The sequence below is a fragment of the Natrix helvetica genome, assembly GCF_964273705.1.
Source record: "Natrix helvetica genome assembly, chromosome: 2".
In the NCBI taxonomy this organism is placed as follows: domain Eukaryota; kingdom Metazoa; phylum Chordata; class Lepidosauria; order Squamata; family Natricidae; genus Natrix; species Natrix helvetica.
In genome coordinates this window covers 107963855-108035943 of record NC_138552.1, presented here as the reverse complement: position 1 = coordinate 108035943, position 72089 = coordinate 107963855, and the positions used below count along the sequence as shown (strand labels likewise).

General features: G+C 38.2%; 3 protein-coding genes across 9 annotated transcripts in view; 1 reads left to right on the top strand and 2 right to left on the bottom strand.

Annotated features, from left to right (window-relative positions):
- The window catches only part of POLR2B (RNA polymerase II subunit B), a 23421-nt gene extending 5095 nt beyond the window's left edge, over nucleotides 1-18326 (bottom strand). The window contains exons 1-20 of the mRNA XM_081940473.1: nucleotides 18159-18326; nucleotides 16904-16976; nucleotides 16290-16440; nucleotides 14636-14748; nucleotides 14268-14487; nucleotides 13554-13712; nucleotides 12676-12840; nucleotides 10827-11023; nucleotides 9864-9983; nucleotides 8502-8688; nucleotides 6889-7032; nucleotides 5957-6096; nucleotides 5755-5866; nucleotides 5200-5354; nucleotides 3199-3397; nucleotides 2905-3073; nucleotides 1836-1932; nucleotides 1338-1432; nucleotides 736-986; nucleotides 552-641 (exon numbers count right to left, since the gene is read on the bottom strand). Of these exons, the coding sequence (XP_081796599.1) occupies nucleotides 552-641; nucleotides 736-986; nucleotides 1338-1432; nucleotides 1836-1932; nucleotides 2905-3073; nucleotides 3199-3397; nucleotides 5200-5354; nucleotides 5755-5866; nucleotides 5957-6096; nucleotides 6889-7032; nucleotides 8502-8688; nucleotides 9864-9983; nucleotides 10827-11023; nucleotides 12676-12840; nucleotides 13554-13712; nucleotides 14268-14487; nucleotides 14636-14748; nucleotides 16290-16440; nucleotides 16904-16976; nucleotides 18159-18177 (2856 nt within the window). The 5' untranslated portion in view covers nucleotides 18178-18326. The remainder of the gene's footprint in view (nucleotides 1-551; nucleotides 642-735; nucleotides 987-1337; nucleotides 1433-1835; nucleotides 1933-2904; nucleotides 3074-3198; nucleotides 3398-5199; nucleotides 5355-5754; nucleotides 5867-5956; nucleotides 6097-6888; nucleotides 7033-8501; nucleotides 8689-9863; nucleotides 9984-10826; nucleotides 11024-12675; nucleotides 12841-13553; nucleotides 13713-14267; nucleotides 14488-14635; nucleotides 14749-16289; nucleotides 16441-16903; nucleotides 16977-18158) is intronic.
- Nucleotides 18327-21923: 3597 nt separating this feature from the next.
- Nucleotides 21924-38549, top strand: NOA1 (nitric oxide associated 1). The gene is made up of 7 exons (XM_081940487.1): nucleotides 21924-23171; nucleotides 25983-26147; nucleotides 26959-27164; nucleotides 31523-31654; nucleotides 34665-34781; nucleotides 37051-37168; nucleotides 38184-38549. Exons 1-7 carry the CDS (start codon nucleotides 21995-21997, stop codon nucleotides 38402-38404), a joined length of 2136 nt encoding a protein of 711 aa, XP_081796613.1. The 5' UTR covers nucleotides 21924-21994; the 3' UTR covers nucleotides 38405-38549.
- Nucleotides 38550-47580: 9031 nt separating this feature from the next.
- On the bottom strand, nucleotides 47581-67041 carry REST (RE1 silencing transcription factor). Of its 7 annotated transcripts, XM_081940481.1 has the most exons (6): nucleotides 65796-65915; nucleotides 62827-63743; nucleotides 57391-57474; nucleotides 52693-54210; nucleotides 51272-51344; nucleotides 47581-48526 (listed from the first exon to the last, which is right to left on the bottom strand). In XM_081940481.1, the coding sequence occupies exons 1-5, from the start codon at nucleotides 65855-65857 to the stop codon at nucleotides 51310-51312; spliced, it is 2616 nt and encodes an 871-aa protein (XP_081796607.1). In that variant the 5' UTR covers nucleotides 65858-65915; the 3' UTR covers nucleotides 47581-48526; nucleotides 51272-51309. The 7 variants fall into 7 exon arrangements, with proteins under 7 accessions (XP_081796607.1, XP_081796604.1, XP_081796606.1 ...); XM_081940478.1 differs by lacking the exon at nucleotides 65796-65915 and adding exons at nucleotides 66419-66575; nucleotides 66909-66926 and having other exon boundaries at nucleotides 47581-54210; XM_081940480.1 differs by having other exon boundaries at nucleotides 47581-51344.
- Nucleotides 67042-72089: the final 5048 nt, after the last annotated feature.

Genomic DNA, 72089 nt, shown 5'->3' with positions numbered 1-72089 from the left:
TGCAATTTCCCAGGAAAGAAAGAAAGAAAAGCCCTTAGTATGAAACTGATTCATGTTTCCTCAACTTCAGGGAGCAGCTGAAAAACTTGCCTTAGCACTTTTCAGGGAGATGCAGCACTGGGGAGAAAAGAAACTCAGGAAGAGCGCGCTTACTTAGGCAATCTATCTGCTCTGCAAGTATTGATGGGAGGGACAAAAATGGGTCAGGCACACAGGACAACACATACTGACTTCAGTGGTAAACACATGACTGAGATACTGCACACATTAGTTGCAAAGTTAAATGTCTATGGAGATTCTCGGTCATCCAGGTCATGGAGAATAGGTGAGGACGGGGACAGTCAGAGGTGGTATTTGCGGGGTCTCTGAACTACTTAAAATTTCTGCTAGCGGTTCCCTAGAACCAGTCAGAACCTGCTGAATACCACCTCTGACAATACCAATAAAGCAACTGATATATTCTAAGTAGTGTAAAAACCAAGGGGTTATTTCAAATCCAATCGGCTAAGCATGATATCCTCTACATCAAAAACAAAATTGGAGGCATTTACCTCTTGCCTGTACTGGATACCACAGGTACCTTTCTGACCATGTCTACTAGCAAACTTATCTCCAATCTGTGGTATTCGGACAGACCGTACCTGGAGAGATAAAATAATAATAATTTATTGCACGAACTATTCACAAACGTTGGATTTAGTCTTGCAGACACATTTGCACAACTCCTATACTTACTCTTATTTTACAAAACTTGTATCCTTCCTGGTTCAAGGTTATCATGACCTGGTCAACAATACCAGTTTCACTAGTGCGTAGAAAAGTGCTGCAATCCCTTTTGGTGTAGCGGCGATTGGTGCTCTCCAGTTCGTCTTCGTTCTCGGGCAAAGTTACTGTCTTGCCAATGATGACATCATCTCCCGAGACGCGTACGCCAGGTGCAATCAAACCATCATCGTCCAGCTTGTCATAGATGGCATGCCTCATCCCTGAGAAAAGAAGAAAGCATCACGTGCTTCCAAATCAGGGCTTCTGCTTGTTCCCCTTTTCTAATAGGATAACATTTCTAGGCTAATACTATTTTGTTTTTACTCGAGTGCCATTCTGAATTCAGAAAGAAAAATCCATTTCTGCTTGATTCCCTTTTTAGACTAATATTACATATGCATAACTCAGTGACAATGACAGGTAAGGCAGGATCACTCACTTGTAACCCCTCTGAAATCACATTCTTCTTTGCAAATAGCATAAACACCTGAAACCTGGGAAATTCTATTACGGAGCAGTTATCTACGCTCTCTGTCTTCACAATGTATTCCTGGTCACTATCCATTTCTTACCCTGGCATGTTTCACGACTAGGTTTCTCAAACACTTCTTCTTGGTCGTATCCTTTTTTGGACTCCTGTTCTTTATAAGAACGATAGAAGACAGATCTAATGGAAGAGAGAAGTGACACCATCAGCTCCAAGTCAGACAGCACTCTTTTAGTTCAGGTTGAGACATGATCTAACATTCTTCAGCAGCATGCTGACATACATTAGCAAAATATCCACAGGAGATTGGAAGCCTATGGACTAAAACCACCACCACAACTAACCTTTAATCTAAAAGTGTAGCAAAAAGGTAAGTTTCTGACAACAAAAGCAAAGAAAAAATATTTGATGACTAACACCTACAGAGAACCATTGAAGTGAAATCTTTGATACAACAGAACACTGCAAAGAGCATACCAAGAATACTTTAAAGCTAGTGGCCTATTTCTTATAAGCATGTGAAATAGTTTTTTAATAGGGAAATAGAAATGTGGCACAATGTGAAATATTTAATAAGCCAAACCTGAAAAACCCTCTGTCAACAGCAGAGCGATTCATGATAACAGAATCTTCTTGATTATATCCTGTATATGAAGCTATAGCGACTATAGAGTTGATGCCTGTAAAAGATTCAAGAATACACTTCAATTATGCACACATTATTTTCACTTTACAGATTGAGTATTAATGCAAAATAAGCTATAATTTCTCAGTAACTTTATGCTGTTTTCTACAGTATGATGGGATGAGAATACAAACACACCCAGTGACCTCCTATGTAATAGCTTGCTGTTATCATCAGAAGATAGGTTTTGGAGCAGGTATGGAATTTGCTTACAATTTCACAAGTTCCTTCAACCATGTCCTTCAGAAATGTCTCCAAATCCTGTTCATTTGCTATCTATATTTAAAGACTGGACCATCATGAACATAAACATTCCAAGAATTTAAAACTGGCTAATTAGATCATAGTTGAAACTTTTATAAATATTTTATGCTTGTTAAAATTGGAAAACAAACAGTGCAAAATGTAATAAGAATGTGCACACCCAAATACAAGCAATAACTGAGGTAGATATGAACAAGATACAGAAATAGAAAGAATGCATCTAAGGAATACTAATTACAGTTTTGACCATTGCTTTGCTAGCTTATGCCAAAAAGTACTATGCTCTGACAAATATATTAAACAAGCACGGCTAATTTAAGGAGCAAGCTAAGAAATATTTCAAAGTTGTAATGTTTTTCCTTTGTGATCCAGACACAACTGGCACTGCTTTTTAGTGTATTAATGAAACCTAATTGATTAAAGGTATAGGAAAAAGATTACTGAGGTAAATTTCTCACTACCAGTATTAAGATCACACAGCAGCTATTGCTAAATCATCAATTAACAAATATCAAATACAAAAAAAAAGGCCCACATCTCAGTGAAAATTCATTATTGGTATTCCGGAAATAAATATTTATATTAGCTTTAAAAAAAGGCACTTTTGGCATATCTCTTTAAGAAGTGGGTTGCTTCTTTAAAGGTTGAGGTTTTATACTTGGAAGGTTTAATATTTGCACTAATCAGCAATTTGCAACCATACCTGCTGGCAACTCTCTGAACCTCAAATATTCCATAGACCGTGTGGTCACAAGGGGCTTCTGAGGATAATATAAAACATGGGCCAGTGTATCCATACGGACATGGAAATTAGTGATATAAACTCCCATGGCTTGTTTTCCCATAGCAGATTGGTATGTATTCCTAGGAGACTATTAAAAAAGGAGAAAATGTGTTAGGATTTAAAAAAAAAAAACCTTCAAAATTAATGCATAAAATTATCCCATCAAATCATAAACTCTTAATTTAAAATACTATAAACTAAAGTCCAACAAACCTGATTGTGATCTGGAAATGGAATAATAGACGCACAAACTCCTAGAATCATGGAGGGGTGAATCTCACAGTGTGTATATGTGGAACAATATGCCACGCCTTTCTCCTGCAAGTCATCTGGAGTCATAGCCAGCATAACAGTCTCCTCTTCTAGAGTGTCAATGTATTCTACCACACCACTGGCCACCAAATCCTGCCAGCTAAACAAAATTAATTTTAATTAATGCAACTACATAGAGTTCTAAGAACAAACGTGGCAATTTATATCTGAATTCCAAGAAACTACATATTGTTCCATGTAATGAAAAACTAAAAGTATAAGCATGCACATATTATCATATTACCCTTAATTTTGTCCCTTCAGGTACAATAGGCATTTGCTCCATGCCTTCATTAGTTTACAGTTTTGTTTTGTTTTTGCTTAATGCATATACTGCAGAAACCAATCTCTTGATTCCTTAGAATTCAGCCCCTTTTTAAACTTCCTGTCTTAGCTGTCTAACCCACTAAAAATAAAGTGTACTGAATATTGTCCACACTCAACTCTGAACATAAGAATCTGTGATGAACCCATTGATCTATCTGGCTGTCAAAAGATGGTGGCAAAAGGGAATCTCTAATGCAGGGGTGTCAAACTCGATTTCATTGAGGGCCGCATCAGGGTTGTGTTTGACCTCGGCGGGGTGGGGGCCAGCTTGATGTCACTCATGTCAGGGGCACCTATGGTGGTCAAGAGTTAAGGCAGGACTTCCCTCTCTCATTATAATCTCCTTCCTTCTTTTTTCTTTCCTCTTCATTCTTTCTTCTCCCTTCCCCTCTTTCCTTCCTTGCTCTCTTCCCTTTTTTTTTTCTTTTTCTTTGTCTTTCCTCTTTCCCCTGTCTCTTCTTGGATGCTCAAATGCAAAAGGGGAAACATTTCTGCTTTTGTTTTGTTTTGAGTTCGTTTTGCTATCCCTCTGCCAGTGAAAACAAAGCCCAGGGGGCCACGTGTGCCCCTCCCGAGATCCATTTTCGCTGGAAGAGGCACCATGGCCTGGTCCTTCGCTGTTTACAGGGTGGTCACAGGGGTCAGATCTAAGTACCCACCAGGCCAAATCTGGCCCGCGGACCTTGAGTTTCACACACCTGCTCTAATGCAACCTGGGAAAGAGATAGGAAAGGGAAGTGCTGTAACATTCAAGAGTTCACATATATTTTCTGTATTTTGCAACTTTCATATTTAGCATACAGTAACTCTAGGAATTTCAAAAACACCTTTGTTGCTTTGATGAATGAACGGGAATTACGAGGAGAAATGTAAGCAAGAAAAAGAACTATTTTTCGCAAGGTAAGAATAGCTGCTTTCTACCACATCCAAGAGGAATACCATCCAAAATGGTAGCAGGACTTGTTCCTAGCAGCACTTGAATTGTACTAGCAAAGCCAAATCACTCTAGAAAATGCCCAGCGTTTCAGACAAAACTTTTCTCATTCCTAAAACTGTTCCCAGAAGGAAAGACTTTATTCACTTCTTGTATAGAGCCGTGGTGTCGCAGTAGGTAGAATGGAGTACTGCAGGCTACTTCTGCTGATCACCGGCTGCCAGCAGTTTGGCAAACTGAATCTCATCAGGCTAAAGGTTGACTCGCTTTCCATCCTTCTGAGGTGGGTAAAATGAGGACCCAGATTGTTGGGGCCTATATGCTAACTCTGTAAACCACTTAGAGAGGGCTGTAAAGCACTGTGAAGCAGTATTTAAATCTAAGTGCTATTGCATGAGTTGGACCCTTAGTTTAAGGCCTCAATAACGTAACCACTCTTTTCAAGTCCTGCTCATTTCCACATAATATTTTAGCAGACACAATTATCTCCAGAGCTGAATTTGCTTGGTTATGCACCTTCTTTAGCTAATGACCCTTCCAATGAATGCCTGGAATTTTCTCTTCTCTTCCCATGAAAAGTATCTTTGAGGAAAGACAAGTACTAAATCCCAGAAAAGGAGAACATTTGAGGATAACCCCACCTGTAGTTGTTATATTCACGTTCTTTCAACTGGTCGATATGCCTCTTCTTCAGTAACAGTTTTTGTTTTTCCACAATTAGAAGTGGGCGGCAGATCCTACCCGCATCAGTATAAATGCGAATTTCTCGTTCCCTGATATCTCTGATCATGGACACCTGCGTGGGAAGAGACAGTTCTTATAAACACTTTCAACTAGCCATTTTTCGCAGACAGATTGAAAATATCGAAACACCATGTTCTCAGATGCTCCCCCCCCCCCCCCAACATTTTGCAAGTTGTGAAAATGGTGCTCTTCAGGCAGGCTTTTGTAGCTTAATAGCGATTAGTCAATCCTGATGTCAGATAAGAGCAATTGAATAGCTGAAGAGTCAAGGTGAACATTCTGAACCACACACGGCATTCAGAGAGATTATCACTCTGTTTTAATTCATCAAAAGTATATAGAATTTAAATTAAATCACCAATCTTTTTTCTAGATCAACATATTTTATTTATTTTATTTTTTGGTCTAGGTTAGCACCTTTATAGGGCAGCTGGAATTACAACAAAATTTACCTCAGATACAATGATGTCCATTTGCCGCCGCAGTTTCCTCAGCGTATTCATAAGTTGCTCTGGATCTTTGTGGATTCCAACCCAGCAACCATTCACAAATATTTTTGTGGCGCTTATGGTAAAAAGAGAAAGAGCAGTTAAGCTGCTGCTTTAGAGTGAACCATATAGAAGCTAATGGAATTACATTGTACTTGGTTCTTACTCTGCAATTGCCGCTGGGGAGATTTCTTCCAGGTTTTCCATACTCCATTCTTCTAAAAATTCCAGAATTGGGGATGGCTGAGACCCCACAGAAATATAGGCCATCAGAGCAAGGTTCTTCACAAGTCCCACAGCATGACCCTAAGAACACACACAGGCTAAGCTTTCAATCTTAACAAGCTCTGTTATGCAGTTTTTGAAATTATAATATCATTTAATAATTATAATAACATTTAAGACAAGACTCAAGACTGTTATATGAGAATGGATCTTGAGGCACATTTGATGGAAGACCTTTGAAGACCTGTGAAACCCTTTTTAAAGATTTTGTGGACCATCCTGTAATAATTGCCCTGAATTTGGGCAGTTGGTTTGTTAAAACATTCCTGCTGTTTCAAGATACTGTAGAAATAATAAGGAAATGTGTGACAAAAACCTAGAACAAACCTAACACTTAAAAAAAAAACCTGCAGGATTCTCGCAGAAATGGGAGAAAAGGAATATCCTAGCCTAAGTTACTTTATAGTAATACCACACTCACTGCAGCTCTTCCATAAATGTACCTTGTGTGCTTGCCACTGTTCACAGATAACTCAGTTCACAAATCCTTCACGTTAACTTACTGAGTTTCATTACCAACCAATTTTAACTTGAGAAGATGTTTAAAAATCTGAAAAAAAACTAAATACGCAGAAAAAGATGGTAATGATAAGGAGGCCTCTTTCATGGAAGCTGTCCTTCCCACATGCATTTTTATAAGCATCATTTATACAGCAATTTTGCCTATGAAAATTAGGCTAATTGTCCTATGCAATCTAAATTACCCTATGCAAAGTAGCCTAATTCACATGGGAAAAACCTTACAGCTCCAATTTTTTGGAAAATTCCATTCACTGATGGTATAGAGGCACTTAAATACAATCTTTGCATTACCTCTGGGGTTTCGGCAGGACAAACCATTCCCCACAAAGTGTTGTGCAACTGCCTGGGCTTTGCTAGTTTACCATCTCTTCCAATAGGTGAGTTTAAGCGTCGCAAATGGGAAAGTGTAGAAGCAAAGGTGAGGCGATTCAATACCTGAAAAAAATGCAATCAAGGACATTTTTAGGCTTTTCATAACATACGAAACCGATATATTGTTTCTATAAAGCCGTGCTGGTGAACACGTGCCCGAAGTGACACATAGAACCATGTTGCCTGGCATGCGCGGTGTCACCCGTTCCTCTTCTGGGTTTCTGACATGCATGCGGGTGACGATCACCTGGCCTTTGTGACCTGGAACTTGGAAGAGCTGGTCTTCTGTTTTCCGGCGTGAGCATGCGCGCCGGCCAACTGATCATCGTGCACACATGCGTGGCAGTAACCAGAAGACTAGCTGGCTGGTGCACGTACGCCTGCTGGAAACTGGAAGTTCATTTTCTGGCACACATATGCCCCCTTGGTTGCTCCACTTCCAGGTTACGGCCCCGACGAGCATGAGCGCACTCCCTTTTTGGCACTTGATGCCGAAAAGGTTTGCCATCACTACTATAAGGTCTAAAAGTTATGTTATCAACTATGAGGAATATGTCACTGACAGTGAGTCACTGAGAGTGAGCTGGGTAGCCATATAAATTTTCTTAATAAATAATTACAGAAGTTTTATTTACAATATTTATCACATATAATTTGAGCACCATATTTTACTAATCTAATTAAGCATAGTTTAATTCTGAATTATTAAAGGACCAAAGAATGGGCACTTTTAACAAAGAACAAAATCTAATTATTCTCGCGGGTAGAAATTTACTGAAATCCTTTAAAAGTGCAATTTTATTTTATTTTTAAAGGATTTATTCTCTTAACACTGTAATTCCTCAGCTACATTTAATTTTCCTCACCCAGATAAGATTCATTCTACAATTCTTTTATAACTGTAGCAAATTTCTTGGGCACTCCGAGAATGATCATAAAAATCAGAGAGCCTCAACCATTATCTGCAATGTGAAAGATGGGCAAATCTAGAAGTTTGAATTTTTAAAAAGTTTCTTCCCCGTGGATTAAAATATCATTTATTCCTTCCACCTATGCACTAAATATCTGCAATAAAAGAGATTATTTTATGTACTAAGCGGGAAGGAAGAGGCACAAGGAAGCTATACAGTGTAACTGTACTAAGAACATTTTGGATAAAAGATCCATTTGGAAACAAATAATCTAATGCCAAAGAATTAGGACTGCTGTTGTTTGAGGAAGAGGGTGGCTCAGGGTTAAGATACTGAGAAGAGAAGCTAAGGTAGAAGGAATAAAATGAAGGCTGGGCAGAAAATGGGGCAAACAAGGCAGGTAAAGAACTATTTATTTAGGAAAGAATAAGGAAAATAAAATGAGTATCCTTATATTTCAGCCAACCCTTCAGCCAGTTAGAATTTCTGTCATTCTCTAAAAAGAATTCAGGTGATATAGCCATGTCTCTACTGAGCTGATAACTTTAAAGAACCTAAATTTGAATAGCAGGAGTATCTAAAACAAAACACACACTTTCACACAACAGGCAATACACTTACTTGCGATACTCCAGCTCTAGCCTGGTGAGCTTTCTTCTGATCTCCCCAGTTGCCAGTTGCTAATGAATATTTCAAACCATCTGAAATAATCCTTGTTTTAATTGCCAATTCCAAGTTAAAATCTTTGCCTCTGTCAATGAATTTCTGGGCATATATTCTAACTTCTTTCAGCAAATTCTTAAACATTCTGTTTGGGGGAACAGAAACATTGAATAACAATAAGTGCAATTTTGCATATTTCCCCATAATCTTCCACATACAATACCAAGCCAAAAGGTCTCTATTTGCAAAAGATTAGGCACAGTTGAAACCAGGTTGCAACAGGACAAACATTCTCAGGATGGATACCAGAGGAATAAACTTTTCAACTATGTCAGAACATGTAAATCACTCAGATACTATCAATATGATTATCCTGACATTGTACAATGAAGCATTTGGGGAAAAAACAGTTTATGTTTCAAAAAAACACATTAAGTAAAAGACGAGATTGATAAGCAAAATCTTTCATGTCTTCCACTATTTTCTGTCTCCTTGATTATCCAAGCACTATTTAAAAAGAAGAATTGAGAACTGTTTCAAATAGTCTAGAAGAGCAATGCGTTTCAGTAATCATGATAATTTCAATTGGTCTGACAGTTAATGCAAAATTAAAGGGTCTCAACATTTTATTGGATATAAAGTCAACAATCCTTAAAACGTGCATTATTCTATTCTTTCAGAGTAAGCAATATTTGTGCAAGGAAGGGAAAAAAGAGTAGAAAGCAAAAACACTAAGGGCAAGATATAAAGGAAAAGGAAATTAATATTAGTTTACAAATACACTATTAATTATAGCTTTCTATACCATTCTGTCCTTGCAAACCAGCTTGCTTCCATGCACTATCAATATATTGCCTTTTATTCTCTAAACCTGACATTTTCTCTCTCTTTGAAGGCATTACCGTAATTTCAGCTAACCCATGATATTCCCAGACTTTTCTGTCCTCCATTCATTGTTCCTTCATATATTTCTCTCACAATGTTCTAGAATCAAACCAACTTAATATATTTCTTTTGCACAGCTTTCATAACAGTCAATCATTTTTTTTATTCAATTCACATTTAACCATCACCCATCTCTTATAAACAGATTATCCTGCAGGCCATCATAGTCTACAGAGAAATATGTATATTTTTACACATAACTTTTCAAAAAGGTGCAGTGCACTTAGCCAATCTAAAGTAATAATGACTACATCAGGGGTGTCCAAACTTGGCAACTTTAAGACTTGTGGACTTCAACTTCCAGAATTCTGGAAGTTGAAGTCCACAAGTCTTAAAGTTGCCAAGTTTGGACACCCCTGGACTACATGTACTCACCCTCTGAAGAGGAAAGCAAGCAATGGTCCTGCCAGGTCAAGCCGCTTGTTGCCATAGTGATCCCTATCGTCTAGTTCCCGTCTCCCCAAGGCTGCTAGCAGCAATCTATGAACCATGTACCTGAGAAACAGTGATTGACATAGATTACAGGAAGGTAGAAGTGTAGGTTTCTGGATTGTGTACATAATACAAATCAGCCATTTACTCCCAATAAAGGAATCTGCCCAATCCATCATCTATTCAGAAAATCAAATTGTCATCCCAAGTATCTCACTGCATGTTATTTAAATTTGCTGCCAACAGTTTTAAAGCTGTAATTAGCAAAATTCAACTTTGTTTTTTTGTAGATAACAAAACCCAGAATATCTGTACAATCATTCAGGAACCTTTAATTTATCTTATAAAAAATCTATTGTAAATAGATCAGTTTTTCTTTCCAAAATATTAATGAAATGCTATTTCATTTCACTATATAAACTACAATAAATAAATGGAATAAAGAGAAATTCTGATACTGAGGTCCCCCCAACAGCATAATTCATTCAGAAACTTTCCACTGTACCTTTGACCCCCTGCACTTAAATAAATAAATAATAAAATAATAAATAACCAATAAAGCACTGATCCCAGTGACCGACCCAAATTCAATTTGGCCTCATTATCCTGGGACACATACATTTGCCTTCATTCGTAATAAAACACTAGTTGAGTTTAAGACAGCATTTCATTGCATCACACTGAGCCAGTAAATGAACTTTACAAATTCACTGGCCCATAAATAAAATACTCTCTCCCAAAGCAGCAAGATGTTCCATTTTTATCATTTTTCCCACCAACAGGTATTGCAAATATGAATCTCCCCTACCTGGAGCATTTTACCCATGTTGATTTCAACTGCCATAATCCCCAGCCAATATGAGCACATATACATTTACATGGATAGTATTCTTTATCAATACATACCCAAGAAAATAAGCCTTTTTAGTTTCACAGAAGTCACTGACACCAACATGTGGAAGCATCTCTTTCTGTAAGACTTCTTTGGCGTACTTGATTCTCTTCTCTTTAGTGACACCAGGCTTTGCACCTCTTGAACCAATGAAATTCAACGCAACGTTCTGTTCCTGAATCACAAATGCTTCATCCAAAGAAGGCTTAACCTATTGCACATATAAAAAGAAAATGAGAGTTACCTTCTTTAAGGAACTCCTTGGCATTTAGAAATACATCATTAAATAAAGATGCACAAAAATAGTCAAAAGTCAACAACTTCTAGCATGTTTCCTGCATGTGAAACAAAAGTTTATCAATGGTCACAAATAAGGATAACATTATGTAATATCTAAGTTTCTAAAGCAAAATTAGGAAATTATAGTTGAAAGTACTTTATACCTTACAGTAAAGTGAAGTACCTTTCTGATCACAAGAAGAAGAACTGAACAAGTAAGAGCTAATTCTACCTCTTCTACTAGAAAGTAAGGATTTTGGATTTCTTCCTGTTCCATAAAGCAAACTTCAGCTGACTTCAGTTCAATGTGATTTGGCTCATCCCTTAAATTTCATTCAAACACACTGTGACTGGTAAAGGATGCATAGGACAGTGAAGAAACTCTCTTTCTGTCTTAGAGTAGGAGTGTAGGGTCCATCTTCCAATTACCAAAAAGATACTTTGGAATAAGTCCAACTACCATTCTTGGAGGAGAAGCTAACAGTTAAGAGCTATATAGCCTCTTTGTGAACAAAGTTGGTGTCTGAAGAGGATCTATATACTGTACTTTATAGTCTTTATAAACATAGGTGGCTGCATCCCAGAGCTGCCATCCAAATGTCTATTGAGGCCAGTCACATGACACTACTCAAAATAATGCTGTGAAGCAGGAAAGAGGCAGTATTATGCTGGCTGTGAATGTCAGGCGCTGCATTCTCTTGCTCCATTTTTTATATTAGAACATGAAACTCATCTCCTCTGATTTCCTGTTTCTATAAGGAAGACAAGACTGTCTAATGAATGAACTCCTCCTAATCCTTTGCACACCAAGCTTCAGCCATACATTCTCTGTGATGGAATAGGTTGTGTTCAGTTAAACGATAGTTGTATCTGATTTTCTGCCATCCTGCATGTCCATTCTGGCATCAATGGACGTCATTCTTCAAACTGGCCAATCATGCTTTATTAGTGCTCCTTCTCATCAATATGAAGTTATTTCAGACTTCTGGACTGCTGATGCCCTGTATCTTGTCTGTCAAAGGTGCATTGGGAATGTTTCTGAATGACAACGCTGCTTGCCTCCTTTAAGTTTCCACACCTCTAGAGGCCTCACAAGACTCTTCAATTAACTGTCCAACTTCCAACTCTTAGGCCATTCTGTCATTTGGCCATGGCATCCTCCTCATGCATGATTCTATACATGCCTTGACCACATGGCAGTGAAAGAACTGATGGTCTGCTTCGCTCTTCTTTACTATCATCCTTTTATTCTCTAAGACATAGTTGATTCCTTCCTCCAGAACAGTGGTTCTCAACCTGTGGGTCGGGACCCCTTTGGGGGTCGAATGACCCTTTTACAGGGGTTGCCTAAGACCATCGGAAAACACATATTTTCGATGGTCTTAGGAATTGAGATACTAATTTTATGGTTGGGGGTCACCACAACATGAGGAACTGTATTAAAGGGTAGCGGCACTGGGAAGGTTGAGAACCACTGCTCTAGAAACTGCATGCAGTTCAATTTGCTTTGGAGTTTAATAAGCATAATCTAAAAATATACATTAATCTAATTTAGCAATTAATATATAGAAGCATGTACTTTACCATTTCCATCATCTCAGGATCCTCAAAGTCATAAATTATATGCTCCAAGATGTCTCTGTCAGATACAAACCCTAATGCACGGAACACAATAATGATGGGCACTTCCTGCTTGATATATGGCAAAGTTGCCACAATACGTTGACCTATCGCACTCTTCTTTGCACCCTAAAGTTAGAACAAACGGAACATCTATGCCATCAAACTGTTAGGCAATATTTGATAATTTTCAAATGCATTGCAATTTTTTTAAAAAAATAGTTGGATCTCTTGTCAACTCTCTCCCTTACACACACACACCCAAATCCCTTGGACCTGTGAACTCAAGTTGAGCAGAGAAAAATGCATCTCCAACTTCTAACCCTTGCATAGTTAACAGTTTCCAAGATCATTATAAGGTCCAGCAAGACAAGAATAGTCAGGCTCCTACCATCCAAGTCACCACAAAGCATCCACAAGAGTAACCAATGCAGTTTTTGTCCATGCCCAGGTCAAAGATATATAGATAACTCTCACACACAATTCAGAAATTGTTGTAGCTTTCCCTATTTGCAAATAGAGTCTCTAAGAATATAATGGGCTTAAAGCACCCAATTTTCTTAAACATCTCCCCACAGATCTTTAAAAAAAAAACACCAAGCAAAATAGTCCCATGAAGGTGGGGAAAGACTCTGGGAGATCCAACAGGATTTCTAACTGACTGGATTTTGATCTTGGTCTGCATATTTCACTCCTGCAAGAATGAAATAAATCTTACGTCTTGACAAATCAAGACAAGCACAATACAGACAGAAGGATGATCACTCTATTCATTTATCAATCCCTAGGTTTTTTTAAAGTTTTTTTTTAAGAATTGAAAATTATGAATTAAAAATTCTCACCTGCCCACCTCTGGCCAACATGCTAACCCATATAGTACTTGTTGGTCGAGAGGAGTTCTCCAGGCAAGAACGGCATTCTCCTGTGTATGCATATTTAGAATCTTTCTTTGCAAACACATATACTGTGTTTGTAGCCATTTTCTCTTGAGCAATCAGAACCTGTTTGCAGAATATAAACAAGCATTAAAAAACCCTGTTTAATAGCTAAATATTTTACTGTCTTTTGGAATGCTTCAAACTATACAAACATACAGAGTTGCTGGAAGTCATGATACACATAATAATTATTATGATTATGATTGATTATATTTATATTATTATTTTCATTTGTAAAAAAAACCATAACAGAACAGGCATGATACAAAGAATTCTAAGTTCCAATCTCCATTAAAAAAACCAAAACAATCTATTTTGTTTCAACCAAAACAGTTTCAACAAAACCTTTGTGTTTGTTGTATTTGTTAAATAGCTGAAAATCTCACACCTTCCTCACATATTTTGTAATTTTTAAATGCCCAGGTTATAATTCAATATAGACCAGATTGTTAATCAAAAAATACTGTATGACTCTTTTTTTAATAATCTTTTGAAGAAAAAAAAACCCTCTAAATTTAAATGTAAAGATGAATGTTCAAAAGGAACTGAAACTATGATATAGCAAGCAGATGAAAGATTCTTATTCATGCTTCCTTGCTGAATATACCTAAACCTTACCTTTTCTGACCCATTAATAATAAAATAGCCCCCAGGATCAAGAGGGCATTCATTCAGTTCACAAAGATCACGATCAGTCAAACCATTTAATAGGCAGTACGTGGATCGCAGCATGATTGGAATTTTTCCTATGAATGTTTTTTGATGTTGTGTCTGCAACTGGTCTTCTCCTTCCTTAATAACTGTCTTAGTTATATCCACATAGAGTGGTGCAGAATACCTTTGGAAGAAAATGTACAGTCTGTTTTATCTTCTCAAATCATTTAAATACCAATATAATAAAGATTATTTTGTACCACTGCACAGTTCTTCCAATAATTATACAATCCTTGTTTGTTCAATAAATAATAGAGGTAGACAGCTCTTACGTCAGATTTCTGAGTCTGGCTTCATTTGGCATCATAGGTGAAGGGGCACCATCTCTTTCCCAATGAGTAGGCTTGGACAGATAAATTTGTTCAAATTTCAAAAGATAACGTGGCTGAAAATAACATAAGCACAACATCCATTAGGCATCACACCCAGCAGCATCTTTATCAAATATATGAAGTGAGGAGAAGCTATGCGAACATTTTGATGAGGATCAAGAAACTGAAGGTGAATCTTGACCAAAAAGGAACATGAGAGAGAGCTAATTACATTCTCTGCGAATTTGGGAGATTACATCATCTGCTTTGGATGAAGGAATGGATCTATAACTGGAAGTTGCTCCTTAAACTGTTACTGCTGATAGAGTAAAAAGCAACCTCTGTAGCAAGAAGTGCCTTTTCATAGCCTGGATTAGTCCATTTTCTATAGCAATAATCTGGTTGCAATAATACATGCACTGACAATCTTAAACTGGGCCACCACAATATCTCTGCTTGTGGGTTACCTATGAAGTTGGCCTTGCAACTACAACTAGTGTAATATGTTACAGCTATATTGTCACATTGGACAGCCTAACAATAACATATTACATCTGCTTTTCTAATATTCACATTTCATTAAAGATTTTTTAAAAGGAAGATAATTAATATAAACAAAAGAAACCAAAGAGAAACCTAAAATTGAAATCAGAAATTGCCTTTTAGAAAGAGAAGCAGCTGATCTATACAGAGGTTGCCTCATGCCATTCTAGAAGCAGGAACCATTTTGGGAACAATCACAATTCTTGGATTGTGAGAACTGTGATTGTTTCCAAAATGGTGCCTGCTTCTGGGATGGCACCACACAGCTTCTATATAGGAAGTCTGCATTACACATCAGCTGCTACTCCTTGGGAAAGGCGATCTTCAGAAGAAGTAGAGCGAGGCAGGTGTGATGGAGTGGGAGAAACCCAAGGGTGAGGGACCCAGTGGTGCAAAAAGCAGTCCGAAAGCTTATGGGAGACCGAGGTGGGTCGGAACTAGGCCGAAGGAACCCAGGAGGGCAGGATGCGGAATAGGTAGGTAAGGGGAGCTATAATGTCCCTGCAGTTGGTTGTAAGGGCAGGTTGATTGCCAAGCACCTGAATTTTTGTCACATGATTGTAGGGACAATGCAGCACCCATAACTTTAGTACAGGTCATAAATACCTGTGTTCAGCAGTCATAACTTCAAATGACTACTGAATGTATGGCCGTAAGTAGAGGACTATCTATAGAAACTATTCTTGTTTGCTTATAATTTATCACCCAGATTTTATTTTTATTTTTTTGATGAGAAGCAGTATGTATGTGTGTGGATATGCTTGGATATGTGGTGCAAGATTTCTTTGCTGTTTTGTAACTAATATGCTGCAGTCCCCTTCAGATATTTTTTTTCTGAAGTGAAATAACAAGGTGAAATATTTTAAATAAATGTTAATACGCTGCGTAGCATACTGCCCACTGAGATTAAAAAACAAAACAAAATGCAAACATATACTTCCTTATTCAGACCACACATTTATTCTTCTATTATAAAACTCTCAACTAGCTCTTTTAGGATACACAACAATTGGCTGTTGACAAATAGCGACTTGTGTTTCACACTATCTTTAAAAACAGAACAGTCTCTTACTGGTTCTTCTACTTCACCGGTAGCATGTTGAGCTTCTGCTTGTAGATCAATTGGTGGGGCATCTTCTACAATTCTTTGCACAGACATCTGAATGAACTCATCAAAAGAATCCAGTTGCTGTCGAACCAGACCTTTTTCATCAAAGTAGGAGCTTTGGAAAATATTTTAGAGCCAGTCAATATTTAGATTCAATATTTATCATAGCACAGACAATCAAAAAAGAAGTGCTTCCACCTATATGAAATAAGAGAAAAACGCATCTTGCTATCTAAAATTTTTACTAGCAGCTGCTTTAAGTTATAACTTACAATCAACAACTCTTTTGAATTTGATGTATTGTCCAACAAATATAATGAATGGATCAGTAAAAATTGTATCTATATTGCCAAGATATAAAATATATATTCTACTTTTAATAGCCTTCAAACAATGTCTTCCTCATTACACTGGCAGGAGATAAAACATTTATTTACTCAAGAAGTAATCCTATTCACTTTATCCTAGCCCTTACTTTCTCACATTTACACACACACACACCCATGGGTGTGGGTGTGTGCCCGTGTGTATTATATATATAGTGTATTTCATTTTATATTTTTAGTATGAAATGTTACCTGATGACAATCCAGCATGCTTCTTGCCACAGATCTGGAGTGATTTCATCATCATCCTCATCATATTGCATATCTATTTAAAAAAAAGGGGGAGGTAAGGAACTTCTACAGCATCTTTTTAACCCTTTGCAGAGAGTTATTTTTAATGCTAACAGTGTATTATTTTTGATGTTTACTTCTAAAATCTCTGGACAATAAAATAGTAACCGTTTTTCAATTATCTTGAGCAGAGGTACGGAAGCAGAATCTAAGATATCTTTATAAATTATTTACCTTATATTTTACTACTGAGTTATTACTTTTATATTACATAATTTAACTTCTAATTTAAAATTTCTTTTTTTACAGGAGTAAAAAAAAATGTCCTACAATTATCTAGGAATAAATTTCATGTAACAATGGGACATATTCAAACCATTGCTTCTGCATTTGTCTGCGAAAGCAAAAATGTCTAATACAGATTAAAAATCACAGCAAGACCAAATAACTGAAAATAAATGCTGGATTTGTTTCTGGTCTGATCTCTAGTGACTGAAAAAAAACTATGCATGTTAACTGATAAATCCCACAACAACAGCCTTCAAATATCTGCACCAAATATCATTTTTCTAGATGCGCTTATATTTTGTAAACTGTATGTATTACATATCAGCGAGATAATTTAAACGTTTTAAAAATGAAACCCTACAAGCCAGCAGGCACAGAAAATGCCACACTGTCATTGAACTGCAGCGTGTCTTAACTGAAAAAAATTAGATATATTTTGTATCACTATACATTGAAACAAAGACACTTCGTATACTGGGGTTTGAAGTTGACTTGTTCTCCCGAAATACACTTAAAATATCCAGTTTAACCTGAGGCTGAACAATGGCTCTTATTCAAACGTCCTCACTTATATTGCATTATAATTCTAACAATGAGATCCATTCCACATCCACTTGGACCAATTCTACACTGTCCTCCTCCGACCTAAAAGCACGGAGAAGCCATCAATATCGGCCTGATCTGATTAGAACTTATCATAATACTTGCAATAAGCTAAACGAAATCCTTCGGATCCCCCACCATCTTTAACAGTATGGATTGATTAAAAAGCAGCCAGGCTAATTATTAGCAGGTAACTTCGGATGCCACCAAGAAAACAAACAGACAGAACAGTTTTAGGAGCCAGAAATGATATGGAATAAAGCCTCCCCGCCTCAAAGAGGCGAAGGCTCCCTTCTCCAAACAGCTGCCTTAATAAGAGACTCACCTTCGTCCGCATCATACATCTTGGCAAAGGTTCCTCTCGGCTAGTCACGAATACAAGCAAGATACTAGCCGCCACCAAGACGGCTCACTTCTGAAACAGAGGCACGGGATTATTATCGCGCTTGCGCGGAGCTCGCGTTTCTCGGCTACTTCCTATCGCTTCAAAACCTCATTTCCTTTCCCATTAGGGCCGTGCAAAGGCTTATGGTCCTTCGGCAAAACATTTGCGCATGCTTAGCCGTATAGTGGAGCTTCATGCGGGATTCCCCTTGTCCGGCTAGTTTTACTTTGCGAAAGACCTTGCCGTGAATTGTAATCCGAGGACGGGCTGCATAGGGTCCAAACATCCCCCCCCCCACTTCTAATATGCACTGTTGTGTGCAAAGATAGCAAGAATCGCGGTAGACAGGTTTTCTGGTTTATGGTTTGGTTTAGGATTTCTCTGTTAAAAGACGGTAAAAAGCAAAGTATCTCATGCAAATGAATGCCGCCCTGGTTTGGCAGGTGACAATTCACACAGATGGGCATTTGCTACAGCCTCAAGTATGTTTTGTTTTGGAGGTTTTCAAAAATATAGTATTTGTGCAGCTATTTCAAGAGTTTATTTTTCTCCCTGTCTTCCATAATATATCCTTAACAGTAATTCACTGCATTTACAAAATTCTCCTAAAAAATAATAGTCATTGAATTCATTAACTGGAGGCAAAAATATCTAATGGGTCACACAGACAGTTATTGATTCCCAGTCCGTTACTGATCTAGGAATAATTTGAATATAGATGGAATTGTACACTTCTTCAAGAACAGCAACCGTTTTAATGCTCTTTAAGATACCCAACGTGCTCATTTGCTTAAGAGAAGCATTCCTGTGGAATGCAGTAGAGTATACGGTTAATATGTTATTCCTAAATAAGTGAACACAGTTTGAAAATAAATTTGTTTTCAAGCAATGTTTACATCTGAATTTGTTGGTCATAGATTTCTGATTCAGTTGTGGATCAGTAGCTGCAAAAAAGAGTTTTGTGTGTGTTCCAGTATTGGTTGATTATGTGCCATTAAGTCATTTTCAATCCTAGAAACCAAATAGATTTTCCCCATGACATCTGTCCCTAACCTGTTCTTTCAAGTCTCCCAATTGGTACACTCATTGCCACTGTAACTTAACACATTCACCATGCTGATGGTTATTCTCTTCTTGTCTTCCACCTTTCCCAGCATCACAGCCTTTTTCTATGGAGTTAGGTCTTTGCACAATGTGTCCGAAGTAGGATAATTTGTGCCTGGTTATTTATGCTTTGAGTGACAACTCTGGATTGATTTTGTTAAGTCCTTGAGGCTACGACACCATTGACTATCATTACCGGCCCCTGATTGGTTGAGACGCGAGCAGCCAGCTGGTGGGAGAATGCAGCCATTCTATTGGTTCAGCGGCTGACTGCTCTAGTATAAAAAGGTCTGTCAGCTGTCAAATGCTGCTGTTTGCCCGGTCGAGGTTTGCCTTATATTTTGCCATGTTATACTGTTAATAAAGGTTGTATTGGCTTCAACCTGCCTTGCCTCAGTTCCTGTTTGCCTCGTTCTCCCTACAGGACACTGGTGACGAAGGTGGGATCAGGACTGAGGTAAAAGAAAAGCGAAGTCACTAATAAGAGCTGCCTCAAGTCACAGGCGATGAGAAGTTGCTCCAAGGCTAATTCCTCAAATTCTGTCCTTCTAAGGATGGCTAATCTACCGGCATGCAGCCCGGCCACTGAAACATGGGATGCCTACCTCGAGCGGTTCGAGTGCTTCCTGGAGGCAAACGACTTTACCGGTTTGTCCAGTGGCCGTAAAAGAGGATATTTTCTCAGCGCATGTGGCCACGAGATGTTTGGAACAGCCAGGGCTTTAGCAGCCCCTCAATCCGTCCATTCGATGCCTTGGGAGACTCTTTTGGAGAAACTTAAAAATAATAATAATAATAATAAATTTGGATTTATTAGCCGCTCCCTTTCCGGGCAGGACTCGGGGCGGCGTACACTAAGACATATATAAACATACATATATACACAGACATACATGCACGGAGGAGGTAATAGATTAAAACATTTAGACAAATTAAAACCATTAACATGCCCCGTTTAATAAAAACCCAATATACAATTAAAATTTAAAATTTAAAAAAGACAGTCAGGAGGAATATGAAAAAATTACGGTTGAGCCAGGCCGGATAATTGAAAGAGGTGGGTCTTCAACTGTACACGGAAGGAGCGGAGATCGGAAATAATCCTGATGTCACGGGGGAGGTCATTCCACAGGGCTGGGCCCATCACAGAGAAGGCTCTGCTCCTGGATGTCGCCCCCCGACACTGTTTGGCGGACGGCACCCGGAGAAGTCCCTCTCTGTGTGAGCGAATTGGTCGTAGGGATGTGTGGGGCAGGATGCGATCCTGCATGTAACTAGGTCCTATGCCATGAAGCGCTTTAAAGATCATAATCAAAACCTTGAAACGCACTCGGTAGACCACAGGAAGCCAGTGCAGCTCGCGCAGGAGAGGTGTTACAGGGGAGTATCTAGACCTCCCCATAATCACCCGCGCGGCCGCGTTCTGGACCAACTGTAGTCTCCGAGTGCATCTCAAGGGAAGCCCCATGTAGAGAGCATTGCAGTAGTCCAGGCGAGACGTCACTAGCGCATGGGTGACTGTGCGTAGGGCATCCCGGTCCAATAAGGGGCGCAATTGGCGCATCAGGCGGACCTGATGGAACGCCCCCCTTGCCACGGCTGTTACATGGTCATCCATGGACAGCCGGGCATCTAGGAGGACGCCCAAATTGCGCACCTGTTCCATGGGGGCTAGTTGCACGCCCCCAATGGCCAGAGATGGAAGCACCTGGTTGAACCGGGGGGCCGGAAGCCACAGCCACTCCGTCTTGGAAGGGTTGAGTTTTAGTCGGTTGCCATCCATCCAGACCCGTACGGCCTCCAAACACCGGGACATCATTACTCTCCAACTCCCTCACGCATAGCCAGACATTTTGCCGTGTTATACTGTTAATAAAGGTTGTGTTAGCTTCAACCTGCCTTGCCTCCGTTCCTGTCTGCCTCGTTCTCCCTACAGAACAGATTTATTTGATTATATGTTTGTTTTCATCATCTGTAGAGATTCTCAGTCATCCAGATCATGGTTGTCCTAAAGGTGCTTTTTTTGGGAGACAACTGGACTTTATTTTTTCCGTGAAGACGTTTCACTTCTCATCCAAGAAGCTTCTTCAGCTCTGATAGGATCTGTTTTCATAGCTGTCTATGGCGGGAGTTTTCTCCAACACCAAACTTCACAGGCTCATTTCTCTTCCTATACCGCTTCTCTAAAGTTCCACTTTCGCTTCCTTTGAGAGCCCCAGCATGGCACTGCTGAAATTATTCAAACGTTTCAAGACAAATCCGGAACTCTTGTGAATTCTGCTCATGTCTAACCCTTAAAACTGAATCCTGAGCTCTCAATTTTTAAGAGAGGAATTTGAGCTTGCCTTCGGAATTTGTGGGGGCTTCATCACTTGAGACTTTCAAGAAGAGATTGGACTGCCGTTTGTCTGAAACGGTGTAGTAGGGTCACCTGCTTGAGGGAGGGGGATTGGACTAAGTGACCCATAAATCCCTTCCAACTCTGTTAATCTGTTGGCCTCAAATCCTCCAGGGCGTTCCAGGCTTGAAGTCCTGAACTTCACCAGGAAGGGGAGGAGCCCCAGCCGTTCGCCTAGCCCTGCGCTCCTCCCACAGAGGTCGAAAGTGGCTGAAGGGCCGCATGGTTGGTGTGGCTTTGGTTGTCCCGGTCCGTTGCTCGCTCGTGGACGGCGATGAACGTCTTCCGGCGGGTTATTGCTGGGGGCCTTCCTCGGTTTTGGCAGCCGCTCCCGCTTTCCGCGCCTGCTTGCGGTAAAAGAATCGGCGCGCTGCTTTGCCGCACTTCGGTGGACTGCCCCCCTCACTTCCCACTCGGGAAGGAACCCCGCGGGCGCTGGGGAGAAGCGGCGGTGGCGGTGTCGCCCGAATTGATGGAGCAGGAGGAGTTCGTCTTCCCCGAATATGTCCCCGAGGATCTGTCCTTAGAAGAGGAGAAGCGGCTGGTGGAGGCTACGGTGGTGCAGGAGCTGGAGCAGCAGCAGCGGGCTAAGAGCGGCGAGGAGCCGCAGCAGCCCCGAGAAAGACGCCAGAAGGCAGCACGGAGTCACCAAGCGGCGGGGCGGCCGGACGCTTCGGTGCCGTCGAGCGGAGTGAGCTGCTCGGGATGCGGCGCGGAGCTACACTGCCGGGATCCGGCCGTGCCTGGATATCTGCCCAGCGAGAAATACCTGAGCCTGCTGGGGCCTGAAGCGCTCCTGCAGCGGGAGGAAGATGAAGGAGAACAGAAGGAGGGGGCGAAGGACTGGAATGACCCCGTCAGGAAGGCGCTGGAAGGAACTGTGTGCCAGCGCTGCTGGCTTCTGGTGCATCACCACCAAGCCCTCAAGGTGGAAATGTCCCGGGAGGCATACTACAAGCTGGTGAGCGCCGCCTTAAAACGGCCTCCTCGTCACGGACGCTCACACCTTGTGCTCTGCATGGTGGATATGCTGGATCTGCCTGACTCAATTCTGCCTGATCTGTCCGAGTTGGTGGGGACCGAGTCTCACATATTTGTCCTAGGCAACAAGGTGGATCTTCTGCCTGCTGACTCGCCAAAATACCTGAAGCACCTCCAGGAGCTGCTGTTGAAGAATTGTGCAGATGCTGGCCTTGTGGATTTAAGCCAGCCTTCCGGAACCCCAAACCAGCGTATAATTGATGTGCACCTCATCAGTGCCAAGACAGGCTATGGAATAGAAACCCTGATCTCCAAATTGCAGCAGTCTTGGAAACTAAATGGGGATGTATACCTTGTAGGAGCAGCCAACAGTGGAAAGTCGACTCTCTTTAATACTCTCTTGCATTCTGACTATTGCAAATCCAAAGCTTCTGATGTGATTCACAGAGCAACCATCTCACCTTTTCCTGGTAAGGGGGAATTAAGGCATGCTTTAATAACTTATCCTTAAGACCATTCAGGAAAACCCACATGGAACATCTGAGCACTTTGTTTTAAAAAGCATTACTTAAAGGCTGTTCCATGGCTCTTATTTATTTATTTGATTTTTTTATTTTTATAGGTGGAAAACATACATAGTAATAGTACTCTTTCTCCTTCCCTCCAACAACAATCATGTGAGGTAGGTTGGGCTGAGAGTAAGTAACTTGCCCAAAGTTGTGCAGCCAGCTTTCATCCCTAAGGCAGGACTAGAACTCACAGTTTCCCAGTTTCTAGGCCAGCACTTTAACTACTTTATCATACTAGCTCTTCTTGTATAGAAATCCTTTTGCTGAGATGAAATTGGATTTTTCACATATTTTCCACATGTTTCCGCAGTCAGGATGATCAACCAGCCCACATTTATATTTCCAATATTGACACCTGCCATGGTTGGTTCAAATTTGGTTGAGGCTGTACTGTGCCAGATACTAAATTAAACAGATCAGGGTGAGAAGTTGCCCAGTCCTGGTGCCCTGCTATCTCAGTGTCAAAGTATTTTTTGACTAATTGCTGTCCAATGGCGGCTTCGGGATTTGAATATGAATATTTGATCATGACAATCCATGTGTATAAGTAATAATTGGTTTGCCTCACATTTTTGCCATCTCTTTTTTATAGCTAATTGTTTTCGAAGGTGCAACTAACCTCATGGTGCACCCTGGGCAATGTCACAGCTGAATAGTCTACACATTCCAGCTGCTGAACTCACAAGGATTTCCCAGCAAGAAGCAGCAGCATGATTACTGAAAATGAGTGTTTAATGTAAAGGAGACAATAGAATTATAGAAAGGCAAATAATTCTTGCTAGACAACTAACGGTGTTTGAAACCTAATGCTAATAATTTTAGAACAAGTGTGTTGAGAACACTTTGATAACAGTCATAAGTTTCACAGTGAATTAACCAGTAAAAGATGTTACTGTTCAATTCATTTTATGGCTGTGAAGAATTCAGTCTTTTTTAAAGAAAATTTAACTTTTAAATATAACTATGGTAAGTGTCATAAGTTTGACATAACATTTCTTAAATAAAAATTATTCTGAGACCTGTGTTAGTCTTTATACAGGATCCCTAAACGTTTATGTAATAATGTAATAGAAGCCTTATAATTTTTTTCCCTAAATATCTAACAACTGCTTTTTTTCTCAAAACTGTCTTAAAACTGCCTTTCAAGTAAAATAACAATACAATAAGGTGAATCTGTCTCAACTGTTCATTGGTTTTCCACATTAGGTAGCACCACCTAGCCTACTGTATTGATCTCAAAAACATACAGATAATTCTCAACTTGCAGCCATTCATTTAGTGATTATTCAAAGTTACATTTGAAAAAAATGACTTAGGATCACTTTTCACATAACTGTTGCCGCATCCCCACAGTCACATGAACAAAATCCGGATGCTTGGCAATTGGCATGTCCCAGGATCATGGGATTGCCATTTGCAATCTTCCCAGGTGGCTTCTGACAAGCAAAGTTAACAGGGCAAGCAAGATTCACTTAACAACCACACAATTCACTTAACAACTGCAGTGATTTGCTTAACAACTGTGGCAAAAAGGTCATAAAATGAGGCACACTTCACTTTTGTATGTTTGTTCATTTTTGTATTTTATGTGTTTTATTGTACGCCGCCCCGAGTCCTTCGGGAGAGGGTGCGGCTAACAAATAAAATTTTATTATTTATTATTATTATTACTTAACAACTGTCTTGCTTAGTAAGAGAAATTTTGGGGTCAATTGTAGTTTTAAGTTGAGCAGTAGCCGTATTGTAGCAGGGTTAGCATTACTTGAATGTGGAGCCAACAGGAAATAATGAGATTTGTAGGCTAGAATGGAAGAAGGAAAGAAAAAAACAGAAGGAAACAGTAGGAAATTTGTTCTGTTCTTATAAAGATAATTCAAGGACAAATATATCTGTCATATTTTCCACTTGGAGGTGACTGTATTCATGGATTAGGAAACTAAAACTCAATGTAACTAAATAACACATTAAGCAGCTGTTTATTACAAATTGACACTGGGATCTTTGAAGGGGCTAACATAACTCCAAGGATTATTTAATTTAAAGCTGGGTAAGATGAATATGGTTCTCATGCCATTTTCAGTTTCTGCTATAGAAGTAGCAATGTTTTGGAGTTGTTTATTTAGAGAGGGAGAATGAAAGAGTAAAATAAGTGCACTAGATTTTACTGAATCAAACTGTTTAGAGGGATGGGGGATTAATGGAGAAGATAGGAAGCACAAATATTCCCATCTCTATTCTATTGATACCACTAGCCACAAACCCTGGAATCATCAAACGGGGCAGGAAATCATAATGCAGCCTACACCAAAAAAGGTTTATCAACTGTTACTTTAATTTGTGGATATAATGATAATGCATGCTTTGTAATACATTTGACCAGTGTAAGATAAGCCAATATTATATTGATATTTCAGACTTGCTTAAAGTTAGTCATGGTTGAGGCAGGATTTGAAGTGGGAATTTATTGACTCAATATTTCTTCTTTTAACCTTAATTGCTATCCATTATCTCATTTTCTTAATAGGGACCTCCTATAGCTACAGTTTCTTTCACAAATTCATTTTCTGACATCTCGCAAAAGCTGCATGCCTCACAAAACAATTTTGTGACCTAGATTGTTTAAACCTACTCTAGTATCTTAATTCTTTGCCAATTCTGTATAGACCAACTGTGGAAATTTATGGATTTTATTTTTCCATTTTTTCCTCCTAGGTACTACACTGAACCTTCTGAAATTTCCAATTATTAATCCTACACCTTACCGAGTACTCAGGAGGCAAGAAAGGCTAAAGGAAGATTCAGAAAAAAGTGAAGAAGACCTCAGTATAAAGGAACAAAAGCAGCTGAATATTCTAAAAAAACAAGGATACTTAATAGGTGGGTGGGAGCTTTGGGAACTGTGCAAGTGCTGCAACTCACAAATATTTGATAGATCTTTCCAAAACTGTCCACATATTTAATGATCAATTAAACACAGATATTATTGCATATTTAAAATGGATCTTTTTAATTATCTGACTAGAAAATCCACCTAAATAATCAAATTAGGTGGCTCCACATTGTTTTGGATAGTTTAGGTACTTCTGTGCACTTGGAGAACCAGATTTTTCTAAATTGATTCAGAAATTAAAAATTAACAATTTGGAAGCTTATCTGAATGTCCAAAATAAATAATTTTCCAAAGCAAATATTTTCACAAGTACATATGAAAAGAACCTTGAATCTAGAAGATACCACATCTATACCATGAAAATATTTACAAGTATATTTATAAGCTAAATAATTTATGTTGTTACTATTTCCACAGTCTTTTGAGTCAGGAAGATATGAGTTTAAAGAAAAAATACAATTAAGACACCTTCCTGTATTTTTTACTTAACTCATCAAAAGGTTAAAGAAATAGGACGAATGTTTAGAATGTACAGTGGAAAGGAGTCAGAATTTACAGGGTGAGAGACTTGTACTTAGAATCCACATTACTTTAAAGCAGTGGATTGCTTAGTTTTAATTTTTCATAATGCACTACAGTAAAATAAAAAAACCATATTATAGACTAATGCAATGGATATAACAAAGTCTAGGTGTTAATTTTTGTTGAATTGTTACATTTGCTAGCCTCAGAACAATATATCACAAAGTAACATGAATAATCTACATCTACCTGTGTATCTTTCTATTGTTGATACAGGAAGAATTGGAAGAACCTTTAAACAACCAGAAAAAAATGAGAAAAATATTGAAATTGATTTTGATGTTGAGGCATTATCCATGAGCATGGAGGAAGAACCTTCCCCTCCACTCAAAGCTAATACCAAAAAAAATGAATTGACATACAATGAAGTGAAAGATTGTCGTTGGTTTCATGACACACCAGGGATTATAAAAGATGAATGTGTGAGTATACTGTTAAATTTGTTTGATATCTCAAACAGAAATGAAATCATTATTTCAGCAGCTTCCTGTGATCTTAATTCTTCTTTATTTCAAGTTTTGAGGAGCTGAAAATGTATTTCATATATGGACTGTCAGGGCTACTTGGACCATTTGTGGGGGGAAAACCCACTATAAATAACACAACTATGTATAGAAATAGAATCATTGTAAAAGCCTTGTTAGCGTTTACAAAATACTAAAAAGGCTTATACAATTATTTTATTTGTATACATAGTTGTATTATTTATAGTTGGATTTTTTTCACAAAACATTTTCAAAATAGTTACAACTACTTTTATTTTTCAATTTATTTTGAAATCTTGCCAATTATTATTTTAAAGGAAACATCTGAATTAATTTAAATAGCTTACACTAAGTATTAAATGTGAAATTTCGGTTACATACATGCTCTATCAAAGCCTTACAAAGTTATCGTTATACAGTTGCTGTGCTTTTTAAAGGTGTATGAGAAAGATGCTTTTCTCTGTACATTATTCCAAAGATGATGATGGAAGCATGGATTTTATGCTATTCAGTTATGGAGTATCTAGCTCCGTGATGGCACACAGAACCCTTTATTGCGGGCACATAAGCCATCACCCAGCTCAGATCCACTGCACATGCCCGCGTGCCTCCCACCAGCCAGCTGATTTTTGAGTCTTTGGTGGCTGCAGGAGATGTGCATAAATGCATGGGGGAGTAGGGGGAGGTTGCATGTGCATGCATGGGGGGAGCTGGGGGAGCACGCATGCATGAGGGGGTGGGGGAGTGCGGCTTCCCCATACCCTGTTTTTGTGCCAGGAGGCTTCAAAAAGGCCTGCTAGGCCCAGAAGGGACTGCTGGGGGAGAGGGTAGTGCTAGCAGGTCTCCCTGAAGCCTCCTGGCATCAAAAACAGGGATGGCTTTGGTTTTCTCCTAACGGGAGAAGATCAGCACCCAACCTTGACTTGAAGTGGGGAGCCGCTCCAGAGCCTCATTGCCCAAATGAGTTTGCCCTACTCAGTGGGGTGGGGGGAGGCCAAAAAGAGAATGCCAAAACCACCCCCAAGCTATTAAGCAGAAATATTCCAAGCACTATGAATCACACGCTCCCTTCGGCTACTTGGGAAAGGGTTGAGAGTTCTCCCTCTCATTCCACTGCAGGAGAGGTGGCCAGGCAGGCGGGCTCTCTCAGCCGCTGACAGGTGAGGATAACACATTAAAAAGGCCGCTTGCCTCTTCTTCCCACCCCTGAGTGGGAATTGCCAAGAAAGGGGCCAGGAAGGTGGCGGTGCTTGGCTGCGGCGTGTTTGCAAGCTGCCTGAAGTTGAGCCATCTGTTGACCCGATGGAAAAAAGGTTTTCCATCACTGATCTAGCTTGTTTTCCACTAGTGATCTGTGTGCTGATCTTTTTTCCATACATAAACTGACTGTCCCTGCCCATTGAGGAAGAAACAGAACCCTTGCAAACAATGTCTGCAATATCCAATCCTGTAAAGCAGCAGACCTCAACATTTTCGGCTTGACAGACTGGTGGCGGGGAGAAGGGATGGTTCCGTGTGAGTGTGCACAGCTACATTTGCACAAATAGCAGGTGCACCCACACGCTGCTCACACAAATGAATCTTTGTGGAGAATCCACTTGCGTGACCTGGTTTCAAATGGGTTGAAGTCCCCTGTCATAAGGCATTTCAATACAGTAAGATACTTTCCTCACCTGGGTCCTGTCATTGTCTTCTGTATCCCATTTTCAGGTTTGGATTTTGACTGAAATAGACCTAGGTAATCCAGTTCATTAGGGCTTCAGTAGTTGTTTTACCACAACCATTCCAATAACCTTCCCTAAAAGGAAAGTTTGAAGGCAATAGTTACCTAAGACCACTGAATTCCAAATCCAGGGAGGGTATCTTCAGTAGCAATGTGCACCAAAATAGTGTCTATGAGGAGATAAGATGACAAAACGCTATACAAATTACAACATAGCAGCCAGGTCAACCATGTAGAAGCAAAGCTGCTATAATTCCATCATTTTAGGCTTTCGGACAGTTTTCAAGAATTCAGATTTTCACTAATTATCTTTTAGCAATCATTGCTGTAAGCTAGTCATCATTTAATAATTTGCTAAATATTGCCAAGTTCAAAATACTCAAGAACGACTAAAGATGGAAAATAAAGCTTTGTATTCTTCATGGGTTTTTTAGCTCCACTTCTCAAAGCAGAGATAACCAAAGATCAAAGTACTTCAAAGTTATAAACATGAGCTTTCAAGTGTATTGCAGCCAGTGGTGGGATACAACCGGTACGCCCCGGTAAGGGCATACTGGTGCCTGCTGGGAGTACCAGGTACCGTTCCGGTACGGTGCTCCAGAGGGCCCGCCCGCCCTCCTTATCTGTATTTGAGCTGATCGGGGCTTTTGCACACCTGCATGGAGTGTACGGCACCTGCGTGATGCTCCGCCGAGCAGCTGGATCATTGCGGGCGGTAAGTACACGTGTGTGCTGCGCATGTGCACGTGGTGGACGCCTGGCCGCTTGGTGGCATACCGGTTGCAATGAGATTCGGAACCCACCACTGATTGCAGCCCATCTAAAATATGACTTTCTTCTGACTAATACTATTTCTGTTTAATCTGGATTTAATTTAATGTGTACTTCACTTTTATTCAACCCATTCATTGATGCTAAGTGCTAGTCGATACTGCTAGCAGACATATTGATGGCATTTTATGTCCAGCTGGCTTTATGTAAAAGTTGAATAAAACAAAGGACAAGAAAGAACTGTAGTCAAAAACTGTATACCGTGTTTCCCCGAAAATACGACCAGTCCTGAAACTAAGGCCTTGCCACAATTTTCGGGTGGGCAAAAATATAAGCCCCCACCGAAAATAAGCCACCTGGACAACCCCCTTTCAGGCCAGGCAGAGCACCGCTCACCAACCTAGCGGTATCCTGAAGGCACCAAGGGATGGGAACGGGGGGGGGAGAAAGGCGCTCATGTTGCTTGGCACCTTCGGGATACCGCTAGGTCAGTGAGCGGTGCTCTTCCTGGCCAGAGGGGGGAGTTGCCGGGTGGCTGCTCCTTTGCGAATGGGCTCCTGAAGAGCCGGGCACAGCCTCAGGCGAAGCAGCCATGAGGTGACCACACTCACGAGCAGTCGCGCGGCAAACCCCCTCTCCAGCCGGGCAGAGCGCCATTCACTGACCTAGGGGGTATCCCTAAGGCACCAAGCCATGTGGCACTCTGCCCGCCCCTCAGCTCCCGCGGCTTGGCACATTTGGGATACCCCCTAGGTCAGTGCATGGAGCTCTGCCCGGCTGGAGAGGAGGGTTGCACGAGTGCCTGTTCCGCCTCCAACTCGCATGCTTCCCAGCCTCACTATGCCCTGGCTCAGCTCTCCCTGCAGGGCCAGGGCACCGCTCTGGGCCTAACTTCTTCTCTGACTTCCAAACTCTGGAACTCGGCTTCCAATTCGTCCAGCAGCTGCTGCTCTAGGAGTGCGCTCTATGGTTGTGGGCAGGCTGCTGGAAGACTCTCTGTCCGGAAGACTCTCTGTCCAGAGAATAGGCAACATGGGCAACATGGGCAGTAATGCCGGCAGCAACCCACCCTTCACACATACACACACACAAACACACACACACACGAAGATTTCCAAACAATTATTTTGCTCACTTTTATTGGGTGGCAGCTTTTCAGTGAAATGTTTAATTCTCATCTCATTGCATTGAAAGGTAAACATTAGGCTTTCGGAAATTGCCCATGATTTAAAAATTGTTTGCCCTGCATTATTGTAAAACTGCTGATTAACTATTGTCTTTCAGCATGCTGAATTTGGTTGTGCGTTATTTGGAAACAGAATACTGTATTATTATTTTTGGGGCACTTAAGGCTGCAGTACATCTCTAGTGTGCATATTCATTTTTGGATTATGGCCACTTGGATTATAATTCTCATTAATTCAATCGTAACTAAGTAAAGTAGGCATTGCAGCACCTGAAGAGCAGCTACACAAGTATTATCTTACCATCAGTAGTATTAAGAAGTTTTACATGCGTCACTGCTTTTTCTTTTCAGCTCTACATGAAATCCCTTTTAACTGCCGCACGTCAGGCTGCTTTCTTGGTTATAAAAAGTAGAATAATTGCAACTGATTTTATTTGCCTGGAATTGTGGATTCAAGACAATTGTGGATCCTAGCTATTGCATGAGTCTGTATGAGTGCTGTTCATCAATGCTCTTATATTTTAGCCACATCCAACATGTCATCTATTTGTGAACTCTCGTAATATTTTAACATATCATCCTCTAATTTTCATATGTTTTCTGATTTTCTTTTAGGTTTTAAATCTCTTAACAGAAAAAGAAATAAAATGTGTTTTGCCAACCTCTGCCATTGTTCCAAGGACATTTATACTTAAACCTGGAACCACTCTATTTTTGGGTGCATTGGGACGTATAGATTATTTACAGGTAAGAGTTGCAATGGGAATGCTGAATTTAGTGTAGATGATGTATAGAACAAGATATTATTTGGACTGTTTGAGGGTACCAGTAATCACCTCTCTTTTCTTCTCCTGCTGCTGAATAATTTCCATTTTATCAGAATTGATGGGGGGGAGGGGTTGCTGCTTAAATGACTTTGAATATAGCCATTTCTTTTTCAGAATCATTAAAAGTCTCCTAGTCCAGTGTTCTCTTCTTGCATTCTGTATTGAAATTTAGCTTTCAGGAATCACTCTGAACTAAAGAAGCCAGAAACAGATTGGTTGGATTGGTCTCTGGATTAGAGAATTTAGTTTCTCTTCTAACGAAGACACGAACAAGAATTTATATAATATAATAATATAATAGTAGAGTTGGAAGGGACCTTGGAGGTCTTCTAGTCCAACCCCCTGCCTAGGCAGAAAACCCTATACCATTTCAGACAAATAGCTATCCAACATCTTCTTACAGACTTCCAGGGCTGGGGCATTCACAACTTCTGGAGGCAAACTGTTCCACTGATTAATTGTTCTAACTGTCAGGAAATTTCTCCTCAGTTCTAAGTTGCTTCTCTCCTTGATTAGTTTCCACCCATTGCTTCTTGTTCTACACTCAGGTGCCTTGGAGAACAGTTTTACTCCCTCTTCTTTGTGGCAACCCCTGAGATATTGGAACAATGCTATCATGTCTCCCCTAGTCCTTCTTTCTATTAAACTAGACATACCTAGTTCCTGCAACCGTTCTTCATATGTTTTAGTCTCCAGTCCCCTAATCATCTTTGTTACTCTTCTCTGCACTCTCTAGAGTCTCCACATCTTTTTTACATCGTGGTGACCAGAACTGAATGCAGTATTCCAAGTGTGGCCTTACCAAAGCATTATAAAGTGGTATTAACAGTTTACATAATCTTGATTCTATCCCTCTGTTGATGCAGCCTAGGACTGTGTTGGCTTTTTTGGCAGCTGCTGCACACTGCTGGCTCATATTTAAATGGTTGCCCACTAGGACTCCAAGATCCCTTTCACAGTTACTACTACTGAGCAAGATATCATCTATACCATACCTGTGCATTCCGCTTTTCTTGCCTAAGTGTAGAACCTTACTTTTTTCACCATTGAATTTCATTTTGTTAGATAGTGCCCAATGTTCAAGTCTGTCAAGATCCTTCTGTATCTTAAGCCTATCTTCTGGAGTGTTGGCTATTCCTCTCTGTCCCTTTGGAAGAGCCCCTCTTGATGGGTTCTACCATCTCAGTGCATCCCATTCACTCCAGCCACTGGAGTAAATTAAAAAATTGGGGGGGGGGGGGGGAATCAAGCCACAGAACAGAACTAATGTTTTTTTTAAAAAATCACACAGCAGACAGGGAAACCGAAATTAGCCACTTGACTTCATGACCAGTCATGTCCCATCTCTTGTGGAAGGATGGGTGGCCTCTGAAGACACTGGCTATTGTATTCCCTGGGAAGCTTCTCCAGAGAGTGTCAAGCCAAAGGGGAGCATACAGTGAATGGCAAGTAGAAAAGTGGGAAAAAAGATGTTTTGAAGCAGCAGCTGGATAATACTTTTGCGTGCACCTAACCAGCTACCACAGGGTAGCAGCATCAGGAATTCCACCTGCAGAAATAATTTCAAGTGAAGACCAGAAAAGTATGCACCTGCAAGAAGGGGTGTGTGTGTGTGTGTGTGTGTGCGCAGTGCAGAATACAGACAATAGAAGCAATCCCAAACATACCAACCATATCATCTGGAAGAAGGGAGTCATAGAAACATACTTTTTGTGAGAAAAGTGATGTGGCAGTTCTAGTCTAACCTAGCTCTGCAAGATAGCAACCTGGGTTTCTCCTTCAACATTCATTAGACATTACAAAATAGACCAAGACTTTTGCAGATGCAGCATAATCCTGCACAGATTATAATTATAATAGATATGCACATCTCTCTTAAGAATGTTTAATACATTTTTACCCGGTGACCAAAAACCTGTAATGAATGTACTGTGTAGCAGCTTTGGTCACGGATAACCGCACACACCCCCTCCCAAAGTATCCTATAGAATTAAAAGTCTATAAAGAGGCATTCCACACAGAGAACATTAACAGAATAGGGATGGAAAATTAATCTCAGTATTTCGTTGTACTTTTTTTGGTTATGTGATTCCAAGCAATACAGTTGACACTGCCATATGGCTAAAGTCAGTTCCCATAACTGAAAGTTTTATCTCAAAGGACAAGAAAAATGTTTTCGGGGACCTTGCTTTCTCACTAGAAAAGGAATTAAGCCTTTCTTAAGCAACTTAGAACTGAGGAGAAACTTCCTGACAGTTAGAACAATTAAGCAGTGGAACAGAAGTTCCCTCCAGACGTTGTGAATGCCCCAACACTGGAAGTCTTTAAGAAGATGTTGTATAGCCATTTGTCTGGAACGGTATAGGGTTTCCTGCCTAAGCAGGGGGTTGGACTAGAAGACCTCCAAGGTCCCTTCCAACTCTACTATTGTATTGTATTATTCTTTTGGTCTATCAAATTATTACTTTGGTAAAATCAACAGCGTTTTGCTGTGAATGAGAAAATGAATTAAATGTAAAGGACAAAGAACAAGGATGGAATACCAGACTATGACTTGTTATGACTCATTTTATTCAGTACGTCAATATCTTACATTGCTTTAAAATTATTTGTTCATCCATATGAATTAGATGAAATGTTTTTCCTCAAAAAAAAAAACCCTAAGCTAATTACTTCATTTTTAAATAGGATAATACGGAATAATAAACTAAGACTACATTATTCCAATAAAAGTTGAATAATTCAGCTGTGGGGACTAAAATGCTTTTGTTTTACTATGAAGTGTATTCACTTTATTATAGTAGACTAGCAACCTTCAGAAGCTAAGTTATCATTACACTAGTTAATAAAGTTGGTTTTCAAAACTTAATTGAAAAGAAATACTGTAGAATTTTTCAGGCAGTGTAATTTTCAAACTTTTTATTCCTTAGGGGAATCAGTCCTGCTGGTTTTCTGTTGTGGCCTCTAATTTGTTGCCAGTGCATATTACCGCCACAGAAAAAGCAGATGCTGTCTATCAAAAGCATGCGGGTCAACCACTACTAAAGGTAAGCCAGCACTTATGTACACTGACTGGAGAATCTGTTGAGCCTTGTGATTCTCTCCGTTCACAGGCATTCATTATTATGCCTCTTGGGACTTGGACAAGAGAAGCTTTGTTCTGTTGTTAGACAATACCATGACTGTGTTGTCTCAAGCAAGTTTTCCCTATCTTGGTGGTCTTCCACACTATGCAAAATGATAATAATTTTGCACATTGTGTCTTTCCAATCTCTGGAAAGATAGTAAAAAGCAGCTTTTATGTACATTCCAGGTAAAATATAATACAAAGAAAGTGTCACTAAGTATGTTCATTGACACTCATCCTTTACGTAGAAACGTAACTCTCATTGCTGCCAAGATGCAGTCCTTTGGTAAATATTGAAACGTTCCCCATGCAGCGTTCTCTGCTTATGAAACACTTAACGGGGTTGCGTGTTCTGTTGAAATTGGCAGCTTTTATCCACAAAACAACTTAATTCAAAGACAAGTTTCAAGTTTAAGCAAATTTAGTTCATTTCTTCTAACTTAATTATATGTTGGCCTGTGGGGGAAACCAATTTTAGATGAGTGGAATTGATTAAAGCAAGTTGATACATAGAAGTATAAGGCCAGCTTGTTATCTTTTTAGGACAATCCCATACATTTGCAATGAGAATTTATTTATTTTTGACACTTGGCATTCTCACACTGCCCCCTTCTTTCAGATAGTAACCTGAAATCCATTACCTGTAGTAACTTGAGATCCTTTACTTATGAATATGTATGCTGACATCATCTATCGCTTGTTTTAGTGTCATCCCATCTTTCTGGGATGTATAAACATCAGTGCATCCCTTTGTTGGATAGGGTTTCCTCTCAAGGGTCTCTGGAGTGAGTCCCATCAGCATATGCTGTGTAATAAACACTGCAATTTAGCTTTGATTCTTCTTTGGGGCTTCTCCATTTGATTTCACAGGATAGCAGGATTGGTGTCAGATAGAAGAAATCAGGAACTAGGGTAAAGTTCAAAAGTACTACAAGTTTATGTCATGCTACTTCTACACAAGGAATCTGAACTACTAACAGTGAAGGTGAATTAGCGCCAGATAAGTCAATGGACTTCAAGAAAGATTGACTTGGGTTTCTTACAGGAATGTAGACACTCCAAATTGATGATGCATTTGATCCAACTCTTAGGCTTAACCTGGTCATCTCCTACAGTTGGCCCAATTTCCCAAATTTAGGACTACCAGTGGTAAAAGGACAGTCTTGAGATAGACTCTTGTAAGAATCAACATCTGTGTCAAAAGGATATATATTTTGCTATACTTTAAAGTACAGAATTTATTAGTCTTCTTTATCGTTCAGTATTCATCACATTTGCTGTTTGGGCTATCTGCTTTATTTTGTGTCTGGCATATTGCAATGTTTATTTCAGTACCTTTATCTTTTTGTCTCGTTCTTTTCATTCTGTTAGCTGATTTTCATTTTTCTCTGATCACTTCAGCCATATCTCAGATGTCTGGCCATCTTCTTTTTCCATTATCCTTTTCTCTCTCATTTTAACTGCTTCTGAAATTCTTTAATCTTGTCTTCTACTTTTTTTGTCCATGCATAGATGTAGTTTTCCTCATGTAAAAACCCACCGTTCATCTACTGTTTTACCTAAATCTTTTTTTAGAGACACTCTTACAATTTCAATGCTTTTTTAAATCACTGGGCTTCCAACTTTTTCTGTTTCTTTTGTTTTCTGCTTTTGTTTTGTTTTTACATTATAAACCTGAAGGCAGAAATTGATTATAAATAGTATTTACCTGGTATAGATACTTATGAGAATTACTGAAGTGTTATTAAAAGGTAAAGGTTCCCCTTGCACATATGTGCTAGTCGTTCTCGACTCTAGGCTGTGGTGCTCATCTCTGTTTCAAAGCTGTAGAGTCAGCGCTGTCCGAAGACGTCTCCGTGGTCATGTGGCTGGCAGGACTAAATGCCGAAGGCAAACGAAACACTGTTACCTTCCCACCAAACGTGGTCCCTATTTTTCTACTTTCATTTTTACATGCTTTCAAACTGTTAGGTTGGCAGAAGCTGGGACAAGTAACAGAAGCTCACTCCGTTACACAGCGCTAGGGATTTGAACCGCCGAACTACCGACCTTTCTAATCGACAAGCTCAGCATCTTAGCCACTGAGCCACCTTAAAGTGTTATTACTTAGTGTATAATTTGCTGATTAGCTTTGTCAGATGAATCTTAATTTTTATTTAAAAGACTGTCTTTCTAATTTGTAACACAAGGTTCCAATGGGAGGTGAAGAACGAATGAATGAATTTCCACCACTTGTTCCTCAGGAAGTGATGCTGGAAGGAATTGGGGTGGATGAAGCAATAGCTGACATAAAGCTCTCATCTGCTGGTAAAGATCCTCAAATTTTCTTTTGAATAGATGACCTATTACAGGGAGTGATTGAGTTACAACCACTCATTCAGCCATCATTCAAAATGGTGCTGAATGAGGGGGTTTTACAGTCTGTGAAGTTGTGGCCCTAGCAGTGCTCCAAGGTCATGTGATCACAATCTGGGCGCTCAGGTGCCTGGATTGCAATGATGACATCACGGCAAGCCCCAGTGACATCATGCTTTATGACCATGTCACTTAGTGACATAATGGCTAGTCCCAATTACCATCATTCAGCAAGGGTACCTGTATTCCACATTTTTGAATGAAAGGATATCTTTCCCAGTTGCTATATTCACAATGTGAATCCAGATAGGATTGCAGTCAAAAGCGACCCAATCTTTTACTCTCTTACATAAGAAGCATCTTCTCTTCAGCAAATAATTCTGAAAGAAGTCCAAGCAGAACACCCAAGTTGCTAGTTGTTTGGTGGGAAAGTATTTTATGTCATCAAGCAGGGATTTTTTTTTCTATCAGTAGAATTTATTTTATGTAGCAGTTGCTTACACTTCTCTATGAATTTGGCATATGGCAACAGGAAATTTAGGATTATTTTCTTAAGGATTAGGAACATTTTCCTATAAATTGCCTTTGTGATTCCCATTGTTTTTCAATCCCATACCTGAAAAAGAGTACTCTCTTGTCAGACAAGGAAATGCTGCAATCTTTTAGATCTGCCTAGTTACACCACATGAAGGGAGCAACCAATTTTTAGAATACTGTTTCCATTTACTACAGAAAAAGAACTTTAATACTTAGACTAATGTTTGGTCTTTTGATTTTGTTGACATTGTAAAGTATTGTTCTGAAAGCTTTTTGGATAAACACTGAAGATTTTTGAAAATAGCTCTTGCTTTTGGTCCTAATGTGGAAATTAATATGACTGTTGTATCACTCAAACTGAAGTTCACAGTAAATCAAATTAAGAGTTATTATTTGTTTAGTAATAAAGTGATGTATTTCCTCTCTTTAGGTTGGGTTGCAGTTACGGCTCCTTCAAATAACAAAATGCAATTAAAATGCTATACTCCTGAAGGAACACTAGTAACTATACGGAAACCACCTCTGCTGCCATACATTGTTCATTTGAAAGGGCAACGTGTGAAAGGAAGTTCAACCTATAGAACTAAAAAACCACCTTCCTTTGTGCAAAATTTAAAATCTAATATGAAGGAGAAAAAAAATAAAACATAAGGTTTTATAAACAATGGAATCCCCAGTGTAATTTTTTTTATCCCAAAACAGCAAATGGTTATTTGTTTACAAATAAAGACATTAGTTTTCTTATTGTTATTTTGTTTTGGTAAATTGTCACATTAAAGGTTATGTTTACTTGCAACTTTGTTGTATTGTACTGTTTTACACTACAGTCTGTAGTAGTTCTTTTTATACTTCCTTTTCTTTAAAAACCAGTATTCTTTTCAGCTTTTTTCTAGTTTTGGTAGACAAATATTGCTAGAAAGGAAAGATGATCTCTTACAACTCCAACTATATAACAAACTTTAGGAAACTTTCCTTCAGGGTTTAGAATATTTATCTACTGTACATAAATTAACTACATCTATGTAATCCAAAGTAATTACTTATTACAAATTTAAAAATTTAAATATGTTTCCAAAATGTAGATCAAGTTAGTATAAACAGCTGCAAATAAATACAATACATATTTTAAAACTAATTGCTACACACTTTTTAACAAGGCAGTTGTCAATCATAGGGGACAGAGCAATATTATCTGAGCAGGCTTATGTGATGATTGTCACTTGCTTTCCTCCCTCTTATATCTGAATTTCCTTGAAAACAGAGACCATGGGACTGATCTATGAAACGTTACAGACACTATTCACTATGCATTATTTCACAGAACTGAGAAACTCAGCTAAATAAATAAATGTACTGTATTTTGAGATTCAGTTGCTTCCTAATATTCAAGACATTTTGCCTTGCTACCAACTACAAAAATAAATGAATGTGGCTGCCAAGGTAAGTGTAAGTGTGACTCAGGCAACTTTGGCATGAAATCTGATAAACTGCTTAAGGTATGAAGCAGGGGAAAATTTATTGGAGAGGAGATCCAAAAGAATACACCAAAATGTGCTATATCATGTCTGAATTACTTATTTTGCAGGTATGGGACTTTCTTAGAGATACTTACATTACGGTAATTCTTCACAATGGTAGCAAATACTGTGTAGAATGTTACTGTGAATATCACATGAAGAATTTTCTACAAATACAATTAATACAAGTTGTCCAATTTTAACTGGCTTTATTACTCATGGAAAAACAAGATTATGTCATTCATAACCTAGATAATAATCAATGGCCTCTTAATCCACTAGAGCCCTCAAAAAAAATATGCCACCAAAGAGAAAAAAGAAAGTAAATACCAGTGATGTGCAGTCAGGTGAGGCAAGTGAGACACAGCCTCACCACTCTCATCATGAAAAGAAAAAAAAATGTAAAAGGAAAAAGCTGAGCTAGTTGCTGCCTCACCGTGGATGACTCTGCTTAACTGTTAAAAAAAGCCTCTAAAAAGTGCCCTCTACTATGAGGCAGGAGAACTGCATGCCTCATCTAGTCTGACTTTAGGCGTTTTATGATCACTCAAGCAGAGTTAAGCAAGGGTTAAAAGCCTAAATTCCTGACATAGGTGAGGCACGCAGTTCTCCTGCCTCATAGTAGAGGGCGCTTTTTTTAACAGTTAAGCAGATCATCCACAGAAGCCAGGCAAAGAGCCATGCTGTAGCACACACACTTTCCCCTAGCCTTTCTTTTGGAAGGCTCGGATCGGCTCCCCTCTGGCTTCTCTGGCTCTCCTCTCATCCTAGCCTGCCAGGAGGAGGTGGTGGGTGGGCTTTATTGCGTTCCAGGCATTTCCCACCCAGACAGCAGGCTGCATTTGCAATGGTGGAGGTGTTTGGGGAAGGCACAGGGGGATGGGGGGGTGTTTGAGAGAGGGGGAGGAAGGGAGGGGGAGAAAGAAGGGGAAGGGAGAAGAAAAAAAATGAAAAAGGAGACTTATTTCACAAAGGAGAAAAACATGCTGCTGTTTTAAATCGGAACTGAGCATGCCTGGCTGTGGAATTCTGGGAGTTGAAGTCCACAAGTCTAAAAATATTTGAAACCCACTACTGTGTCAGTGCCTCACCAGCCATAAACCTCACCGCATGTCACTGGTAGGAAAAGCAGGAAAAAAATACGTTTAAGTCTCTCATTGGTTAAAAAGAAAATTAATCCCTATAACGAGAGAATTGGGAGAGAAACCAAACCCATTTTCTTTTCCATCTTTTTTTCCACAATTGTCTAGGTGTTAGAAAACATTGTCATTGAAGTCTTCAATATACTAGAAAGATAGAAAAAATATTACACATAGCTGTTGTACAACCTTCTCACTAAACATTTGGTATAAGCAAGATACTTACCTAACACTTTCAATTCTTTTAACCATTTACTGTATGGTTTCAAATGCCCATCCATAGTATTTGGAGAAGTGATATAACCACACTAGTCTATCCAACCAGCTTCTGATAGTAGTGATTATACTAAATTTACATTTATCTTAAATGAATATATTGCAGCCCATTCTTAACATCTGTAGTGTTTTCCATTTGTTTCTTAAGTCAGTGTTGAATCCTGATGACTGCCTAGACAAGTCCCTACAGTTCTGACATGATTTTCAGAAGTGGTTGGCCGTTGTGTCTTTCCCAGAGCCACGAAAGAGAGGCTGGCCCAAAATAATTTAGTTGCCATTGGGCCTAAGGTGAGAGTACTAAAGAAGTGAGTTTCCTAGTTTCTGGCTTACTGTCTTGGCTAACAACCCCCTCCCCCCATTAAGTTGACTAGGAGTTAGTAAAACATGTTAAACTAAATAATTCTAAACATAATCCCAAACCTTATTTTTCCCCAAATGTGATTCTCTTCACTCTGTTAGATATTATGGTAGAGAAGGGAAACATGCCTTACACCAGTGAGTGAATGGAATAGATTGATACAGACCTGGCTACAAGAGAAGCAGCCATTGAGGCTGCAGAAGGTTGGGACAGACCCCTGAAATGGAAACAGGAGAGAGAGGGTTTTGGAAATGGTGAGAAAAATTTTACTATTAGAGAACACCCAAAAAGACTTAGAGCTAAATTAAAATTGAAGATAGAAGAACGCAAGCAGCGAATCAAGACTGGATTAAAACTATTGTGTTATCCTTTTCTCTTTAATTTCTTTTCTTTCTATGGATGGAATTTTTAAAATGTCTCGTACTTTTAAATTGGACTGGTCTTTTTTCCCTCCTTCTATTTTTTCCCATTTTTTGTATTTGTGGATTAAAAATCTCTTTCCTCTCAAGGCTCGGCTGGATCGTAACTTTTAAGCATTTTTTTTTCTCTCTTCTTGAGCTCAGAGATTAAAGAGAGAGGTAAAAGCAGAAGAAAAAGAAGTAACACTGCCATCTACAGGCTGGAGGCTTGGTAACATCTGATTTTACAAGGCTATTGGCTCTGTTTACTGAAAGTGGAAAGCACGTTTTGTTTATACAGGTGCTCTTTTGGAGTACAGAGAAAACCTTGAGTTGAAAGATTACAGTGAATTTGTTTGAAACCTAGCAAAAAGCTTTGGATGTCTTAGTGGCAGTGTTTACAACCTGGAAAAATGGCGCAATATGAAGAAGAAAAGGAATTAACATTACAAATAATTATGCTAGAAATTCAAAAAGTACTAATAAGCACAGAGAGAATTGAAAATAGATTTGAGATTATAGAACAAAATACAGAAATAATGGAGGGAAAAGTTGAGAATACTTACAAAACAATGATGAAATTTGAAGACAGAGTTCAAAAAATTGCACAGAAATATGAACAAAGTGATAAGAAAATTGTTGACAGACAGCAAACCGAGAGTGGAGGGAAATGATACATGTGAAATACTGAAAGGAGAGATCGACGAACTGGAACTCTATCTCAGACTTCAAAACATAGATGAAGAAAGGGAAGAAAATTTGGCGGAAACAATGAGAGTAATTTTGCCAGAAGCACCAGTGATAAAGGCAAGCTGATGGAAGGAACAGATGGAGGGTTTCGAATCTCTATAAGATATGGAATGAACAACAAGTTGCCAATACCATATAAGACTTATCAAGAAAACACTTAGAATAGAGATTCTACAAATGGCAAGAGATATTGGACTGCACTACTACTGGAAGGATACAGGATGATGAAATGATGTCACAATAAAATTAAGTTAAACTTAAACTTTGAGTATTATGTATAAGACAAAGTAATAACAGTTATAGTCAAATAAATGATTAACAATGATAATAATGCATTTATATATACTAGAATGAAAATATGAAATTTTATATTAATTGCAAGTGGGACTATGGAGATGGTGTTGGAAAGCTTTTTTAAAAATAAAAGATAAACAATTATATATAGAATAAAATATAAAGATGTAATAGCATTTGATGATTTTAGGATGATGTAATGAAACGCCATAATATAAATTTACTTTAAATTTAGTATGCTTCATATAAAAAGGATGTAATAATAGCTATACTCAGTGAGTGTTTGATGGTCATGGTGATTGTATACATATGTATTGGATTGATGATACTAATAATGGAAAAAACATTGAATTGAAAATTATTAGAGAATGTTACCAATACTAAAATAATAGAAAGACTTCGAATAGGACATAAAAAATACTTTATTATTGGATATATTGAAGATGATATAATGAATTATAATATAAATGAATCCATATTTAGAATATCTTGTTTAAAATGAAGAAACAATAGTGATAGTTAAGCAAAAGAAGTGCTATAATAATAATGTATAGAAATATATTTGATTGACAATCTTATATAAAGTTTAAGTGATGACTATGGAAAGGACACACAAAAACTTTGTAACCAATCGACACACTGTACGTAATTGAAGATGTTTTTATGTTACACGTCTTGTTTGTTTGTTTGTTTGTTTGAAAATAAAAATTTTCTTTAAAAAAAATAAAAAGTGTGGAGAATATAACCATTTCTCATATAATAATGATAAAAAAAAATATTGGGGACGATGTGGCAAATCTAAGCCCAGATATTGAACTTATTGCTGAGACAGTTTTTAACATGCCAATAAAAATTATGCTGGGAGATAAGAAGAGATGGTATATATGAAGTGGAAATATGAGCAGTGCTCAACTATTCATATTGTAACTATTTTTATTTTTATCCTGTCTATATTATTTATACAAATAACTAAAGGCAGAGAACATATCCAACACACTTTCCTTCTCCTATTTTCCCTACACAATAAATAGCCCTGTGAAGTGGGCTGGGCTGAGAAATGGTGATAGGCCCAAAGTCACCCAGTTGGTTTTTATGGCTGAGGCAGGACTTGAACGAGTCTCCCCCTTTCTAGCCTGGTGCCTATGATCAAACTGTAACATTTAAGTACTTAGGATCATCAGAGAACAGGCTGCACTGTTATTGATCATACAATATGTGAATTTAATCAATCTAAACACAGTAGCTTTACTGTTGATTACAGAGGTGTGTGCTGCCTGATAAGACAGAAATTGTGCTGCATACCTTTAATTTAAAGAGAGTTTCTAAAACCACTAGCTGAGCTTTAACATACATATTGTGACTGCACAAGCATCTAGTTCAGATTTGTTTAATGACAAGACCTGTTTCTAATGGGATCTTCAATTTCTTAAGGCTTAGAAAACATGTATGAAAATCTATAAGAAATCCTTATTCAGATACTGTGATGCCCACGATGATCACAATAATGCAAACAATGGTATTCTTTGTGACACTCTACGGAGGCAAAATACGAACTTTGGTGAAACAGGATAGGAAGACCCTTGACACTTTTGAACTTTGGTGTGGAGAAAATTCCTGAGAATACATCAGACAGCCAAGAAAACAAACAAATGGATCATCAGACAAATCTCACTCAAGGCACAAATAACAAAGCTCAAATTATTCTACTTCAGACATATTGTACGAAGATAGAAAAGGCTGTAATGCTAGGAAAGCTGGAAGAGGACAACTGGCAGCAAGATGATTGACACAGTTATGAGTATATGCTTAGAAGACCAGATAGAAAAAAAATCTATGTAATTACTAAGAGCTGACAAAAACTTAATGGCACATAATCAAATCCCAAAGGCAACTTAGAAAACACAAAAAACACTGAAGAACACTATGAGGAAGCAGTCCTTCCGATCCAAATAATGCTTTTTTCACTACACATAATTTTGAATAGAATGGTAAGATAAAAAGGTTAACAATTTAAAATGAAATTATGCAAGATGAGCAAATGTGTTATATTTACATAATGTATCAATTCATAGAAACCAAGGTGTCGCTTTGAACAATAGCACTGGATATGAAAATATGCCGGATTCCTCTACTAGCAAAAAATTCTTGAGAGAAGGAGTAGAGAGAATGTATCCATACAATAGCTGCTGAAGTAAGTATAATCTTTATTGTCATTGTACTTAAATACAACGAAATTGGTTGAAGAGCTAGTGTGAGAAAGAGGATTACAATACACAAGATGATTTCAAAGATACATAACAAGAAGCTTTAAGCTGGTCCTTCTGGTATTCTGGTAATTTAATTTAGTCCTCCCTCAACTGAGGAGGAGGCATAAAACACCACTTATCTCCAGCCTTTAATAGCCTTTGCAGCAGTTCCAAGATTCCACAAACAATTGCACTTTGATTCAGGTGACACTGGAGGCACAGGTAAATCCCTAAGTGGCCTCAACAGAGAGCAGAAGAGTGCTAATGACCAGATGACTGCAAAGAATACATGCCGCCACCACCATCCTCCCTTCTCCATATCCATCCATCCCCCACAATATCAGAACTGACGAAGCTTCTTGGATGAGATGCAAAATGTTTTCTTCTTCCTCAACGAAAAAAACAGTCCAGTTGCCTTTGGAAGGAAAAAGCACCATCAAGGCAACTATGACTTGGATGACAGAATTTTCACAAACATTTTGCCAATTCAGTTATTGGTAAGTACTTCTATGTACGCAAGGTTGATGGAGATACCAACAAAACCCAAAAATACTTACTAACATGGCAGCTTGATCACAACTCAGGATGATACAGAATTCACTACAGGTAGTCCTCGAGTTACTACCCACATCTGAGCCCAAAATTTATGTTCCTAAGTAAAACATTTGTTAAATGAGTTTGCCCCATTTTACGACTATTCTTTACACAGTTGTTAAGTGAATCATTGCATTTGTTAAGTTAGTAACACATTTAATAATGGCTTACCCATTGACTTTGCTTGTCAGAAGTTTGCAAAAGCCAATCATGTGACCTTGGGTTATTGCAACCGTCATATATATGAACCAGTTGCCAGGCATCTGAATTTTGATCATCTGACCATAGGGATATTGCAATGGTCATAACTATGAAAAACAGTCATGTCACTTTTTTCAGAGCCATTGTAACTTTGAATGGTCACTAAATGAACTATTGTAAGTCAAGGACTGTTTGCATTAGAAATTATTACTATTTAGCAATCACTAATTGTATTAACCCTAGTGTTGCAAACTTGAGTGGACTCTTTAAGTATATATTCTATTCTGCTTGCTGCAAACTATGCATTGCCCCAGCAGTGCTATGGTCTCATTTATTGCCTTCACGATACAACATTTCAGTTGCAGAACTATCTCCTGCTTCAAAATTGTTGCATCCTTCCACTTCAATTTGGAATAGTAGAGAGCAGTTTGGTCTAATGGATAGCAGGAGGTCATGAGTTCAAATTCCACCTTAGGCTTGAGAGCTAATTGGGTGACTTTGGGCCAGTCATCTCTCGTCAGGCGCAAGTAACCAACAACAGGAGTTGAGTTCAAAGCACTAGAAGTTTACTACATGCTACCTTTGCATAAGAATCCGATCAGTAAGACTCCAATCCTATAGATATATATTGGATATGAATAAGGAAGATCCATCTAACTGAGTATGTCTCAAAAATAAACTTAGTATTGTACATAAGTTGCTTTAAAATGTTATTTTCATCTATTGGTATTTTGTTTCTTCAATATCCCTTAATTTTTAATTTCCCCTTTTAAAAGCTACAATTTTTTAATTTTTTAATTTTTCACACAGTGGGAGAAATCTATCTTGCTGCTATTCTTTTCCAGAGCTCCCCTCCCATCAGGCTATTCTGGGGAGTTCTTTAGCCTTTTGGAAAACATACTAAGTGAATAGCAAGAGCAATGGAGAGGACAATTATCTCTCTTTCAGGTTCTATAGAACAAAGATTACTGGATTTCATTCCGTAATTTTCTTTCTGAAACTCCTCTGATACCATTCATGTTTTCTCCTCTGAGATTATTTTAGAGAACTAAGATGTAAACAAGCAGTAGCATTTATTAGGACAGGTAGACTTTGCCTAACTACCACAGTTGGGACAGGAATCTCAGTCATTGAGCCAAATGACCACTTTTTTCCAACAGCCTCAGTTTCTGAACTCCCCGTTTTCTCAGGTAGTTAAGCAGATGGAGTCCCAGATAAGAAGCGTGGGGTGGGGGAAACTCTGGGAGGCCCAGCACAGGACATGCAAGAAAATCCTCCTTGCTGAAATCCAAGCAGGAGTTTCAGCCCCTGCACAGAGACACACACACACATACCTCATAAACACCCAAATCTTAATCCTATGATTGAAAGGAAGTGAAATAGCAATAACTTTGGGTACAGATACTAAGTTCCTTTGTTTGCTACCTTCATAACTTTGAATGGATGTTATGATTACAAAGAACTCAACAAGCTACCAATCTAAGCATATGTGTTAAGTATATAATTAACTTATGTTTTAAATTATATAATTTATAACATATAAAATTGTAAAATATTTGAAAAAGGATAAACATGAAGTATAAAGATAAGGCTTACCTGTCTCAATTATTTTAATAGAAATAAAACCTTGCTCCCTCAATACCAGAAAAATAACAAAGAAATTCTGACTCGCCTAAGTGAAAAATACTGCAGTGTCCTCTTGTTAATTATCATCCACCCAGCATAGGTTTTGCCATACAACCCCTTCCTCCCCAATAAATTAAGTGCCAAAAGGTTATTTAACAACCATCCTGTTCTACATCAAGTGTATTGCAATCTGTTGTATTGCAGGTCAGAGATCCATTATCCATTTAAATGTGTATTCTTAATGAACAATTGTGATTTGACTTGGCCAATCTGCAATTACCCTTTATTTTCTTCCATTTTGGTATATATCAAAATGTCTCCTTATCACTAAGCCAATGAAGATCTTCATACCATGAATTCATACTGTACATAATAGGCATTTGTAACACATGAATGAATAAAAGACAAATTATCACTATGCATTTTCCTTAATAAAGTTTATTGCCTTATAACTATGCTTGGGAAAATACACTCAAGGGTTAATATGCAATTCAGTTTAACACTTTATAATTTGAACAAAGACTTGTACATAGTTTAGGTAAATAAAAAACCCAGGACATGTGATCTGTTCTGATTTTACATCTATTACAAATGTATAAAAGCACTTCATGCACTACAGTAGATAGCAAGCACAAACAAATTACCTTTGGTTTAAATTGAGATAATAATACAAGTATTGCACTGTTAAAAGCATCAAACACGGTGCAACGAAACATAAAACACTTCAGTGCCAGCTTACAAAAGAGTTATTTAGCTAGTGTGATTTGAAATTTAGAGGTGAAAAATTGTATATTCATTGAAACAATTCCTGAACCTACTTGGATATCAATACTGTACCTCAGCATGTTAGCTACATAGTGAAGATTCAATAAATTTAAATTAACTTCTGTTTACAACTCATCAGCAAAACATATTATATACTGAAAGTATTAATGCTGTGCATAAACTGACCTGTCAGTTTGCCTATAACAAGAATTGAAAGATCTAGGTCACAGGTGGCCCTTTACCACCCTGAGATTACACCACTGAAATTCAGCTGAGAATGGCCACTTTTCAGTTGTGTAATTTTTAAAATTTGTATCCCCCCACTACGTTAGAATAACAATAGAAACAGGAGGTCTCAGAGAAGCAAATTATTCGTTTTTTAAAAAAACAGTCCAAAGCAGCCTCAAATCACACAGGCATAATATGGCAGAAAGTTTTTAAACCACTAGGGGAAATAAGAGTGAAAACTGGAGCAATTTACCACTGTGATGCCTCCTGCTCCCATTCTCTCTTAGATCTCCTCCAAAAGGCTTTAAATGGGTTGAAAAATAATGTTGATTCCAGTGACATCTATGAATCCTTGGAAAGCATCCTTCTTCCTCCAGCTTGCTGTGGATATGAATTGTAGTCCTCAGACTAAACAGGGTTGACACTCTTGCCTTATATATAAATCAAGCTCCAGATAGCAGCAATCTTCAGTTGTATTGCAAGCTCCTAAATATTCTTTAATTTACTTGTAGAATTTAGTTCAAGTATTTGTTTCCAAATACTAACAGTGCTACTAACTACAGTGCTCAACATGACAGACTAATAAAGTATATGTCAAGTTGAGATGTTGCAATAAGCACTGCTGCTAAAAGAAGCCTTCTTTTAGTAAGAAGCTGGAAAAATATCCAAATTCTTATAATCTTAATGTTCAATTTAAGAAATAACTACCTTAAGCAAACAAAGATTATATTATGTATACTTTTAACCCTAATTTATTCATTCATTAGCTACATCTAACATGAAGATAGGAGTGACATTCCATCGTTTACTGGCATACTTTAAAACATGTAAATCTGTCTTCTTCTAAACAGACAACACTTAATAATATATTGGGATTTATGATAGTTATAAAGCCAATAAATCTCGGGACACATCATAATATCACTGACATATTTGTTCATTTAACACTTCATTCCTTTGCATTCTCATGCTCAAGAATTCAGGCACTATTTTCGAATCCCTTCTACTGTGAAACTTTTAATAATTTTCTAGTACCTATTTCAAGTCATATATCATTTTAATACATCAAGTTATCTGATGTGATTAACACTATTACTACATATCTGCCTTTTTTTCTCCAACCAACTTGGTTTAAAAAAAATGCTAGAAATGTAGACCAAGGCCGCAAAGGCTTACAAAATGGAAGCATCTCTCTTAAAATAGGAAGACATTTTTTAAAATTCCAGAGAAATGGAGTTTCCGGTCTCTGTCCAACCCCCATATAAAACAATATTTTACATCCGTCAACAGAACTGTGAATAATGCTACTTTAGCTAACTGGTTAGGAAGACATTTCCGCAATGTTTAATGGATCAACATAAATATAGTTGCAACTTGATTCTCAGTTGACAATGATTGTCACAGCGAAGTAAGTTTTGACATAGTTTTCCACACACAAATAACTAATATTACACAATTTGTTTTTGTCCTAAAGGGTTTTTCTCCCTCAGATCTTTGGCCACTATTGCAAATCTGCCATCCACACTTCCACAAAAGTGTTAGGTTTCTCAATTCAGTCTAATTATGTTGAAACAGCTATAAACATTTCCAAGAGAAAAGAGAAGGGAATACAGAAAAATTAAATATAATCCAAACTATAATGCAAGATCAACTTTCTTCAAGGGGAAAAATTAAATATTATAGTTTGTTTCAATATTTCTGAAGCAGCAAATAAGTCTCTTGAGAGCCATCTGGAGATATAATCAAGAGATTCTCATGCACACACATTAAGACATGAGTCAACACAATTCAAGAATACAGCAATAGGGCTTCGCAGCAGATTGTGGATTTGACAATACAAGTTTTCGTGTCTGCTAATTTGCTGCATTGGAAAGCACACTTGCACCTATTACAAAAGCAAAAATTATTTGAAAATGAACAAAAATGAAAGGTTGCATGCTCAGTTTTGCGATCTGTAGCTTTTCACTGTGTTTTCAGAAAGTTCAAGCAAATGTTACCTATTAATAGTCTCTTTAAAATAAAGTTGTGCTTCTCTTCCTGTGCCTGAACATTTATTCTTCAGATATCTGATCATTTCAATTTCTCTTTATGTGAATTATAAAAAGGATCAGGATGCTTAGAACTTGATTTAATGGAAATGGAAATTTTTACAACTGACATTTTCAAGGTTTGTTGCTTATCAGGATTTTTCTGATTTATGAACTTTGAAATGAGCAATTTCATTCTATCAAGGCAATTTCACCTAACAGAGTATAATTAACACTCACTGAAATAAATACACATTGGGAAAAATCATAATGTAATATGAGCTATGGTCCAAGCCATTCCTTTTTGTATTAATTAATTATGAAATACAGTGGATATTTCACTTATAATGCTAGCAATGTCTTAAAACCAAATAAGTATCTCTATTAATACTTTTAAGTTCACCAAGAAAGGTCTCACATAAGCCCCTCTAAAAGGAATGGGTAACAAACAAATCCCAATGTATATTGTATTTATTTTAATTTTTCCCAGCAGGGGTATGGCAAAATATTTATAATGCAAAAAGCAGAAGTACTATTAAACAGAATATATACAAATAATAATGGGCTGGATCCATAATGTTTCTAATGAAGAAAGCTCTTTTAAATGGAAACTTATACAGGGATTTAAGTTTAAATAGCCTTTTTAAGAGAAGGATAAGTTCCGAATTACATTAGACAGCACCCGCTATAAAGACATTATGCACAATTCTATTGAAGCTACCACGGTAAGAACACGTGACTTATTTGTGCAACTCTTAACAGTTAAATCAGAAATGTACATAAATATTTGTCCAAAATGATATAATTAAAAGTATTAAAGCAATTTTACAGGTTATCAACCAACATAGAATCAGAAAGTTATAGTCAAAAGAAGCAAATAATACTGGCCATGATAAGCAACAAATCTGAATGTGTCAACATTAAGGGGAGAAATTGATTTAACAAAACTAAACATGCATATATAAAATGTACATATACAACAAAAATACTAAACTCCTAAAGACTTAAACTGCATAGGTAAAGATAAAACAATAATGTGCAACATTTTTCTCATCTTAAAGCACAAAAGGAAATGACCTTGTTTTAAAGAAGTATTTACCAAATTATGGATTCACCAATCAATAGATGGAAAGAACTTCAAGATTTTGGCTTGCTGATCATGATTGGGGGACCTGAAATGTATATTCAAATTAAAAATACGTTCATGAATTTTTTTTACTGCTAGTGAACCTCATTTTATTTCCAAAAGTGTTCTTTTTACAAAATAAGCTATTGTGTTTCTTGTACAGCTGAGTTTTTTAAGCATCCACCCTACTAATACATTAAGATAAAAAAAGAACCAAAATAGATTCTACCAGGAGCATCAAAATTATATATATTTTTATTTCTAAGATTCCATTTATAGAACAACTTTGTTAGCAAAGATGGCCTGTCTACTTGGCAAATTTTCAAGGAGTTATTAACCATGGACAAACAGCCTCAGGATTTTTTATCCAAAATTCATACTCACCTTTTTAAGGAAGAGGTTCTGCATGGAATAAGATGTTAATGTATTAAAATTGATGCTTCCTTGACCATGCAATCTATATCTAGAACATTTCCACTTGGGGACTGGCAAGTACTTTAATAATCAGAGCACACTTGAACATATGGAATGTACTCAAACAATTGTTCTTATCCATGTAGTTCTCATGTTCATCTATTGCAATGGCACAGAACTGCATGACAGTAAAATAATTCCATATTGTGGCAAGTGTGCATAAATGGGACTCAAGAAGGAGTTCTAGATTAGGTGATCAGAAATATAGCACGTTGAAGTAAACTCTGAATGATATTTTATTTTCTCCGATTATTAAGGGAAATAATAGACTTTTTCAGGTTAAACTTTCTCCTTGTAATTTATTAAATGGACAGGCACAGATCTGGGACTTAATCAACTGGTACCATCTACAATTCAAGCTCTATGGAAATAAACAGACCTCTGCAAGAACATGACAGTGGTTTTGCATACCCATGAACGTTCCCCTGGGCTGTTCATTCCTAAACCTATGAAGTTGTACATATAAATGTGTTGCAATTCAACAGAAACATGCAAGTGATTCAAGGACTCTCTCTCTCAAGGACTTTTGTCAGCTTTGTAAGCCACAACATTTCATATCCCATTTGGCTTCTCAAATCAAAGAGAAACATATAGTTAATTAGTTCAACTTTTCTTTAAAGGTCGGGGGAAACAACCAACCAACAACTTAATAGTAAAAGCAAACTGAGCTTAAGCAAAGATTCTACAAGAACGGTACCTAAGCTCTAGAAGATTTTACAAAAAAGGAATAAATTGTCATTAAACTGTGTTTGGTTAATCTTGCTCCTTTGTTGCCTTCTCAAGATAATATACATTTACCAAATGTCGATTCAGATGCTTACTGTATTCACCCTTTTTTTTAAATGACCGGTCACAAAATATACACACATAGTTCTCCTTTGTAGGCTTAGCCTCTGCTACTTCTTGGGATGATTTCTGACCTGTTTTTTCTTGGGCCATCCGAGCACCATTTAATCCAGAATCATCACTGCCTTCTGATATGTTGTCACTTATATCGCTGCCATCATGACTATGGATACCTTCATCCTCTTCCACATCCTGATTTTCATTCACTATTGTGCCACTTGGTGATGATGAAGCCAAATCTGCTCCAGTATTGTGTTCAAGTTTTTCTGGTTTTTGGCAAGGTTGAGCTCCTGCTGGGTCTTCAGCCTGTAATTGTTTTGTAGAACAAACATCTTCTTGATGTGCTTTACTCATTATCTCTTTGTCACATGTTTGCAGTGACCGTATTTCTTGTACTAAATCTGGATCAGTCGCACTTTCCATGTCACAGGTTTGTGTCATCTGAATATCTTGGCATAAATCTGGTAAAATGTCCTTTGCTTCTTTTTCCATGGTGGCATTTGAATCCACAGAACTGGCCCCAGGCATAACTGCCAGTCCTGTTTCAGTGTTATTCTCTGAAACATCTTTTGCAATCTCCTCTTGCCCTGTAAATATTTCTTGGTTTTTCATTTCTGCTGGGACATTTGTGTCTACCTGCTGTTCATGTAGCTCTTGGTGTATGTTATTTTCAGGTGCAAATTGATTCTCTCCATCAATGAGCAGCACAGGTTCCTGCTCACTGGAAGAAGTATCAGATGTCTTCCTTTGTCTTTCATGGATAAGAAAACATTCTTTATAAACAGAAGCTTCATCTGAGATCTTTTTGCTATCAGAACTGTTATTGTTTTTAGTAGTTTTATTCTTCAAATATTTCTTTTTTTTGTTTTTCTTAAGGCAAGAATTTGACTTTTTGGTCACCTCCAATTTGCTTTCATCCTGACTCTTGGGTGATAGTTTTTCAGTTTTCTTTTTCTTTCTCACTGTTACATCAATATCTGTTGATAAATCTTTTGTCAATGAAATAGAGCTATTCTCTGCTTTTCTTTTTGTCTTCTTAGTTTTATTAGTTTTTTCAATTTTGACATTTTCTTCTTTTCTTTCACTAACTATTTTGCGGCTTCTTGTTGTGATCTGGCCTACACTTGCATTACTAGTTGGTTTCTTATCTTTTGACAAACTCTCTTTCTTCTCTTCCTTTACAATTCTTTCGTTTTTCTTTTCATTCAACTCTTTCTTTGTTTGTTCCTGTTCTAGTTTACTCTCAGTGTTAATATCATTCTCGGAAGTGTTAACCTCATTCTTTTTAGTTCTTAGTCTTACTTTTGAGACATCCATTGTGATATCACAGCAGTCTGGGTGCCTGGATTTGATGTGATACTGCAAGTTACATTTCTTGGATGCAGCATATTCACAAACTGGGCAAAGGAACTGACGAGGGCTGACATGGAGTTCAACATGCTTCTTGAAATTGCTTCTGTCAGCTGTTTTGTAATCACAGTGGGGACAAGCCAATGGCTTGGGCCCATCATGAACCTGCCTTGCATGTCGAGTCACTTCATGCTGGTTTGATGCCACATAGCAGCACTGTTCACATTTGAATGGCTTCTCACCTAAAGCAAGGAAGAAGCAATTACTAACCATTGCATTACAAATCACAAATTATGTACAGCTACAGATTTATACAGTTCATCATGCCATTGAACTTCTTGCATTTAAGAATAATTTGATTTTCCACTTAACGTGTTCACAAAAAGCAACAAAATACAAGAAAGAAAACAACCATGCAAGAAATAATTAGACATTCCATCTATGTTATATACATACCAGAAGATCACTCTACAGTATTATTAGCATTTGGAATCCAAACCAAACTGGTCCATTGAAAGCAATGTAGAAAAATGGAAATTATAGATGAATAATTATCTTACACAGTTATTGTACGTACCCCCCAAAAAATATACTCTCATGAAGGAATAACAGACCCCCAAACCACCCCTGGCACATAATATTGTAATATTTAGACTGTAAATCCAACCATTTGGAAATCAGCGTATCTTACTTTAATATTCTGAGCAAAAATGATGAATAAATTGCTGCAATTTAACTTTCATATTATTTCAAAATGTTTGCAAAATTATGCAGCTGAGTAAACTGAATAGGCTAAATGGTTTGTGGGGTTTTTTTGTGCTTTGAATTTATGCAAATTCAGTTTCCTTTAAGCATGCTTATATCACTCTTCTGGTGCTATTCTCCCAAATAGACAATAACACTCACATTCGAACAAAGCAAATTGAAGGAACAATACGGAATGTTTACAATAAACTGCTACAAGTAGAACTCCATATAGATAGTCTTCAACCTACGACCACAACCGGACTGGAAATGAAGTGGTCATAAAATGAAATGTGACATGCCATCATTAAACAAGAATCGCTGGTTGTTTAGAGGGAGCCCCAGATAAATGGGGGGGGGGGCTCCAGGGATTAGGGGAGGCCCTGGGAGACCCAAGACACACCATATGCAACTCTGGAAGGGCGTTTAGTGCAGTGCAAGCAAAAGGAAGCCTGGGAAAGAAGTCACAGCCACCCCTGGAAGCCTCTGTCACCCCAGCCTGGCCCAGCAGTGTGGTGTAAAGGCTCTACATCCTGGGAAGTGCCAAATGCCTGGGAAGTGTCCACAATGGAGTGCAAAACAGGCAGTATTCAGGATGCACCCAGGAAACATCCAATGCTCGAGAAGCTCCAACAGGGCACAGCAAAGCAGCTGTTGTCCCCCCACCCCCAAGAAGACCTTTGCTGCCCTGTATTCCACCATGACAACTGATCTTCACTGTCTTCTTTGTCCTGTTGCTGACAAGGCATGTCCAGCCTGGCCATTTGCTGCTGGCCTTTGGAGGCCTTCTTCCAAGGCCACTTGCACTATTCTCAAAACAGCATGCAGCCTTGCCAGCTCATGTATGGCCTTCTCGCAAGGCTTTGGAAGGGTTCAAAACCTCACAAGGCTACACATGATTTGGGGAAGGCCACACATGGTCTCTAGAAGGCCCGGTGCAGTAAGCAGCTGCCTCACAAAGGCCAGCCCGGGCATGCTTGGTCAACAGCAAAAGCAAGAAAATGGCAAAGGTTAGCTGGGCAGCAAGAGCCACAGAATGTAGGGGGCTAAAAGAGCATAGAAGGGGGAAGTTGAAGCACTTCTGCAGTCATAAATATGGGCAGGCTGCCAAGTTCCCATATTTTCATCACATGGCTGTAGAAGTGCTACAATGGCCCTAACCTTGGGCATAGATTTCAGCTATCAATACTGCTTAGCTGAGTGACACAGACAACCCAAAAGAAAACACATACAAGTACAAACACAACATCAAAGTTCAAAAAACATCCTACAGATTAGGCAATAAGAGTTTAAAAATATTCCCCAGAGGATTCAAATTGGTTTCCTTCCTGATCCCTAAAACTAGTGCTTAAGCAAGCTCTACTCAGGGCTTCACTGATCCAGACTCATGAGCATTCTTTGCATTTAATCTTGAGCTTCAGAAGATATGCATGAAGCAGGATTGCAATATTACCTAGTGAGTTGTGGATTACACTGAGTTTAAGGAAATTGATAGCAAGAGATAGCAGAGATCACCAACTCTCTTCTACAATGCCAAAATGGAGAAAGGGGCTTAAAGCCATACTGCACTGTTACTACACATATCATTGATAGCATGCTATATATACCATTCACTCAATTCTGGAACAGCACAGCTAAGAGATGATGATTACAGCATCTCTATATCCCCATAATGGATTGCATTCCTACCCTAAAAAGCAAATTGCAGCTGCTAAAGAGCCAGTAACACCAAAAACAAAGGCTATGTGGGTCAGCAAAGAATCTAAGGGCCAGGCTACAGAAGCTGCTGTTGCTGCATCAGCAACTGTTACTTTTATACTGTGTCTATAATAGGTTTTTTTTCCCTCAGAAGACCTTTTCAATAAGGCATTATTTTACAATGTAATCAATTCATATATAATAATATGATATATAATACTGCAATGTGTAATTTTAGATCAGGTCAGCAACATGGTATACCCTCAAATGTCAGACCTTCCCACAATCCAGATGATAACCACGACTTCCCAAAATCTGAACTGAATTAAAACAGAATTATTTTCAGAAATCACTAAAAATTCACAAGCTTTGGCAAGCCTTTAAGACTTTAAAGTGAATTTTGGAAGGACCAGAGACCTGACAAGTTGCTAACCCTTACTTTAACCAATTAAAGTAATCCAAGATAAGCATTTTGAACAAGTACATTTTTAAAAATAAAAACAGCATAACATTTCCCAAAAAACAGTTTGAAAATACAGGAAAGCTTCTTCAAGAAGAGGAAGACTCAGAAAGAGATGCAGGCCCAAAATATGTCTCTCATCCTCCCATTTTAGAAAGCACTTTATATGTTCTGATGCATGAAATATATAAAACTGAATAGATCCCAAAATAGTGAATATAATTTTCTATAGGATTTGAGAAAATAAGAATAATTCAGATTGAATTTTACATCTAACCAAGAATTAACATTATCTTCCTAAGAAGGCTTAAAGTCTGAACATATGTAATACTTTACAGAAATTAGCACCACAAAGTAACAAGTCTGCTTTGTTTTTACTTTTTTCTTGGCTCATGTAGTCCTGCATTGCTAACTTTCAGCACTTAACAGTTTAATATGGAAAACTCTGTGAAATGCTGCCTACAACCTTGCATGTAACTAAAATACCATCTTAACTCTTTTGAACTACCTTTTTACCAACCTGAATGAGTACGCATATGTCTCGTTAAATGAGTCTTCTGAGAACTTGAATAAGGACACATAGAACATCGATAGGGACGCTCGCCTGTGAAAACAGAGCATTAAATCAAGTATAAAATCTGTTGTCATAGAGAATTAAACTACTGTACTTGGTCATAATTATTTTCCCAGAGTCCAAAATGGCTAGCAAATAATGCAAACATAAATGATACTATCACAAGATGCCATATTTCACCTAAAAAGTGAAATATCTTGCTTTGTAAACGTAGCTGTTACCCAGGAATACAAAATAAATATTTTTTGCAATAGGAAAACTCGGCTAAGCATGCGTGCTTGAGCGCTGTTAGAAAATGCACTCCCCCAGAAGCTTCCAACTGCCCTTCCTCCCACCTGCACATTATAGTTTTCACAGCCATCATATGACTAACTAGCAATCATCACCCCTCCTTTCCCAACTTTAAAATGACAGAGACAGTGAAAATCAATGCACAATTGGTAGATTGCCCTATCCTGCTGCTTTAAAACTGGGGGAAACAGGGATTGTTTTCAGGACTTTGTATACTGAACGCATCCTATTTACCTCAAAGTATAAAGCAATCATATTTTTTCTTCAATGAACAAATACAATCATAAAACCACTGAAGAATGAAAAGTAAAGCTTTTAAATTGCGTTAAAGATGATAGGTTATAGCTCAGTTACAATTAAAGGTAAAATCAAGCTAAATTCATTAATCTAATTTATATCATTATGTATATATGTGTACATATGTGTATATTTGTGTATACATACATACATGCAGAGGGAGAGAGGGAGACAGAGAAATATTATATCAAAGGGAGGAGGTGAAGAATATGCTTGGGACTAAATGTGACTAGTTTTGATATGAAATAAAAGAATAAGCAAATTGAGGGAAGATATCTAGAAAACATTTTAAACTTGCATTTTTTATTTTAAATGTTTAAATAATTTAAGTTATCAATAATTTAAATCACACATTACCTTCAAATTTCATTTATGAAGAAAATTGCAATTTCATTCTTTTCCCTACTTCTTCTAATATATTTCAGATGTAGTCTTCCTACTAGTTTACTCTGTAGCATTTAATAAAATAGCCCTATAAAATGTCTAACAGATACTGGTAGTCCTTGACTTATGACCATAACTGAGCCGAAGATAAGCCTTGTTGCTAACTGAGAAATTGGTTAAGTGAGTTTTGCCCCATTTTACGACTTTTCTTGCCACACTTGTTGAGTGAATCACCGCAGTTGTTAATAACATGGTTGTTAAAGGAATCTAGCTTCCCCTTTGACTCTGGTTGTCAGAAGGTCCCAAAAGGATCACATCACTCAAGGACACTGCAACTGTCAACTCACAATTAATTAGGGCCAGTGACGTGCAGTCAGGGGAGGCAGAGCCTCACCGCTCTCATCATTTAAAAAAAAAAATGTAAAGGGGAAAAGGCGAGTGCTGAGGTGAGGCTTTAAAAAGCCTCTAAAAAAGGGAGGACTGTGTCAACTTTGATCTTTGCAAGCGTGCAGGCAAAATACCCCAGGATCATGGTTGGGGGACAGCAACTCCTTCCGCTGCACTGCAGAGAAGAGCCATGCTGTGCAGGAGGCTCCTCAGTGCTAGCCTCAGATCAGCGCAAGCCGCGGTCCCCTTCATGTTGGCTCAGGAAGGAGGGGAATGGGACCGTGTGTGCAGGAGGTTCCTCAGCGCTAGTCTCAGATCAGCGGCTCGCGCTGATCTGAGGCTAGTGCTGAGGAGCCACCTGCACAGCGTGGCTCTTCTCCACAGCGCAGCGGAAGGACTTTTTGTCCCCGCCACCATGATCCTGGGGTATTTTGCTTGCACACTTGCAAAGATCAAAGTTGTCACAGTCCTCCCTTCATGATGATCATTTGATGACGTCGGTGCCTCGCCAGCCATAAACATCACCGCACGTCAATGATTAGGGCATCTCTCGGGACCTTGACAGCAACCATCATAAATAAGAGCAAGATACCAAGCCCCTTAATTTTGATCACCTGACTATGAGGATGCTGTAACGTGTGTGAAAAAGTGTGAAAAATGGTCATAAATCACTTTTTTCATTGGTATTGTAACTTCAAATAGTCACTAAATGAACTGTTGTAAGTCAATAGTGTACTTAAAATTTTATTCTGAAACTGCATCGTAACACTAATCATACAGCTTGCTCTAAAACCAACATTTTTTCTTGGAATTTCCAATTGTGAGATATATATATATTGGTTTTGTTGTATTCGGGTCTTTTCCCATGTAAGATTGAGATTGTCTTGGCAACATTTCAGCGAGATCTCACTCGCCATCTTCAGGCTGTTTGTCTTTGGCATAAAGTGCGAACAGTGTGGCAAGAAAAGTCGTAAAATGGGGCAAAACTCACTTAACCAATTTCTCAGTTAGCAACAAGGCTTATCTTGGGCTCAGTTGTGGTCATAAGTCAAGGACTACCAGTATCTGTTAGACATATATATGTTTTTATAGATTTTCACGGGTGTAGGTATGCTGGTCTTGTTGTATTCGGGTCATTTCCCATGTAAGATATCTTACATGGGAAAAGACCCGAATACAACAAGACCAGCGCATATGTGTATGTGTGTATGTGTGTGTGTGTGTTGTGTCTCAACCCCTGGTATGCCCAAATATGTGAAGGAGCATACCGCTTCTCTTTTTTGTCTTTTGGCTCACCCTAGGAGCCATCTAGGCAGAAAGCCATTTTTTTATGTTGCCTTTGTTACATTTGTGTTGCATTTGTGCTTTATTTATTTATCAGCACAAATGCAACACACATATATATAATATAAAATCAAGACAACAACTATTTCTTTAAAACTAGCACACAACATCCAAAATCACTATGAAATTCTCCCAAAAACGAAGCACTTTCCTTATCTGCTTATTTCAAGCATACTTTGCCTTATAATCTCATCTGAGTTTATACTTATAATAAGAGTTTTCATAGCAACAATATTATTCAATATTTCCTTTAAATAAGATTCAAAGTTAGCTATTGTTTACTAAGTTAGCCTAGTAAACAACATTCAAAATTTATAGAGAAAAAATCCCTACTTCTTACTTTTCTGGTACCAAGTGATTTCTGAATGTATTTTTAAAATCACAACTACTAGCTATAGGATTTCTCCAATTTATAAATTTGTTTGCTACCTTTTAAGATTTTGAACGTGACTAATGGCAGCTCGTTGATTATATTTATACATTTTTCATGCCTGATACTTATATATATTTATTTAAGTTGCTGGGTAACAATTACAGGTAATTGTCTTACTTGACTTACGACCACAATTGAGCCCAAAATGTATGTAAAGCAATAAAACAAAATTTCTCTTACTAAGCAAGACAGTTGTTAAGTGAATTTTGCCCCATTTTATGAATTTTCTTGCCACAGTTGTTAAGTGAATCACTGCAGTTGTTAAATTAATCGTAAGACTGTTAAATGAATCTGGCTTCTCCATTAACTTTGCTTGTCAGAAAGTCACAAAAGGTGATCCCATGATCCCATGACACTATCGTTATAAATACAAGTCAGTTGCCAAGTGTCTGAATTTTGATCACATGGCCCTGGGAATGCTGCAATGATCATAAGTGTGAAAAATTGTCATAAGTCACTTTTTTTCAGGGCCATTGTAATTTTGAACAGTCACTGAATAAACTGTTGTAAGTCGAGGACTACCTGTATTGTATCACAGTTGTAAAACCACAATGATCTTTTTATTTATTTGCAATAGGAAAAAAGAGCCAGAACAAAAAAAGGCAATAAGATATCTAGATGGTCTCAATAGCACTTTGAATGTTGTTTGTTATGTAATGTTGGGTTATTCACTTCGTATTATCCTCATAAGATCTCTATATCTTGGGATAGGGTTATTAACACACCTACGTGGATGAACTAGTATGAAAACTGCCCGAAGTAATACTTATCACCATATCTTGTGGCAGCAAATTGCATTATTTCAATATGTGCCATGTGGAAATGTTTCCTTTCATTTGTTCTGAATTCTCCATTACTCAAATTCATTGGTGATCTTGAATTCCCAATTGAGAGCAAGGAAACTGACTAAATTTTAAGTTTTTAAAGTTAAAATTTATTTTTTTTAATCATCTTAATATATATATATATATATATATATATAAATAAAAGCCCCTCAAAATATGCAAGGTCAACAAATGCTGTTTTTTTAACTAAACGCCAAATGTTTTTCCCTTTTGAAATATTTTAAATGTTGGTATCTAAGCTATTAGTATTAGTGGAATAAAGAATGTCTATTTCAAAGCAATTTATCTTAAACCTAAACCTAAATCTAAACCAATTATAATTTGCTGGATCAACTCAAAGCTTAATTCAATATGACCATCATTCTTTTTCCATCTTAATACTTCTGGAAGTTTATAATATTGGCATCCATGGAGGTAGGCCAAAATATCAAGATAACAGTAGCAGCAATGCAACCAAAGCACAAGGATGTGAAAAGACATATACAAAAGGGAGCAAGGTTTCAATCACACTGCTATGACTGCCACTTTGATTTTTCAGAACATCCCATTTAGTTAACAGCTATTGCAAATGTTTTTCTTAAGTTGATTCATTCCTAAATATCCTCTAATTTAGAAACCATAATAACATTTTACATTAAATAATGTACTGCAATGTAGAGTATGAACAATAAACATTATATAAATTGACTGATCTGGAATAGATAAACTGCATTAAATTGAAAGGCTGTTCCAGTCCTGAAAGGTACTATAGAGCTTTCAGTAGGAACACAGTATGCCTGGTAGGCACAGAATTTTATTTTCCCTACATAGGGTATTGAAATAGCTTCCATTCACAATGGGAGATATGTCTTTTTCCATCAATCACTTTCAAATCTGTTCCAGAGAGTTCTATCTATAAAGCAGATAAACATTATATAAATTGACTGATCTGGAATAGATAAACTGCATTAAATTGAAAGGCTGTTCCAGTCCTGAAAGATACTATAGAGCTTTCAGTAGGAACACAGTATGCCTGGTAGGCACAGAATTTATTTTCCCTACATAAGGTATTGAAATAGCTTCCATTCACAATGGGAGATATGTCTTTTTCCATCAATCACTTTCAAATCTGCTCCAGAGAGTTCTATCTATAAAGCAGATCTGGAATGCTGTTAGATTGATGGAATGAATATTGCAAATATAATCTATTCAATTGCTTTATTATTTTTTATTCATTAACCACAGCATATCAGCAAGAATCAGCAGGTGATATTCATAACTGACCACACATTTCAAATCATGAAATGTTAAACCTTTACATTAAAATTTATCTGATAATACACAAGCACAAATATAAGCAAATCTGGCACAAGCTCATTACAATTCATTAACAGACTTCAAAAAGTAAGGTGCAACGCATACCTGTATGAGTTCGAATATGCTGTACATAATTATTCTTCCGATCTGAAAAGTAGGAGCACTGTGAGCATGTATATACTTTTCGTGGAAAATGGTTTCTGAGGTGCTTTTTCCAATGATATTCACTGACTGTTGTATATGTACAGATAGTGCATTTGTAGACTCTTTCATTTTCTCCTGCTTTGTTGTGGTGCTTCAAGTGAGCCAGATAATGATCATATCTGTTAGTGTTATAGCCACAGCGATCACATCTTATAGGCCCCTTAGAAAAATCAACCTCCTCTGTAGTGCTAGAGTCAGTTTCTTTAACCTGGCCATGCTTCTCAGCTTTTTCTTCTACAATGAATCTCTTGGCACTGTGTACCCGAATATGATGGACAAACTCTTTCTCAGACTCCGCCTCATACTGGCATGGTTTGCAACGAAATGGTTTGTTCTTCAAACCCTTACATTTGTCATCTATGCTCTCCTGAGCATCTGGTGCTTCCAACGAAAATACTTTTTCTTGATTACAAGAGTGAGGAACAGTAGACTCTGATAGTCTAGTTGTTTCTGCGTTGTGAGCCTCAGGAGTAATAAGGTCAATATCCATATCTTCTATTCCTTCAGAGTCATTCTCTGTTCTTTGTGAATCGTCTATTCCTTCTCCATCACTGTCTGAAAAATTGGTGTTACCCACCGTTGTCAGTTCAGCCATTTGCCTCTCTTCACCAACCATATAATCACAACAGTTGCCATTAACTTCTCCTGTCAGAGCCACATTTGCCAGCATAATAAGTTGAGGGGCTGCCAGTTCAGCTTTGGAAAGTTCCGAAAAGTCATACATGTCGTTTGACAGTGCCATGTTAAGGTTAGTATTGCTAGAAAATAGGCTGCTGCCACCAGATTGCCCCAACACTTGCATTGCCATAACAACAATTCTGTTAAAGAAAAGAAATCTGAGTAAATTTCATTTTTATGGTGAAGCTACATTCTACAAAGCAAAAAAATAATTCCAGCAATATAGTAAGGGCAATTTAATTAAGATTGCAATGTTATTGGCAATATATCTAACTACATTTATCTTAAAAACAAGCTAATTAATCCATACAGTATTGAAATCATCTTTTTCAGAAAATTAATCAAATAGGATCACATAAAGTTGGTCACACCTTTTATTTTGTAAGTTAAAGTAATACATTAACTCCTTAAAGCAAACCTAATTTGCAGCACCAAATAAACTGCTTTAATCACAATTGGTTGAACAAGCTAGAAGCAAGATTCATTTAAACTAGCAAAGTAAATATATTGTTTGGCTAATCTTGTGTCAAGTTTTCAGTTATTATTTTCTTACATCTTGCAATTTGGCTAGAACATATTACAAAACAATTCATAAAGACTCTGGAACTAAAAAAAAACATGTGTTCCACATCCAATATAATACTAAACCAAGTCACAATTGGTAAATTAGCAAACCATACTTTTGAGACGAAATTTGGAAGTAAACCACAGTATGCCCACTGGCCTCCTTTGCACATAACAAAAAAACACAATATGGCTGTCAATGACATCTAAATCAAAGTAAAGCTATTTCCATTAAATACAGCAAAAACCTAGAACACCTGAGTTAAATGCATGTATGTTCCTGCAGAGATATATTTACATTTCAAAGATATAAGAATATTTCAATTACACAAAACATCTACAGGGAGAGAATGAATAATCCAAAAGCATGGTTAATAAAGGTCATAGAGAAGAGCCAATTAAAACGTCCATTTGTTAACTGTGATTCTTCACTTATCTTGAATCATGCCTGTTCATAAGTTAACTTCTATCAGGCAAAGTTAACTGCTCTGTATTTTACTCACTGTAGTTAATAACCTAATACATTATCAGTTCACATGGACAAATTTGAGAAAGTCTGTATTAAGGTATAAAAATGTATTTATTATGCACTATATATTGTGGCTGAAATTAGATTTAAAGCAATATAATTTGAAATAAGGACCTTTGCAACTTTTTAAAACACTGACTGGGTTCACATCTTAAACCAGAATTTTTAACTATAGTTGTTGCACAAACCATAATGGCCTTGTCTGCATATCATGCTAGGCTAGGCTAAGCTAAAACAAAAACAAAACCTCATAGCCACTTACTATGTTTGCACAGCATTTTATGGAATTAATCTAATTTTCTGCGGTTGGACAACTCACTGAACCATTAACGAACTCAGGCAGAGTTTGCACAAAATTCTAGGTTAAAATGTGTCACATTAGTTTGTTGTGCACTATGTTACATGAACACAGCCATTATGAAATGACTGAAAATTTATGTTTCGAGACTGCATTAGTATACTGTTACTACAGTATGTAAGAATCCTTGTCAGTAAGAATATTGGATAATCATATTTGATCAATTTATTTTCAAAAATTTAAACTAGTATGTACTTGGTTAGATTCTAATTAAATACACGAACTCTTGCTACTCCACTCTTAAGCCTGCTGGGTGGGCTATTCAGTCTTGAAATTAAACTAACAGCATGGGGTGATTTTAATTTACATATGCTTGCTTGCTCTGGTCCGAATATAAAAAGATCAGCAATTCTCAGATCTAGATCTGAAATTGCTTCTTAGCAGAGGAAGCAAACTATATTGCAATTTTAAAGTTTTCAAAAGCCAGAAAGAATCTTTTAATTGGAGCATCAACCTTTAGGGCCTTCAGTCCGATTCTATATAGAACTGATTTTGAAGCCCGACCAAGTGTGTTTCCCCCCCCTTCCCGGTAAATATATAAACGAATCACAAGGTTAGGACCACAGATAAACGTCCAAAAGTTTGCACTTTAAAAAGCCCCTCACTAAGTGAATGTATATTGCCAGCCCAGCCAACCATCGGCAGCGGCGGCGGCTGTTGCATTCCAGAAATAGGCATTCGGCCATTTTCTCAAATACCAAGTAGGAGCACAAAGCACAGTTCTCTTTGCAAAACTCTTGCCTGCACCAGAGATTCAAACTCAGCCAACTCAAGGCCTCCAAGGCTCGCGATAGATGCATCATCTACCACTTTTCCTTTCCTCCTTTTTTTGCTTTAAACCCTCCTCCCAAAGTTCCAGCTCCTCCATAGCTTTCTAGTGGGCTCCCAGAAAAGTCAGCGAAGACGAAGAAGATTCGCCCAAGTTTCTCTCGCTCGCCCTCCCCCAAGGCGGCAGCGAAAGCGGGTGGGGACTTTTTCCCCTTTCCTTCCCCCCCCGCCCCCAAGCAGCTCCCGACCTAAGAAAATGGGGGAATTGGCGACAGGCGCTCCTGCCTTGTTGCTTCCCCACCCCACAAAAAAAAAAGAACCATCCACTCCACCCCACCATCGCATACGAGGTGGAGGGCATGGGTCGAGGAGATCAGCCCCGCTCCGGAAGGCGAGCAGCCCCGCTCCGGAAGGCGAGAAAGGAGCGGAGCATGGAGCCACCTTGGTAGGAAAGCGTGGCGGGGGAGAAGACGATCGAGGCCCACTCACACCTCCCAGGGGCCGAGGCGGCGGCGACAGTGCCAAAACGCCTCTCGGCTTCTCCATCCGTGCAGGACGCAGAGCCCAAGGTCACCCTCGCCCCAACCTCAACCTACCGCTCCCGGCGAAGGGGCCCGAAAGCGAGGACGGCGAGAAATCGCTGTCCAGCTCCAAGCAGTGGAGGCTGCTGTTGCTGCGGCCTCCTCGGCAACTCTCAGCACGGGAGACGACAGCGGAGGCGGCTCCTCCCCGCCAAACTTCCTTCCCTTCTTCCTGCAGCAAGGAAGTAACGGCCCGTGATGAGAGAGGGGGGAGCCGGCGTGGCAAGCCTCCCCGGCAAGAGGGAGACCTTTCCTCTGGGGCTCCTCCAGGGGCTTCCTTCCTGAGAGGCCCCGTAGCTCGCCCGTCCTCCCAGCCTGCTCGGCTTTCCCCACCCGCTCACTCCACCCCCTCCGCCGCCGTCCCATGCGCAGCAGCGGCAGCAGCGCTAACAGCCTCCTCCAGATCAGCCCTGGACAGCGCCACAAGCTCGCTCCCGCGTCCCGCCAGCGCAACAGGTCCCCCCCCTCACCCCCGTCTTCTCAGACCCGCCCGGGTGTTCCTCACCTCCCCCTTCTCCGCGCTTGCCTGGGAAGCCCCTCAGGCGGCTGGAGGGAGTCAAGGGCCGGCGGAGAGCCTCATCCGCTGGGGAGGGCGACGGCGAAGGCAGGCGAACGGCGCCGCGCATTCCAGCACTCACCACGCGCATGCAACGGCAGCCGCCGCGAGGAGAGCGGGCCCCGCCCATCCTAACCCGATCCAATTACTGCCCTGCCCTGACCCGCCCCTCCCCCTCACGCCAGGTCAGGGCTTTGGCCTGCGCGGTTCGTGATCCTCGAAACCTGGCTTTGGGCTCACACGCAGACATGTTTAGTGGCCCTTTCTTATCTGGAGTTTTTTCTTTGCTGTCCTGGTTGGCAACAGAAGAGGAGAGCCTAAAGAGAGAGAAAAATGTGTGTGTGTGTGTAGAAGTAGCTTGATAGAAAGCAAATATATGCCATCTTAAATTAGGTAAACTAGCTGTTGCCTGGCTCCTGTAGACTCTTCTATGAATTACTTTTTAAAAGATGGTGTATAACACAGATTGTTTGACTACTTTGTTGAACCTCAATTGATGTATGTTTACTTTGGGGTGAAATCCGATGTTTGGGAGATGCAGGTCCGCATATTAAATATGCTGGTTGTGTTCACATAATGTACTTTATTAACTTTCTGGAATTGAGACACACTGAAGCCATAAAATAACACCATGGGGCAACTTGTCTGACAAGATAAAAATTACCACCGGTAGTTGCCTAAACCATTGACTATACAACACATTAACCCATGGTTTCAATTATCATGGTTCAAAGAATCAACTTAATGGGTATGGTTCCCACATCACAGTAGCTGTGTACAAACTAGTCAGCTGTGTTTTACCCTTGTGCATAGTGTGCAAACCCAGAAATCAAAATGTGTAAATCACATGAATTCTACAAATTCAGCCATTGAGCTGCAGCCTTACAAACCATATTAACCAACTGTTGTGCAAAACCTGGTGTTTTTGAGTCTTAGTGAGGCAGGTAAAATGCAAATGATAGTGCTATTGAAGTGATGTTTACTTTGCTGGTGCTAAACCTTAATATTGTGTAGACCTAGCCCATCTTTCCAAATTCAGAATCTCTTTCCACTCCCTTTCCTGCCAGAAGGAGGACACAGGAAATCAATTCTGTTGAGTAAGGCAAAACTTGCCTATAAAAGCAAACAAGTTGACTTCTTATCAAATGCTTATTCCCTGAGGCAATTCCTGCCAGCACAGTGGGGAATGCTGATAAATATATAATATTACTTAGACACAGCAGTTAAGGTGCCTGAAGAACAGGCATGATTCATATATTTTTTTGTTAGAGAGAGAGAGAGAGAGAGAGAGAGAGAGAGAGAGAGAGAGAGAGAGAGAGAGAGAGAGAGAGTTAGTTGCTGGGTGAAAAGAACAACAGATTGCTGATTGAGTTACAGAAGTTGAGACATAGCTGAGTTTGGACTCTCAACTATGGTAATAGCAATTTGGAATTGTTATTTATCTTGCTAACCATCTAATAGTGAAGCAAAGAACTTTACCTGTCTGGCAAGGTTAGACTTTAAATCAGGTCTCCTACTGTGCTGAACCTTTATTTTTGAAAACAATTCAAAAATATTATTAAAATGCCAAGCCCTCCCTGGCTTTCTTCCAAAGAAAACAACTCAAATAAATATATAATTTGAAATGTTTCACAGTTTGGAAAGTTGGGCTGCAGATAACAATGTACTATAGTTATTAAATTCCCAAGTTAATATCCTAAGGGTAAATTGATTTACCCTTAATCAATAATTGTACATAATCGGATATTGGGCTGGTCATTAACCCTTAGTATATTCCACCTCACTAGGCTTATTGTGAAAATAAACTAAGGGGGTGTCGTATGCTGCCATGAGAGTTGCTTATTTCATTGTTTGTTTTAAGAATGCACAAGGATTACATCTCTTGGAATTAATACAGCCATTGAGTTCAATACAACTCTTTTTCTAATGTAGAGGGTAGTGAGGAGCACTTGGGCTGGGATCAAATAGTCCCGTTGTTCCATTCTATTTTCCATCCTAGTCCAGATTTTCTTCCCAGATGTCATTTACTGAAGAAAAAAGTATATAAGGCAGACTTAACCACATAATTATCTTCTCATTTATTTGTGTTCCATTGAATAAAATGAGAAATACAGTACTTCAATCATAGCTATGAAGAATATACATATATAATTTTAGTTCAGATGTCATTGCTTTGGTGGGAAAGGGAAGTGGGATGAAGCCATTGTTTTTTTCCATCTCCTCAATCTGCAATGTGGTCATTAGATTTCTCACTGGGTCTCTGGCAGAGCACCTAGACATGCCAATGTGCCCAAGGATACTACCTTTTATATGTGCCATGCTGCTTGAGTCTCCCTTTTACTTTTAAGGTGTAAAAAGTTTTAATTAAAAAACAGGAAACTGACATGCTGCATGAAACTGGCACAGGGCCAATCTCCAGCATTGCCTTTATTTCTCCATGATTCTGGAGAAGCTATTAATAGGACCATAAACTTACTTAGAGAATAATAATTTGCAAAGTCTGTTAATCTGTTTAAAAAGCAACAACAAAGATAAACAAAGATATTGTGTAGAAAAGTAGGACAAAAAAAGTGGTAGTGGCATTCTGGTAAAGTGATACTATTTTGAAACTGATTATCTAGTTTATAAATTATAAAACCATTTTTGGTTTTATGACATTCATGTCATATTCAAAATTTCAAATATCCCTACTAACCCCCCAAAATTTAAGACTTCTGGATTATTATGCAGAATTTCTATAATACTATATGAGCTAAATATTTTATAAAGCTATATAGATACTTTAGGTGCTTAAACATTTTGACCTTTCCTGACTAAACCTTTTTAGCTATCACTGATTGTTTTATAACCTACAGAGGAACAAGAAAAGTGGAAATGTCAAAGAAAAAAAAAGAAAGTCTTTGGAACTGCATCCTTCACCCCAGATCCTCCCTTCCCGCCCCTCCAAGTGTGTTTGTATGTGTGTGTGTGTATATGTTCCCTTGAGCATTGGTCCACAGTGGTGGATGAGCAGTCCCCTAATTGTTTTGAAATTATATGTTTTTAGCTTAGCTGCATTGTATTGTTGTATATTGTTGTATTATTGTTATATTGTTTATATTTGTTTGTTTTCTTTTTATGCTATTACTCTTTGTCAGCCATCCAGAGTTCCTACTCATTTATGGATGGAGAGAGAAGTGGGAAACTAAATGCTGCAATATAAAAAGTTTTTTATTCATTACATCAATTTATATAATTGCCCATCTTGCAGTTACAACTCTTGTCAATGAACATGGGATTGTGATCAACAAGACAACAGAAGCAAATTAGAAATAATATTCATAATAACACAAGATAAGTTTTGAAAATTCATCCAGGTAGAGGCATCTGGAAAGAAAAGAAAGCAAGTTAGAGAAGAAAATAGCCCTTTTCAAAGGCTGGGAAGAGAGAAGGATTGGAGAAATCACTTATAAATGAAATATTATTGGAAAATAGTAGAAATAGAAATTTGCCTCGAAGTCCACATGAAGGAAGCACAATAACAAGCAAGGTTTTTGTATTTAAGACAATAAAAAGTTTGTTTCCCCTGAAATATAGGCCAAATTGTAAATAATAGCAGCAAATGTACCTCTGTAAATATTTCTGAATATTGAGAGTCCTTTTAAGAAGGGCAGCACTCCTGGCTTGCTTTCCTCCTGCCTATCCCTTGAGCTTATTTTTTGCCAGTTGGCTTTTAGTTTTGCATTCACTGAAGACAATACAATCTGCAAGTTGTTGATTCCACACATTCCACAAGAAAGATTTTTGTTGTAAGAAAGAATTGGGGAAAGAAAACTGTCCCTAGGGTAGTTTCCACTGAACATAAAGTGGTCAGACTACCATTTCTAGCAATTATATTCCACTTCCAGGCTCTTATTCTTTGCTTGTGACTCTTGCTTGTGAGTCATTCTTATATCTTTTCTGATATAATGGAAGGTATTCTAGCAGTGAAATGGAAAGGGTAGGCTGGTTGTTTTTAAAGGAGAGCCCAGATTTGTTATTACCACGATAGGATAACAGAGGGCATATTATAAATATTAATTTCACTGGTATATTATAACTAAAAAAATCAGTATAGTTCTATCAGATGAGAAATATTTACCTTTTTACAAATCCTTGACACAGTGGAACAGAAATGCATGTCATATATTTTATAATTTGGTGTGGAGGAGATGATGTGCTTTTCTAGTCATTTCTAGAAATGTTTTTAATTCATGTAAATCTGACAGACTCAGAGTGCTACTGCATGCTAACTGCGATTATGCTAAATGTGACTTGTGCCCTGAGGCAATGGTTACCTCTTTGAATTTGTATTCCACTCCTGGGGTATTTTAAATACAGCTCCAAGGGATGGGGGAAGTGAGGTGATTTGTTCTGCTTGGCTGTAAGGGAACAATGTTACTGGATACTTCCAAAAGCATGGCCATTAAGGCAGTAGATTTTCAGATCTCAGATTGCTGTAAATTAATGGAAGACAGCTTTACATTTAGTTTCACAGTTACTTCTTTTTACGATATTTTTTGCATTTAAAAAAAATATCATTTTGTGTTCGTTTTAGATATAACGGTCTGTGGCAGTTCTATTTGCTGGTTTGTTTTGCAATTCTTTTGAAACTTTTTGACTATAGCATGCGCAATGGAAACCAGTCTAACCTGAGTTTCAACTTTTGCACACAATTGACAAAGCAATTCTTTGCACTGTCTGTGTTAAATGTCTTTTACCATATATTCTTTGCCTATCAGCACTTTAAGTAACTTCAGTTATGTAAAGCTTATTTTAAATAAATTAATATTTCATAGTTGTGCTCCAGCACACTAAATACATATATAAGGCACTACTATGCTATTTAAGGAACAACAATGAACAATAATCTATAATTCTATGTTAAGGATATAGGTTGTAGGAATTTAAGAGCTTCCATTTTATTGGCCTAGTTTTTCATTCCACTAGTTTGATGAGATGCTATAAACAAGATAAGGGTGGATTGATCAAGTCATTTTTGACTCCTAGTGACCTAGTGATTTTCTCTATCATGATCTCTCTCTAACAGATCTTTCAGGTCTCCAAAAGTTGCACTCATTGCCACAGTAACTGAGTCTAACTGCTGATTAT

What these genes read in the sequence shown, in the direction of transcription:
- REST (XM_081940475.1), bottom strand. Translation starts at nt 65,857, where the DNA reads ATGATGCATCTATCGCGAGCCTTGGAGGCCTTGAGTTGGCTGAGTTTG. An exon ending in AGTTTGAATCTCTGGTGCAG is followed by an intron (nt 63,744 to 65,795) that starts GCAAGAGTTTTG and finishes TTTCTTTAACAG; the next exon opens with AATTGTTGTTATGGCAATGC. An exon ending in GCATATTCGAACTCATACAG is followed by an intron (nt 57,475 to 62,826) that starts GTATGCGTTGCA and finishes CTGTTTTCACAG; the next exon opens with GCGAGCGTCCCTATCGATGT.
- NOA1 (XM_081940487.1), top strand. Translation starts at nt 21,995, where the DNA reads ATGAACGTCTTCCGGCGGGTTATTGCTGGGGGCCTTCCTCGGTTTTGG. An exon ending in AAAACAAGGATACTTAATAG is followed by an intron (nt 26,148 to 26,958) that starts GTGGGTGGGAGC and finishes TTGTTGATACAG; the next exon opens with GAAGAATTGGAAGAACCTTT. An exon ending in CGGGTCAACCACTACTAAAG is followed by an intron (nt 34,782 to 37,050) that starts GTAAGCCAGCAC and finishes TTGTAACACAAG; the next exon opens with GTTCCAATGGGAGGTGAAGA.